Source organism: Ochotona curzoniae, unplaced genomic scaffold, assembly GCF_017591425.1.
Source record: "Ochotona curzoniae isolate NIBS_2020 unplaced genomic scaffold, NIBS_Ocur_1.0 contig_1071, whole genome shotgun sequence".
Lineage (NCBI taxonomy): Eukaryota > Metazoa > Chordata > Mammalia > Lagomorpha > Ochotonidae > Ochotona > Ochotona curzoniae.
Genome location: NW_024464939.1, coordinates 12,491,657 through 12,563,745, shown reverse-complemented (window position 1 = coordinate 12,563,745; position 72,089 = coordinate 12,491,657). Strand labels below are relative to the sequence as shown.

Sequence of the window (72,089 nt, the reverse complement as noted above, 5' to 3'; positions counted from 1 at the left end):
TAACTTGCTTGCCACAGTGCTAGTCCCACAGATTCCTGTCTTCTATTAGTACCTTGGGTAAAACCTTCCTGGCTCTTTAAAATTGTCTGATATAAGTTTTGCTTTAACACTTGCATATCTTTCTTTTAGTGTGAACCACAAGAGCCATTTTTGCTTGACATTTGCAAGGCAGAAGTGGGACAGCAGTCATATTCTTACACTTAGGTCAGTGCTGGGCACTGGAGGCTATTATAGGCAGACCTACAGCTTTTTCAGTCCCCGTTGAACATTACAACAGGGACTTACATTCCCAACAAATCCTTTTGTAGTCTTTATAGCAAATGGGGCGGTAGTCAAAATTTCAAACTTGTGTTACGTCTATTCTAGCGCTGAGCACTACCATCTCTTACTGGCTACCGGTGGATCACTGAAGTTTCAGTGTTGATTGATGGCAGTGAGAGACAGGTGTATGTGTCAGCTCATTCTTGTTCATTTAGTCTGTCCTTGCTACTCAACCACATGTCTATCTTTTCTGTCTCCTTTTTTTGTTTATTATCTGACCTGCAATAGCTAACAAAATCCCAAAGCTGCCCAGTTTAATAGTAGATAAGACAGAGCAGGAATAAAAATGGTCTAATGGTTAGTTGATAACAATAAACTTACAACTGAAATAGTTGAGCATCATATTAACAGCTTATTTCGTTTGTATATACTGAAAACTCTAACTCTAGTAAACAGAGGCCTTGTTGAAATCATTATAGTTGAATGGCTCCATATTTCAAGAAAATTTCAGATATATTCAGATTCAAAAACCCAAATGCCCCTGTAGGAAGGGAATGTCAAGTATCCTTGAGGAAGAACCTATTCTATAAATGAACATTTGTAAGATGTGTCTTCCAATCTTCTACACAGAGGTGTGCATCATTCTTTATCACTGTAATTTTGTATTCAGAAGAAGCAATAATCCAATTTTTGAAAGATTGCTAGGCACTATTTCTAAACAAACTAATTTGAGGAGATCAAAACGTCACTGTAATATAATAGTATTAACGAGAGTTAAGGGAGATCTATAGGCACTGGGGCCACAGGGTACGAGCGAATCTCCAAACTTGCACTGTGAATAATTTTCCAAATTCCAGAATGCGCGATCGAAAAAAGTAAGCATAGCAGCTGGCTGAATTCTCCCCCTTTTCACTATTGTGTTAGCAAAAGCCAAGTAGAAGTCATTAAAACAGCTGAAATAGTAAAAACAAACAAGCAAGGAAACAAAAGCCATAGGTCTACATCAATTCTCCAGCCTGATGTCATAATCTAGTTGGCTGAGAGTTTTAACATCCCTACACCCAGAAGGATACCATAATGCGCCTTTCTTTTCAGGCTATGTGATGTTTAGTGGATGGGATCAGATAATAATAGCAAATACCCAAGGCATTGTGTATAAACTTCTACGCTAATTAGATAATGAACTGTAAAAGTCTGAAGCTTTAGGAATAAGAAGCAAATTTTTTTTGCTAGATCAACTGGAATATTTTTAAAAGAGCCATTTACATTTGCATCCATGATTCCAAGACCTATGTATCCTGCCCATGAAAGAAGCAGCTGGTAAATTTCCTTATTGCTGATTTAAAGTAGATCCTGAAGGATATGACTCAAGGCCCTCAACAGGTTGTCACCAAGCTGCCTCTGTGACTGAGACTTGAAAAGGCCATGCTTGTCATTCTATCAGGTCAGCTGCTTCAATGTGACAAGAAATGTGAAAGAAGAGTAAATAGGAATTCCAGGTACAGGAGGCAATTACTACGTTTCATTTGAAGCAAAGCTGTGACAAATACAGCTGGAGGCTTTGCCGAAGCATTGCAGGCAGGGATGGCAACTCATTGTTGAGAATCTGTTGATTCCCATGGAAACAAAGCCTGTGTAATCAAATTTCTACTTGGAAGATGGATGAACCCCTGAAATGCCATATTATATCAACATGTCTCTTGGCAGATTAGAGCCTGAAGTGTGTGCAGCCACTGCAGCAGTGACTGTAACAGATAGAAAACCCTGTTTTCTCCCATCCTTGCCACTTTGTTCATGAACCTCTTGGCTTGGGGAAGAGGCTGTCGAATGTCTATTGAATGGTTATCATGTCTGGTTACTAAAATTTTTCTGTGGTGTGAATTTTTTGGTGAGCTTTGCCATTTTACACAAATATATTCAAAATTTGTGTCAATGCAGGAAATCTGTCCACATATTTCTTCCTCAAGACCTTTTAGAACTAATAGTTTGGAGTCCCTACTTATCCAACCAAATGATTAGATACTACATGATTAGATACTACAGATCCAGATCATTGTTCAACTCTGATTATAGGAAAAATGAGTAACTCAGTATATTGTTCAACTTTCTGATCAGTAACTGCATTGTTTCACTATAGTTTTTCAGGAATATGCCAGACAATGCATGTAATATCACAGCCATCATCTTTGGTAATGCAAATACATTATACAGAACTATCAGGATTTTTCTGTCTCACTTTTCTCCTCAACTCTCCATGAGGCCTGGAATACAATTTAAGAGAGAAGAGCCACATGGAAGGAAAATGAGTCACAAACTCTTGGACCAATTACGTTTTGTACCTTCACATACTGATTGAGCTCAATCTCATATCTACCTTTCCAATTTGATGTCGGATCTTCCTGTGCTCTCACAAAATAACACAACTCTGATCATATGGAAATTTGATGGCCCACAGCTGAAATGTTAGTTAGCTGTAAGGATCAGTAGCACAGTCAGACAGCAATTTTTAAAAGACGATAATGAGATGTTATGTTGTGACTTTTAATGGGTCGGGGTGATATTCTGCCAGCTCTGCCTTTAGACCACAGATGATCTCCCTAAGAAACTGTTGAATTTATCTGGACAATGAGATGCTGGGCAGTATGCAAAGTAGAGGCTTGCAATGAGTCTCAACTGAATTTGAACTGTGGTTATGCAACAAGTTGGAGGAATCCACCATGGGGGGGAGGGTACAAGAGGGGTTGGGAGAATCCCAGAGCCTATGAAACTGTGTCATAAAATCAAATGTAATTTAAAAAAAGATGATAATGATCTGCCAGGAAAGCTATAGGTTTGCTCCAAAATCCACATGTGCACTGTGAGTAGTATTGAGGCATTGCTGAGGGGAATAAAACTTCTAATCATTAGACACACTGAGCCTCTTAAACTATGAACCAACAAGTTTAAAAATAAGATGCAATTGTAATTCCAAGGGTTACTAATTCTGATTAATCAGGAGAAATTAAGCTGCCATTGCACAGTAAAGAGTATGTATACAGCTCCAATTCATAATATATTTGTGCATACATGTGGTTTATTTTTTTTAAAAGTGGGAAATGGAATTAATAGACTAAATATTCTAAAAACCCATGCATCCAAGGGACTAGCCAAGATGAATGCTATATTAATTCTAAACATCCATTATAAACTTTGCATGGATTTAAAAATATTTAATAGCAAATAAGCTCATCTTTTAGCGATACTTTTGCATGAATTTGTGCAAGTCCCTTTGTGTTAATCACCTGTTCATCTCTTCTATAATCTAATAGAAAGGTCAGGAGTAAATAGCTGCATATTTAAGTGATTAAGTTACAGATGTTCAAGGGGGAAACAAGATCCTCATAAATGTTCATCTTATAAGAATACTTCTAGATGCAGCACTGAAGTAACAGACACATCTGGTAGAGGACATAACCAGGTTAAAGGAAATGAACAAGCTGAACATTTTTGTTACTTTCTTAATTTCTTTCCTTTTTGAACTGACCCTGATCTACAGCCATGGAATTTACTAGGATGACTGAGCAGACTGTTACATGGGGGGTCAAGACTTGGTGTTCTAAGTTATCTTAACAAATTTTTATGAGCTTGAGTTTAACTGTAATTATTCATTTTAAAAGTGGTGCTATCACATTGATACACGTAATTGTTATGTTTCTCAATTCCTTTTTGAAGATTTTCATTGTTATCTAGCAATCCTTTTCTTCATTTTTTTAAAAAGATTTCCTTATTGGAAAGGCAGATATATACAGAGAGGAGAGACAGAGAGGAAGATCTTCCGTCCAATGATTCACTCCCCAAGTGAGCGCAACGGCCGATGCTATGCCAATCCGAAGCCAGGAGACTCTTCTGGGTCTCCCACGCGGGTGCAGGGTCCCAAAGCTTTGGGCCGTCCTCGACTGCTTTCCCGGGCCACAGGCAGGGAGCTGGAAGGGAAGTGGGACTGCAGGGATAGAACCCATGCCCATATGGGATCCCGGGCGTGCAAGGCGAGGACCTTAACCACTGTGCCATCGCACCAGGCCCCTTTTCTTCATTTTTTTCCTGTAGCCTCAGTTCTTATTAAGCTATTCCTCCACAACAACAAGATGTGTGCTGGTGCTTGTCCCTGTTGGCAAACATGCTAACATACTAACTCACCTGGCTTGTATGAACTAGCGATCAATCCCATTGGTTAACAATTTCCCATTGGATCTCTTGATGTTTCTCTAATCCCTCACATGATAATTGTTGAATTCCATGATGAACATAACTTTTGTTTTAGGTAACTCTCATCAACAAAATTGGAGGCTTGTAATAAGTCATGCTGGCTATAGCTTGTCCCTGATGATACCACAGTTCCTGTTAACTCCAAGTCTTTCTTTCCTTTTTGTTTATCTGATGACTTTGTTTCTAAGACAAGTGCAAAAACAACAGCTACACATGGTGTTTTACCAGCTCTCACTATTGTGTATGATCAGTATTTTTTTTAAAAATCCCATATACTCTATCATTCAAAATGACGTTTTCTAATAAAATTCCCGCTAATACAGGATCAACAAAAACATGGGAGGGGGGGTTAATGTAAGCAATTAGTTTTAAATTGAAAATTGGAAGAACTAATTACAGTGGTCAATAGGGGTGTCTCCTTTGTGAGAGGAAATTCTGTGTGTATTTTGGGCATCAATAATGAATTTCCTTCCTCTGGTGAAAAACCGATACGTTATAAAGGGACAGAAGAGTTTGTTGAGTTTTCGGAGAGTGTGGCTGGGAGTAGACAACAGTCTACAGAAACATATAGTGGTTGGGGGCCTGGACTTAGCACCAGAGGACAGGCTTTAGGTCCTGGCTTGCTCACCATCTGGCTGCAGCAAATTATTCAACCTCAGTGCAGATCCAGGCTGCCATTAAGGACATAGAGTGGATAATTGTTGCGAAGATCATTTCTGTTCATATTTGCAAATGCTACATCCCTTATGAAATTGCTTTTAATGATTCAAATAAGCATTTTTTTAGTAGCTGAGAAGCGTACTGCTTTTATTCTACAGTTAGAGTGTTAAGGAGAACTGATATTAAACACAAATTCGTGGAGATTATATTATTCTAATAACTTAATACCTTGTTATTCATATTAGAATATTGCACTAGAATGTTTCTATGCGATTTTACCATATTTGGTTGTTAGTTTTAGCTACATAATTATTTTCCTCATTTGTCTATGTAGCTTTCAAAAGCTGAAACACAGTGTTAGCTATATAAACATTACATATATTAAAAAGATATATATTCTTATATACAAATATTTAGTACATATAAAAAGAATAGGCACTTAGGAAATGTTTTTTGAAGAAGAAAAGAAAATAGGAAAGAAGAAAGAGATATAGGATGGAAGAAAATAAGAGCCAGTAAGATGAATGAATAAATAGCACTCATTGTGAACATCGACTAATTCAGCTCACATCCCAGCTACTATTAGACATTAGACATGTTACTTAATCCTTCCAACACGGCACCTGCTACTAATGGGGTTAATGGTTCTACTTCCTAGTTTTAGGAGATAAACTTTGAAATCTTAAAGCTAATTGAAAATAACATAATGTACTGTATGGCACATAAAATCACACCATATACTATATGTTACTTACATATATTATTATATAATATATAAATATTATAAACTAATTAGAAAATAAACTTTAGATAAATCATACTCCAACAGTGATACTGTGATTCAAAGTATGTTAATGTTAAAATTTTATGGTAAGAGTATGTGTATGTAGCAGTAGTATCATGATTGCAAATAACCACAGCAAATAAAAATGAGACATATTCAGACTACTTAATGTATTATAATTCATTTGTGTTATGAGAACAAAAAGTTCACAGTTCTGGGTCTCTGCCATACTGTGACACAGACCAATTGCAGCAAAGCCAATAAATCAAATACAGTTTAGTCTGGCTCAACTAGACCCAGCTGGAGGCTGTTTCTGCACATGAAGCAGGAAAACTATTATAGACCATAATTTCAGTTCAAATCAGTCAATCTGAGTCATTCTACTTGACAGGCAATTGGTCTGACTAAAATGATTCTGTGGTGGTGGAGAAAGCACAGCCTTTAACTTAAAATAAGGTGGACTTGGTTGATTCCTCTTAACTCTATAGAGAGGGTGTACTAGACATGAAAGCTGGAGCATCTGCTTCTACATGACTGCAAGAGCCTCCCAGAAAGCGACAGGAGTGTTGCTGTAGGAAGCAGTCTTTTTGTCCTACAAATTATCTTGAGGAACCTTTAAAGACACTACAGCATATCATGAGAAAGAACTATAAATCACCTTTCTTGCTTTGTCTCAAGCAGAGTACCCACAGGTAAACATGACATGAGAGAATCATACAGATGGCAAATGTTTCTTCTTGTCTGCAAATTTCTCAAGGTCAGAGATCAGGCTACATCCATGACCATGCTCCTAGCATATGTCTGACTACTATATTTGATAATATTTCACTATATTTCACTACTCAAACATCTACAAAAACTTCATGAACAATTAAATTAAATGGTGTTCACTTTGGTGCCAAAAATTAAATCCAATAAACACCAGGAAGTTGCAAGCATGGAAAAATAACATAGAAAATAAACCTGTCTGCAGGGAGGTTACATGTTAATAGGAATATTGTGTGTGTATATGCGTGCTTTCTGAAAGAAATAAAGGCAATAAAGATGTTATGACAAACACATTTTGTTTAACTAAATTAATCAGTGCTACCTGAACTTTTCGTAAAATTTTCTAAAGTGTTAACATTTTTATTGATATGTGATGGGATCAAAGGAAGGGTCTGGTTGTATTATGTCATGACTGATGTTAGACATTAGGCTGCTTCAACTCTGAATCCCTGTCCTGAGAGCAGGGGTTACCGAGAATATCCGGGGCAGTATCTCTGAAAGTCACTTAAACTGCTGTTCAAATGGTCTCTGAACATGCAGTAGCCATGGCTGGATTTGGACAGTGGTCACTCTAACCTTACAGCAAGCAACTCTATCCACATCTGTAAAGATCAATCTCCACTTACAAGTCTTTTCTTAAGAAAGAGAAATTTCATTACACTATTTTGGTTTCCTTCACTCATTATAATAAAAGATAGATATGATTCCTGAGAGGTTTATTTTTATCCATAGACAAGTGGTCCACATCATTCTCCATAATTCTTTCACCCAATTTTGATGTGCAGGTAAACCAATATTTCCACCGCCCCCAATGACAAGAGTGTCATGGGTGTGACCATTCAGTATTTTTCAAGTTATGAGTAACAAAGAGTTACTGTCTGTATTGCAAGTCCATATTTAGTATCCTGGATTACAAGGTCAAAGGACAGAGTACAAAAGTTATTGGATACAGGTTTAGGGAAAGTCTACAGAAATCCATAGAGACTAGTGAGAATTAAAAAGCCAAAACCAACAGGAAAAAAGAGCCTTATATTAAGATGAACGAAGTTGATTAGGGGTATAACAGATTAGGTCATGGCTACAGTTCCTATCCACACATCAAGCATGAACTTGGCCATGTGTCTTTCTTTAGTATATGGAGACAGCAATAGGCAAGACATATGAGATCGTCCTGGATCTCTGCCTGCTTGACCCATATCCTTGGGGGAGCCCCGTGGCAATGGTCTTAGCAGATCAAGATGTCAAGTTGGCCTGGTCACTAGCCATGCAAATGAGAACAGTGGGCTGCACCCCAGTTTCTCTTCTCTGTCCTTGGACAAGCTGTGCTGGGGCTTCCTTGATAAGCAACCTTGAGAAGTCAGCACAGTTCCACATTATTTGCCAGCTACACATGGTGTTTGTGACCTTTAGCACTCCTGCCAGCCGTTCATGGTGAACATGATCTGTAGCCTGACTAGAAAATCCAGAGAGGTAGAGCTGTCTTCTAGCCAATCATAGCGTCTTTGATGGGCAGAAGGATTGCTGGAAGACACCCTGTTCTTAGGTTATTGAAGATTGTGCTTACTTTACAATAAATGGACATGCTAGACCAGACTGTCTCCAGTGCTTCTTGCTGAGGAACACCACCACTGCCTCATCCCCTCAGTAATGGCAGTTGTCTGCTGGTCAGGAACCCCTGAAAGAGAGAGAGAAAGAGAGAGAGAGAGAGAGGAAAAAATCTAAAATCTCTCATTTATTTGTATTTGCGTTGATGTTAACCTCTCATGTTGCATTTAGAAATCCAGCAATCACCTTGACTAACTTGCTAAATGAGGACAGACCTGTATGTTGCTTAGAACCCTGGCTAATATTCCAGTAAACTGTTGGGCCGTTGACTACCAACCAACCACTGTACATGAGAGAATCTAGTTGAAACAGCATAACAACCACCAAGATGAGCCAAAGTACAATTGTTAACCTGAGAGTATCATGATTCATAGAATTGTGGTATTAAGTCACTAGATTTTGAGTAATCTATTATTCTCAAAAGATAATTGACACAGAATTCATTACCTAGAAATTATGAAATTCCATTGCCAAACATGATATATTGAACATGGGAACAGACTGCAACACAAACGTTAATTAAGGATAAAAATGTGGTAGGGAAACAGGAAAGGTTAAAAAGTAATGAGGAAGTAAATACAGGATGTTGTAAAATAAGAAATCATGTTACATTACATAAAACAATTGGAAAACCAGTTCCCTGCAATAACTTGGAAAATGGAAAAATGCATACATGTATGTAGCTAAGGAGATTTCCAGAAAGAATGATGAGTATCATTTGGTTGATCCTCTTTGGATAAAGCAAGATAGAATGATTCAAAAGTCGACTACAGAACCGCTCAGCTTGCAAGAACAGTGGGGCAGAAAAAATAGCCAACATTTGCTGAACGGAAAATATTTTCTGACCTGAAATATTCCCACAAACGACAAAAAGTGATTGCTATTGTGCGTCCTGCTCCTCTTCCTTCTCAATGGGCCTGTTTACTGAATTTATACTGTCTTAGAATCATTAGTGAATACTGAGTATTAAGACACAAATAACTAGTGTTTTTAGACTATAAGTCTGGCTCAACAGAATCCATATCTAAAAAATTATATTTCGATAGGTTGAAAATTTCAATACCAGGGTTAAAGGCTGTCAAGTTCAGTGCCATAACTGGGTGAATGTTTTAAGTTTCTTATATGGAAATAAGTAGACTTTATATGCAGCAATGTTATAAATATTTATGAACAGTGTGACCAGAGGACTGGCTGCCAAATAATATGCAAAAAGTCATCAATCCTTTTCTTTCTTGCTAGATTCTTGCAATGTGACTTTACAGATTCTGTTAACAAGAATATTTGTGCATCCATACTTTAAATGTGAATCTCTGACTACTAAAGCTTTAGCAATCAGAATACAATCAGGACCTTTGAGAAACATTGATACATTGAAGTTCTTTGTACTTGGAACCATAAGTCTACCATGCAAGCTTAGCTGCTGGAGAGTGACAGACCATTGAAAGAGAACTGAGAATCATTTTTATGATGAGCCAGGCTCATAAACAATCAGATTCCAAACACGTGAATGCAGCAAACAAATGTCAGCTGGATGCAGACATATGAGAGAACCCAGATGAAAGAAAAAAAGGTTACTATTCAGCTCATCCAGACCCCATAGCCATTCAAAGTTGGTAGTCAATAACAATGCCTAGTTTAACTCACTAAATTTAGGGATTGTTGTATAACATTATTTAACTGACACAAAAAAGGATGATTTGGGGCAACACTGTTACCATAGTTGTTCACAGATTTCCCATATTTTGGCAACAAGGTGATTTGGAGTATGAGAGACTTGGCCTAATTCTATGCTCTGCTCATGGCAGTTCTCTGGGTTGATTCTATCAGCAACCAGACGGAGGACATGAGTGCAAGCTTCAGATCTGAGGGGCAGGTAAACCCCAGCAAAGAAATAAAGTCAGAGACTAATGTGTCAGAGATAAGGCTGAATATTACCATATTATGTATACACACCACATTTTCTTCATCCAGTCATCAGTTGACGTATACTTACATTGTTAATTAGCTTGATTGAGACCATCACTTTGCCATGCACACATAAATCGAAACATCATATTGTGCACCCTCAATCTACCTAATGATGCTGGAAAAATTAAAGCAGCCTGTCCCATTACCGAAAATGAGAGACTCAAGTCTGGGAAATATAATTGTAAGATGAAATATTCAGAGAGATGAGGAGTCCATGAGTAGAAAACAACATGAAATTTGAGAATTTTTTTTTATAAAGATGTAGTTAATATCTGAAATGGAATTCAGCACATTTAAAGCTCTACTGAACTTTATCCAGTAGATAATCATTTGACCCAGGATCCACAACAGAAGATAATAACTGGGTGTGTTCCAGGTTGACATATCTGACAGACTGGTGGCCATGCTGTTTCTAGCTTAGCCATGCCCCTTCCCTTATAGCAACTACTGGCTCTACTCCAGTCCAAACACCTCAGAGTGACTTACTGGACCCTCTGACAGTCAAGACAGGGGCCATTATATCTGTTTGTTACAGCAGTACAAGAGGTGGCTTGTTTTTGTGGGGTTTGCAGCACTTAGCTGTTGAGGTTTTATTTTTTTAGATGGGGTGGGTGTTATGTTAGCAAAACCTAATGGGAAAGGTGGAGACCTCAAAGCCTCGATCAAAATACACTTAACGATGTAACCAAATTTGAGAACCTTATAATAGTTAGAGCCTGGTTCCCCCCCAAATAGAAAATATGCTTTTGACTACCTGGTGGACTTATCAAAATATTAGAAAATGCACACATATATGTATGTGCTATGGTTTGGATGTTTATATCCCACTTACATCTTGTGCTGAAATCTAATCACCAAGGTAATGGTATCAGGAAGTGAGGGTTTAGGGAAGAGATTCATTCAACAGAGCAGAATGCTCAGGAATGGGATCAGGAGGCCCCAGAGAGATGCTCTGCTGCTTCCACCATGTGAATACATAGCTAGAATTCTCCATCTATGAACTGGAAAGTAGGTCTTCAGCAGGCATCCAATTAGTCAATACTGTTAGCATGCACTTTCCTGTGTCTGAAAGCATATGGCTTCTGTTGTTTATAACCTAGGAAGCTTATACTTTTTTAATAGTAGCCTGAAGTGATTAAGGCAAGATCCATGGATTTATATATATGCATGCATATGATTATTTTAACATTTCAATCAATATTATCTATTATTTTATTTAGTTTAAAATTTTTAAAGAATTGTTTATTTTTATTACAAAGTCAGATATACAGAGAGGAAGATCTTCCGTCTGATGATTCACCCCCCAAAGTGACTGCATCGGCCGGTACTACGCCTATCCGAAGCTGGGAACCAGGAACCTCTTCCAGGTCTCCCACTAGGGTGCAAGGTCCCAAGGCTTTGGCCGTCCTTGACTGCTTTCCCAGGGCACAATCAGGGAGCTGATGGGAAGTGGAGCTGCCGGGATTAGAACCGGCGCCCATATGGGATCCTGGAATGTTCAAGACGAGGACTTTAACTGAATCTTTTTACCCAGGTACCTTTAATCTCCTGTAATCTAATCTCATTTGTAAGAAACCGGGTATCTTTAACTATTCTTGCAGAGATAAGATCATCTGAAGGTATGCTTTTAATTTTCATTACTTTTTGAAATAAATTTAATCCTTTTGGTGACTCCAATATTATACTTTATGCAATATCAGACTAGACACCCCTTGGAGTCATTCATTCAGCACGTATTTATTGGTTGGGTGATATGTGTCAGATTTGAAGCCACAGACCAAATATACTGAGCTGGGGAACAGCGCCATTTTTGACCTCCTGACCTTGGTTTTCCTAACACTTTCTTTAGCTGTCATTTCTATTATCTTCCCTAGCTCCTTGAGTCTTGTGTAAATGAAATTTGTAAAAGCAGCTTATTTCCTACAGAGTGTTCACTATATAACTATAGGCATTAAGTATATTAAATGCATTATTTCATTTAACCCAGTTTTACCAGTTAATTCCCATTTGCAAATGTGAACAATAAGTGGCAAAAACAGCATTTAAACCTAGGTTTGTTTGGCTCCTCTGTCCATTATATATTCATACATTTCTTGATATTAAGCCCCATGAATACAAAAAAATACTGCTTCTATTCATATTAATTCAACTCATTTACACACATCATCTCAAATAATTAGTTCTCCTCATGAAGCAGAGGAAACTGAGAAACAAATCGATTAAGAAGTGTGTACAACCCAGCTGGAAACTATCATTATTACATGAAATAAGCCAATCCTAAAAGGGCAAATATCTTATGTTCTCTCCAATGTGCAAAATCTAGTACACAAATCGCAAAAAATGTATAAACTCTACTAGGGAAATTTACTGGGATAAATGCATGTATACAGTATGCGCCTTTGCTTCTAAATAATAGTAGGATCCTTCTTATTAATTATAATTATGCTTTTATGTTACATTAGTTTCTTTTTCAATACTTGTCATGTCACAATACACTTATATATCAGAAAGTAAATCTTGTAACAGTGAAATGAATGACTGTGCTGACTATGTTATTGTAATAACTCGGGGACAAATCAACTGCACAGGTGCAAAAAAAAAAAAAGAAAAACTACATTAAATCCCTTTGTTGGAATGCTTTACACTTTCTACAGAACAGAAACTAAAATAACCTTTTATATAATTAGTCACAAATACAGTCTTTGAGGGTTTTTGCCCATACACATGAGTATTGTCTGCAACAGGTCATGTTTGCAGCAACTAGGCTTGGCTGAGTTCACAATTTTTTTGTAACCTGCACTTCCTGTCACTTCTCTGGCTCTGTTGTCCTGCTAAACTTTGTTTCCTGGTCCTCATTAAAACCTTCTGCCACGGCCATAGCTACTGCTGCTGCTGGAATCACCACAGCCACCTCGATTTTGTGGTTTGGCAAAATATTGGCTGCCACTCCTATAGCAGCCAGAGCTTCTGTGCCCAAAGTTTCTTCCCTTTCTGGGTCCAAAATTTGAAGATTGATTACTGTAATTGCCAAAATCATTGTAGTTTCCATCACCTCCTAAGCTGCTTCTAGTACCACCACCAAAGCTGCCTCTGTCATTGTTATGGATGTCATAGCTACCACTCCCGCCATAGCCACTGCCCTGGTTTCCATAAACCTGTCCACTACTTCCGGAGCCTCTGCTTCCTCCAGAATTACCAGGGCCATCTACCATAACCACCATCCTTGCCAAATCCACCGTGACCATCCCTACTGCCACCATAACCACCACCGCCTTGGCTGCCACCAAAGCCACCACAACCATTGACGTTTCCTTCACTACCAAAGCTGTCATTGCCACAAAAATCACCTCCATGACCACTACCAAAGTTTCCAGAACCACTTCAACATCTTGGGGTAGATGAAGCACTGGCCATTTCCTGCTTGGACAGGGCCTTCCTTACTTCATAGTTGTGACCATTCCCAGCATAGTATTTCTGAATGACAATATTACCCACAGAATCATGGTCATCAAAGGTCGCAAAAGCAAAGTCCTGCTTCTTGCCATTGCCTCCATCAGTTATAATCTCAATCACTTTGATTTTCCCAAGCTGCTCAAAATAATCTCAGAGGTAATGCTCTCCAGTGTCTTCTTTAATTCCCCAACAAAGATTTTGTTCACAGTGAGATGGTCACCGGGTCTTTGAGAATCTTTTCTGGAAACAGCCCTCTTTGGTTCAACTACTCTTCCATCAACCTTGTGTGGCCTTGCATTCGTGGCTCCATCCACCTCCTCCATGGTGGCGTGGGCGACAACCCCAAGCACACGGAGCGCTTGGTGTTCAGTTCTCTCATCACCACACAGTCCGTGACCATTCCCCACTGGTCGTTTCGAAGCTCAGCTGTCCGATGAAGAGCTTCCGCACCTGTTCCACTCCTTAGGAGACTCTGACCTCGACCTGATGGCGGTGCCAAGAGCGAAGAGAGAGATGCTTCCTCAGCTAATCATTGTTTAAAAATAATTAATTCACTAAGCAATTCTTCTTTGACGAACTTAGTAACAAATCCAAATGATGGATTATACCTTGAAATAATACACTATTTAACAGCATGTATTTTGGGACCGGGATGACACTCAAAGCCAAATCCAAAGTAAAGGCTCTGAAGGCCAAGTAGGCAGTGCGAAAAGGTGGCTACAATCTCTCTCTGTCTGACTCTCTCTCTCTCTCTCTCTCTCTCTCTCTCTCTCACACACACACACACACACACACACACACAATGTGCACATCAGCCATATTCCAACAGGTTAAATGACTAGACCTTTGGCAGATGGGCCCAAATATCCTCACATGAGCATGTTCAGGAGTAACAAGCTTGTGCACCATGCCATCATCAAGCCACCCCTTCTCCACAAGATCAGACAAGCTGCGCAGAGAGGACCGATGGAGAGATAAAGGCATATGTTTGTCCTCTGATTATGTTGCTTTGAATGCCATTTGCGGTCATTGAAGCTGGGTCTAGCTGGATAATTTTACATGTGTTTTTTTTTTTTGCATCCCCCCCCCAAAAAAAAAAACCCCAAAAAAGCAAAATAGAGAAAAGCAACCAAACAAAATCACAAAAGCCAGAATCTCTGATCTGGCTTTAATATTTAATACTGCAAAGTTGGGTGAATTGCTCAAAGTTTGAAGTCACTCTCAGTAACTAGATTAGAAAATGTTTTAAGAAAATAAATGGCTACTCTAAGAAGCCTTAGCCAGCAAACAATAATCATCAGTCGCATCTTCATTTCACTGGCTACAGTAACAGGGTCCTTTCTAACTGAAATGAGTGTTGAAGGCAGATTCTTCCTGTGTTCTGAGCCAGGGCTGATAATCAGCATGTAAAAGCCTTAGTAAATGTCATCACAAATCCATTGCAAATATTGAAATAACATTTCCTGTTTTAAAATATCAATTCTTGTACTGATTTTACTCTTACAAAAATTCAACACTGAAGCATTTCCTATTCCCCAGGGAATCAAAGGATATTTGACAAGCTTCTGCCTTCACTTTTATCTAATAAATTATATGTTTTAAACATAATAGCAATGCTTCGAGACACAGTTTGGTACATGTCAGTAATAGCTCTTAATAATTCAGAAAGAATATAATAATCTACCATGATCAAAACTAATCTACCATAAAAAGTACAAAAATATCAACTGGCTTATTCTGTAAAAACAAATCCAAATTAATTGCCTCATTTGTTACATCACATATGATATACAATTTAACATTGTCATGAGTCTGTATGAAAATCTACCTTAGGGAAATTTAGAAAAATGTTACCAAGTAAGGATTCCTCTCATTGTGAAAATGAATAGCATTAGTTAAACCAAATAATGTAACTCCTAACCACCTGTGAGTATCATTATTATGCACAAATTACTTATTGAGTCATAACCTCTGGTGTCAGTAAAAATTAAAATATTTATACTACATTTTACCTCTTTTGATGAAAACATGAGCATACACACACAATTTTGAGTGCAATACATTCTAAATAATCTAATTTACCACATAAATTTAGATGAAATACCCAACCTCTCACGAAAAGCATGAATTCTATCTTTCCAAGACTTGTGAAATTTTTCTCATCCATTTTGTCCATTTTCTCTATCTTTTCTTTGTACTATTAATCTTTGTCTTGGTAGGTTCATGTTGTTCAAATTCTTTGCTATTATTTTACCAAGGCTTCAAAGGATAGCAGATATAAGTGCAGAAGCAGTAATGTCATGTTTATTTAATAAGAAATCTTGCAAATTCTTCATTTCTTTCTACTACACTATGTCAGGTGGTGCAGCTGGCCACCTGGCATGATCAGAGCATATACCCTGTTATCTGAGTGTTTGCAGCACTGCAAATAAACACTATAACACTACAAATTTTAGCTTATATGCAAAATGTAAAACCAAATAGCATGTACAGTCAATTGAGGTTATAGCTACCTAGATTTTCCATTACATTTCTGTATAGCACTGAGTTTCCCACTGAGCCACAGATATTCGTTTTTTCAAAAAAAAAAAAGAAAGATTTATTTATTTTATTGGAAAGTCAGATGTACAGAGAGGCGGAGAGACAGAGAGGAAGATCTTGCGCCCGATGATTCACTCTCCAAGTCACCACAATGGCCAGTGCTGCGCTGATCTGAAGCCAGGAGCCAGGAACTTCCTCCAGGTCTCCCACATGGGTGCAGAGTCCCAAGGCTTTGGGCCAGCTCAACTGCTTTCCCAGGCCACAGGCAGGGAGCTGGGAGGGAAGTGGAGCTGCCGGGATTAGAACCAGCACCTATATCAGATCCAGGCATGTTCAAGCTTAGGACATTCGGCACCAGGCCACCACACTGTGCCCCACAGAAATTCTTAAAAAATGTGAATTTATCTCCAAAAGAGAACGATATTGTTACAAATGATCCAATCCCCCATTTGGTAGCTCCTTGAATGACTGGGGTTGAAGGAAATTTATCTATAAATATGAATGTTTTCTCTCTTTTTGTTTTCAATAGTTATCTCAAGCAAAAATATGAAAGTAAAAACATTACCAAAGCTACAATCTGTGAGAAGTTTTATAGGTTAAATTCAATTCAGATATCTTATCTCATTAAATTTTCACATAATTTATGAAAGAAGCATTCTATGAAGGAGGAAACCGAGTATGGAAAAATTCAATTAAATCAAATTGAATCAATTTGAAATAAAAAATAAAAGAAAATAAAAATTAATTTATTTTCTCATCAAAATCATAGTACATGGATTATTTCACCATTGTTTTTGGTTTTGTTTTGGCTATTAGCTATGCAGTGAAACAGCAAAAATGCTGCTAGTGGAGAAATGACAGGAGGAACAAAAGGCATAGTTTCCTAGTTCCCTTGCTATAATACTATAATTTGTTTCTTTTTCAAAATAAAGCATAAAGGGAAATTCTAAGACATGCTGCCACAATGGCTCAGTTGGTTAATCATCTGCCTACAATTACAGGTATCCCATTTGGATGCAGGTTCCTGTCCTGGATGCTACGCTTCCCATCCAGCTCCCTGCTTGTGGCCTGAGAAAGCAGTGGAGGATGACCCAAAGCCTTGGGACACTGGAGACCTCAAAGAAGCTACTGGCACTTGGCTTCAGAATAGCTAAACTCCAGCCATTGTGGCCATTTGGGGAGTGAACCAGTAGACGGAAGAGCTTTCTCTCTGTCTCTTTTTTCTCTGTTACCCTGTCCTTCCAATAAAAAGTAAGTAAATAAATATATATATTTTTTTTAAAAAAAGAAGGAATTTTAAGATACATTTCTTCTTCAGCTGTAATGCCTGGCTTGATGTATAATTTAAGATGAGATATACTCTTATGTATGAAGCAAGTGTGCTTGCAAGCCACAAATGAAATGTTCAATGCTGAATGATTGCACTCAGTAGCCACTGGTACTCAATTATTATTTATTTCATTATTTCAAAATTATAAATCATACAGAGATAAATTGTTTCCTAACCAGAGAACCAAAGAAACGCTGGGGTTTACTGGAGACTTTGATTAGACTCAGTTCATATTTGAAATAAAATGAGTTACCTATCACAAATAATAATTATAATAAGTAATAATAAACAAAAGGAGGCAAAGCAATAAGAGACTACCACTTATTCTTTAAATGTAAGGAGACTGGATGAAGGTATAGATAGAAGTTGGGGCTGAGGGAAATCAAGTTACAATAAATAAATATAAAATCAACAGAAGAGGGAAATTGGCAAGAAGTAATTCTTTCTTTTTTTTAAAAGATTTATTTTTATTATTTTTTTTTTATTGGAAAGGCAGATATACAGAGAGGAGAGACAGAGAGGAAGATCTTCCGTCCCATCATTCACTCCCCAAGTGAGCACAACGGCCGATGCTATGCCGATCCGAAGCCAGGAGCCTCTTCCATGCGGGTGCAGGGTCCCAAAGCTTTGGGCCATCCTCGACTGCTTTCCCAGGCCACAGGCAGGGAGCTGGAAGCAAAGCGGGGCTGTCAGGATAGAACTGGCACCCATATGGGATCCTGGGCGTGCAAGGCGAGGACCTTAACCACTGCGCCACCGTGCAGGGCCTGAAGTAATTATTTCTTAAAAATTCTTTTGTAGGCATAAAATGTTTACTTTAAATTACTTTGAAATCTTATACTTTTATTTAAAAACTTTAATCTAGATGCTTCCTAAAACCTTCCTTTAATAATGTCTTTGTTTTCTTCATTAGTGGATGAGTTAGAATTTGTGTAAATCATGTGACCAAAGCTTGATTAAAACCACAGCTTGATTGAAACTACAGCATAAATAGCTGTAAAATTGCTTGTAAGAAAATAATACGTGTTTGTGTTCGAAACAGTTCTTTTTATTTTACAATTTGCTTACTAATATGAACGTAAACTTAGAATAAATTGATACTTCAAGATATACCTTGTCATAATAGTAATTTTCTGTTGGGTTAAAATCAATGAAATCCTGGAGGTGTTTTGTTTTTTGTATTTCCATCTGTAGCTCCCTGAAACTCTTACTGGGTAAAAATAAAAGAGGCTCTGCTCTTTACCTTCCATTCTTGGGCAAACCTTTTGGAACATTCTGTACCAAATTAATTTTTTAACTGTCTACCAATTTCGTGAGTTACCTCTTTGTAAAATGCAGAATGGAAAAACCAACGGGCACTGCTGTTTGCAAGGATCTTCAACACTTCTCTCACAATGACACACTCTCCCTGCCCAAGCCAGTGATCAAAGCAATGCCTTCTCCTGACGCTCCCAAAGCAACACAACAAAGAAATACATCCTAGCCTCGGGAACCGTAGCTTTTATAGGAAGGAAGAATTGTGAACAAATCATATCATTTTTAAAAAGTAGTAATGAATTACCCTTATCATGTTCATGGTTGTTTCTAGAATTCCATAATTGGTAAGCTGTCCAAATCCTGCTGTGCTGAATACCCAGGAAGCTTTTAAAAAGTATAAAGCTTCTCATGAGGAACCCAAAGCCTGTTGAATGGCAATGTGAAGTGTAGGTGCTGGAGGTTTTAAATAATGCTCTTACATGGTGTTAATGCAGAGTTAGCATATCCTGGTTCACATTATACACTTCAGTACAAGTCATTTAACACACTCCTAGACAACATTTCAAAAAATTTTCCTATCACTGTTTCAGAATGAGCTTATTCAATCTTTTCTTTAGTAACATATATATAACTAGGAAAAACGTCTGAAATAAATCTTCCAAACCCTCCCTATAGACAGTAAAAAATTATAAATGTCTCTCTAGAAATAAAATAAGAATTGTATCTGTAAGAAAGCCTCAATTTGTATTTCAAGCAGCCCAGGATACTAGAAAATAGAATAATTGCTGAGTTTTGCTTATAACTACTAATATTTTTTAGAGTTACAGAAATACTCTTTCCAGAAATATAACTGCAAAAAGCTCACCTAACAGATTCAAGCTTTCAATTCATCTTATCTCGAGCACTTCTGAAGTCTAAATGGGAAAGGCCGCTAAACTTGGAGTCATATACGAGTTTTCCCTAACAATAGCGTGAATCCCTTAACACTTGTGTGAATTCAGCCATGTGCTAACCATGGTTTGCTTAGGAAGTGATGCTTGTTAAATCATTTCTTCAACACATCTTTACTGCGTATTTGCTGTTTTCAGGCACAATACTGAAGAGTACAGCAATGTTCTCAGTAGCAAAGAAGGAGTAAGCTAACAGCATTGCCACAAGACTAAAAACAAAACTGCAGCTGGAAGCATTCTTTGAACTACATTCCGTTATAGAAAAACTGGAAAGTTTTACTCTTTCTTATATAACCAGATGAGAACTATTTTAAATGTTACAACAAATGAGAATTTATTCAAGAGCACAGGCACATTGCTCTCTACGATCAGTTTTAGATATGCATGAACTCCTGTCTGCATAGCTCAGATCTTCCTTTAGTCATGCTCATCTGTATCTTATTTTATTTTGTTTTTCTCTCTTCCATCTCACTGATTTTTAAATTTTTTTGAAAAATTTATTTTATCATAGGCTCTGGGATTTCCCTTCCCTCCTCTCCAAACCCCTCTCCCCTATTGAATTCCCTTATATGATTACAATAGTATAGTCCTTCATAAACAGTCCTAAGTCCATCATGCTGCTATTTCAGTGTATCCTGACACTGTAGGTGTGGACAATGGCAGAAGATCCAGCATCCTTTTGTTAATATATGTTTAACAGTTTCATTGGGAGGCCATCCTCAATTTGGAAGTGGATATGCATACTGCATTGTATCTTCACATCTGGATGTGTTAGTCTCCATTACACAGTTACTATACATCCCCTTAAATGAAAAGACATAAATGAACCGGCCCATCCCATGAGTGTCCATTTCCTCACCTTCTGCTCTCTGTCACCTCCTTTAATCTGGCATTTCTATTATGCCATCAAAGCTATCCTCACGAAGGGCCTAAGTGATCTCCCCATTGCCCAACCAGTTGTGGGCTTCCAACTATCTTCTTTGCTGCATTCTCAATAGCAATTGGCAGTGTTGACTACACTCACCTTGAAACAGCTTTACATGATCCTTGTTACCCGGCACTCTTAAAATTCCTTTCCTTCATTTTGTCCATTGGTTCCCATTCTTTTTGTTTTTAAGTCAGATATATAAAAAGGAGTAGGGACAGAAAGGAAGATCTTTTGTCGGATGATTCACTCCCCAAGCAGCTGCAACGGCCGGAGGTATACCTATTTGAAGCCAGGAGCCAGGAGCCTCTCCGGGTCTCCCATGCCGGTGCAGGGTCCCAAAGCTTTGGGCCGTCCTTGACTGTTTTGCCAGACCACAAGCAGGGAGCTGGATAGGAAGCAGGCCACTGGGATATAAATATATGGGATCCTGGCACATGCAAACTGAGGACTTTTGGCCACTAGCCTACCACACCAGGCCCTGGTTTCTCATTCTTTACCCACAAATTTGGTGAGTAAAATCTCAGGCCTCTCTCTTCTTACTCTGCAGCTTTCTTTCAGTGATTTAATCCATTTCACTAGTATGCCAAGGTAATCCATGAAATTACTTTAGTCTAGAAGCAGAAATTCATAATCCAAATTCATAATCTCACTACCTATATGGCATCTTTTCCCAGGTATTTTCAAAGCAATTCAAAGTAATAAGACTTTAGGGGAAATTTTATTTTCACTTTGAAAATAGTATTCCTCCAAGGTTCTTACTGTTACATCGTTTTGTGGCCAAATACTCCAGAGAACTAAAAACCAGTTTTGATCACATTTTAGTTATCTTTTGTAAGTTTCCTTTTCTAAATCTCTCTTCATGGTATCCATCTTCCTCCAGGTTTTTCACTGTCTTAGCCAAGCAACTGTCATCTCTTTCCCGTGGGACAATAGTTCTAAAACAAATCTACCCAATCTTGCCCATCTGGCAGTCCCAATGACTTCTGAATTCTTCATATCATTTCTCGTGCTCCTGTAAGGCCATGCATTAGCTGTCTCTGTAGACTCCTCTGGTTTACCTTGGGCCAATCTCCCTGTTGCTGATATTCTCCAAACAGAGTAGTCTTTTTGTTCCCTGAGGACCACACAAATCTTTTTTTCCACAGGACATTTGCACAACCTGTCCTGTTAGAATTCTCTTCTTTCCTCTCCACACTGAGCATTTTTCTTTAAAAAAAAAAAAGTGTATTTTATTCATTTGAAGGAGTTAGAGAATGAGAAACAGAGAGAGGAAGGTCCCCCGTTTGCTGGATCACTCCTCATAAGGCCACAAAGGCTGGGGCTGGGCCACGAGCAAGGAGCTTCTCCAAGGTCTGTGACGTAGATGAGCGGGCCTAAGCACTTGGGCTGTTGCTGACTGCTTTTCCAGGTTTATTAGCAGGGAGCGGTGGAAGGCCACCCCCACCCCCAAGTCTACTTCTAAATGAACCTCAGAACTTTCTCCAGAGAATCTTTCTAATTTGGTCCAGTCCCCTAATTAGTCCCTTATGGAAGCTGGGATTTTTCCTTGAAAATATTTAAAATAATTGAAATGTTTCCTGATATTGAAGTCATTTGATCCATTTCTATTCTCTCCACTACAGTATGTCAGTTCCACCAGAACTACTCGGTGTTTGTCTACATTTGTATGTTCATATAGTTAGCACGGTGCCTGCCATGTAAAATAGGCACACAATACTTACCGTGTGTTGGGGAAGAAGGACCCCTCCCCTTCCATCAGCTTTGTTTCTGCTGTTATTGTTGTTAACAACAACTCTCGGGCATGGCAGTCACAGATTCTCAGAACAAGCACTCATAGCCCTCAACTGTGAGCTGCCTGTCTCACTAGAACATACAATCTTAAGACCTGCCAGACACCACTGTGGCTCACTCAGGCTCCTCAGCTTTAAGGCCCAAAGTCTTTAACCGCATCCTGGAAGCTCTCAAGATGTTGCTGCTGCTGTCGCATGAGGCAACACCCTTCACGGCCCTTCCTCTGGGAAGTAAAACTTGGTGTTTCTTCTCTGCAGACTCGCTGAACGTATCGCTTCCTTTTTTTCTGTCATATTTAAATTTATTTAATGTATATTGTATATTTATTTTTTATTCTTAGTTTCTTTAATTGCTTTTTACTAATTGTTATTTTACAATACAGTTCCATAGGCATTTGGATTCCCCCCCACCTCCTCCTGCCCAATCACAGCATAGTCCTCCCTCTGTTGAGTAAATTTTTCTCAATAAACTGCTGCTAACCAACCTTGGTGACCACTGAACGCTTATCAACATGGAAAGGAAAAGAGATGAGTGCATGAATTACAGAAAGGCATGTAATTCTGAAAGCCTAAAAACTGAATGCTAAACATTTATAATGAATTATAGGGGTAAAAATTTTGTCAATTCAAACAATGCTCTTAACATTTTTTGTTAAATTTCACAAAATTAAAATGCGTTCCGTGATAATGTGAAATATTCTGAGAAATAAACCACATTCAACAAAACCATACCATTTCAAAAATACAAACACATTTTTAAAATCTAAGTTTATTTGTAATCCAGGAAAATAATAAGGCTTATTTCAGACATATTAGAATTTTAGTCAACATATATTCCTTAAAGGAAAGGAAATAAATGAAAACACATGGTGGAATGAAATGAAGGGTAACGTGACAGCCAAGGAAACTCAACTTCTAGTTGTCTGTAACAGATTGCCATTGAACTATCCTCTCATTTCACTGATCGTCTATAAAATAAGGAAATTCATAATTGCTACACACTGCCAACTACATTAGTGCATGACTAAATAATCATTTTTCATGCTGGTGGTGGGAACTCTTTGGAGGGTCCTGACCCCTTGGAGTTGTAGCAGATCAACTGCCTAGAAATTGCCTAATCACACACATGATTTATGTTGCAAGTGCCAAAACATGTCAGCAAGTGTCTTTTTGTTTGTTTTTCATTTTAGAAGTTGCATCAACTGATGTAATTTTAACAGAAACAGTTTGACTGCTCAGAGTAATTTTTTTTTTTTTATTTCTGCTGGCTCAAGTCTGAAAAAAAAAAATGGAACTTTTTTTTGAACTTTGTTCAGGGGAGCCCTGAAAATTCAGCTTTTGATCTCATGTCCACTCCAAATATATGACAATGATAGATAAAACATTAAAAAGGGATTAAAATGATCATGCCGAAATGAAAAAAAAGAAACATATATTTTTACCAGGGACAAAAAAAGAAACAAATTAAAGGCTGAGCTGAAACCATGTGCCTCCTAGAGCTGGGAAGCCTATAAAGGACAGGGTCAGGAGTCAGAGTTGCTTAATTTAACCAAGAATTGGATACAATTTTGGGAAATCACATAACAGAAGAAAGTAGGCAAATAAAACCTCAGATCATGGCCAAATATGTTCTCTAATCTGGTGATCTGTCTCCCTTACATCTTTCATCACCAACCCTAAGGAGCCCTAGCTGCCAAAGCAAAACTTGTCTACTTTTTTGGCAGTCTCGGGCAACTACAGCATCTCTAGAAAGATAAATTATGAGATTAAATTTCAGAATTAACACCATTGTCAAGTTACATTTGGAAATGATTTTTAATATTTCTGTGGGCTTCAAAGAGATAAAGGAAGAAGATCCATGGAAAGGAGAAAAATAATTTTAATTAAGTCAAAACTAATGTAAATAAGCAACGGACAGGGTAAGAGTCTATTATGAACCCCAACTCAAAGATTATTGAACTAGTTTCTATTGATATGACTAACTTTAGATAGGGCTAAAGAAAGAATCAGTAGTTTGGATTTGTTCTTTTCTCTCAGAATTTAGAGGTTGAAGGTGAGTTGAGCCATACCAGATGTGGTTGCAGCGCCCAAACAGCACATGTGAAAACCGGGGGGAGGAGGCAAAGCCGACAGGGGAATGTGGGCTCCCTTGCTGGACAACTAGTCCATTGGAAAGCGTGAGTCAGGATTGGGGCAGACCAGACTAGGCAGGGCTATAACACCTGTGGGCCTCATGTGAGCTAGATAAGGGAAGGGCCATGGTGGGCTGACTGTTCCACCAGGTGCAGGCAAAAATTAGAGTGGGTGAGGGTTGCTTGGGCTTAGCTGCAGCATCAGCTGGCAGAGGCTGGCACTGGGAGTTAATTCTGTGAAGTCAAATGCCAGAACTACCTGGAGAGTACATAGTCTGGGAATGGGAGTGGCCTATCTCCTAGTTGGGAGATAGTGGACACCTCCCTTGGGGTCACCACTCTCCCCGGACAGCACGAAAACCAGGACAGGGGCTGGGGTGACTAGACAGAAAGGTATCTGCCAGTAAGTGTGCGGGCTGAATAGTAGGTTGGTTGGGTTGAACTAGGCTTCAATGCCCACTGACATGTACGAGAGCTAAATGGGACGTGGGACAGACTGGACAAGCCTGCGGTACATACTGGCAAGCATGGGAACCAGGGTAAAGGTTTATGGGAGATCGTCCCAACTAGTTTGCAGCTCCCACTGGTTTGCATGAGGACTGAGTATGAAGTGCGTAGGATCGAGCTGGACTACAACACCCATTGGTCCACGAGGAAGACATGGCTGGAAACAGAACTGACCCGGCAATAGTAATGACCAGCATGTACATAAGCTGATTGGTGCAACGGACTGTGTTAGACCCTGTACTAGAAAACTCACTCAGGAATCAGATCTGGGAACATCTCAGTTGAAGCTTCTTTGGAGATCTCTTCAACTGAACTGCTCATCTCAGAACCCCAACCATGAAGAGACTATGTCAGCCAGTGGACTCTGAATAGATTTCATTATGATTACAATGGTGAGATTGGCAGCAATCCCCAACTGTTGAACTAGCAAAACTGCTTGAGCAGGACCCTTGGAGCATGCCTCACATGGGGGATCTGGGATGGGTGGGAGGCTGGGTGGGGCTTTTCCCTTTGTTTTTTCCCTGACCCCAGATACAGGGAAAAAATGATTATATTAGTGTGGAAACAAGGGTATTACCCGCTTTCACCATGTAACCCTTGACCCTTTGTACCCAAACAACTAAGTAAGATTATTAAAAAATAATTTAAAAAAACCAAAAAGGAAATATGATACTGTCTTCCACATTCCACTTATTGTACAATAATTACTTTTCTTGATTACCTCAAATTGAACTACTATAAGCCACTTTGCACAGCTGTTTGCAATAGCTCAGTTTTGAAAGTATAATTTGCTACACTGTCTGAAATCATTTTTATTGCTCTAGTAAACAAGTCTTATAAATTCCAATTATATGGTATATTTGTTATGATATTATAAAATTAATTAATTTCCTTTTGAAATGCTTCCACTTTTTTTTTTATTACAAAGTCGGACATACAGAGAGGAGGAGAGACAGAGAGGAAGATCTTCCATCCAATGGTTCCCTATCCAAATGAGCGCAATGGCCGGTGCTGTGCCGATCCAAAGTCAGGTGCCAGAAACTTCCTCCAGGTCTCCCACATGGGTGCAGGGTCCCAAGGCTTTGGGCCGTCCTCGACTACTTTCCCAGGCCACAAGCAGGGACCTGGATGGGAAATGGAGCTGCTGGTATTAGAACCAGCACCCGTATGGGATCCCATACATTCAAGGAGAGGACTTTTAGCCACTAGGCCACTGTGCCGGGTCCCTGAAATGCTTCCATTTATTGAAAGATAGAAATAATTCTAAATAAACTCACCTATTACCTATACATTTCAATTTTCAGCTTTATGTGAAGGCTAGAAAATTCTCTTCTCAAAAAGTATGTCTCTCGGAATCAAGATTGTGAAATAGGGGGCCTGGCACAGTGGCGCAGTGGTTAAGGTCCTCGCCTTGCACGCCCAGGATCCCATATGGGCGCCAGTTCTAATCCCGGCGGCCCTGCTTCCCATCCAGCTCCCCACTTGTGGCCTGTGAAAGCAATAGAGGACGGCCCAAGGCTTTGGGACCTGGCACCCGCATGGGAGACCCGGAAGAGGCTCCTGGCTCTGGATCGGCATAGCATTGACCGTTGCGCTCACTTGGGGAGTGAATGATGGGACGGAAGATCTTCCTCTCTGTCTCTCCTCTCTGTATATCTGCCTTTCCAATAAAAATTAAAAAATAAATCTTAAAAAAAAAAGATTGTGAAATAGGATAAGGGCACATTTAAAGAATTATTAGCCAGGGTGAAGTATAGAGGGCAGATTCTAGGAAACTGGAGAGGACAAGCCCAATGGCTGACACCTAGGCTGATGGACACGGGAAGCTACAAAACCAACAGAATTGTGTTGCAGTGACCAGATACCCCAGCAGCAGTCAACAAGTGGTGATCTAGGAGTTTCCAGAAGCTCAGAAGGTGAACAAGAAACTGCCTGGGTATATGCACATTGACAAAGGAAACTTCCTCAAACTGACTTATGTATGAGAATGAATTTAATTATAGAAAATATAACAGTATACATAAACCCAAACACAAGAAACACAATGAAAGAATTTTTTGTCTTTGTTTTTCTGAGTCAACATGCTCCAGGAAAAATGAACACAGCTATTGGTCAAAAACCCAGAAACCTCCTGAGATGACCTACGTCACCCTGTATGGCTGTTCCATGATTCCATTGCTTCATTCTGTGTCATCTTACCTTCAGCTGCCCTAGCTTCCCAGAGCCCATGGTGAGAATGATCTTTTGCTATTTGTGGCATTACATGACCAGTTCCAGCCGCACTTCATCTCAATAAGCATCATTAAAATTCCTGCATTTCAGTGGAGAGACTCAATGTCACATTTAGGGTAAATGCCCATTTTTAAACATCTATGGCCAAAGAAACCAGGATCATGAGAATTCCTCATCACTAATTTCTGGATAAGTGATGATGAGATATCTTAAGCACACCAATTTTCTGGGGAAGGTATAAGAGATTTGGTCAAGGCAAATGAAGGTGAAAGAATTTCTAGTAGGATCAGAGGTTTTCCCATAAAAGAATAGAGGAAATGCTCAAGCAGGCAGCTACTTATTCAATTCCCTGCTGTGGTAACCTACCTCTTCTGACAAAGTCTTGAAGCACATATTTTTTTTCTTTTTTTAAAAGATTTTATTATTTTTTTTAAAAAAGATTTACTTGTTTTTTCCATATTGTTTCCTTCATATTTAAACGGGGGTATTAAGGAAGAAGGCCCATCCAATTTCCCACCCTCCCCAGGTCCCGGATGTAGGGCATGCTCTGAGATTCTTGCTCAAGTGGTTTTGATATTTCAAGTTATGAATCGATGCCAATCTTGCCACTCCAAGCACTATGAGGTCTTTGATAAATCCACTGATTGACATAGTCCATTATTGTTGAGATGGTTGGTTGACCTGTTCTGTCTTCTCTCTTTTCTTCATTAGGGTTTGAGTCCAGCATTTAGATTAGGAAGATCTCCAAAGAGACTTCTTGTATGTGCTAACAAGTACAGGATCCAGCACAGTCCATCGCCCTGATCAGCTGTTGGTTGCGATTGCTGGGTTGGTTTTGTTTTCACTCCTGACTTCCACTGGAACCAATGGGTGTTGCAGTCCAGCCCGGTTCTGCCCAGCACATACTTGGCCCCCACATAAACCAGTGGGAGCTACAGCCTAGTTGGAGCTACCCACAATAACCCCCACCAGGCCTGCCCCCTACCCTGGTTTGCCAGTATGTGTAGCAGTAATCCAGTCTGTCCCACACCCCATTCCACCTCAGCCGCTATCTTAGTTTTATGTCCTCCTGTGGAAGTGGTAACCCAAGAGGGATGAGCCCACCATTTCCCTCCCAGGCCTCTCCCACTCCCAGATTCCAGCTGATGCTGTGGCTAAGCCCAAACAACCCTCACCCACTCTAATTTTGTTTGCACCAGTAGGAATAATCAGCCCATCCCGGCTTTTCCCTGATCTAGTCCACAAGAGGCGCACAGGTGTGGTAGCCCTGCCTAGTCTGGTCTGCCCCCATCCCAGCCTACGCTCTCCAGTGGAAGTAGCTGTCCAGCAAAGGAACCCTCCCTTATTCCCCTGCTGGTTCTGCCCCCCCCCTTCCTTGTTCTCACGCTTGCTGGTTGGGCGCTGCGGTCCCTTCCGGCACAGGCAACCTCACCTTGGCATTCTGTATTGTGCACTAAGTCATTGTTGCGACCGAGCCTGGCTCGACCCACACTGGTGCCTGGATTTGCCAATGGATGACGTGGACAGATTCAGGCTGGTCTTCCCCCGCCCCATGCCAATTGTATGCCAATGGGACACTTTCCATGGCCTGTTCTGGGCTGTTTCCTCTCATGTTTGAAGCACATATTTTAGAGCATTTTTTAATATTCCTATTGGTCATTGTTATACATAGAACACTTGTGTTATGCACAAATGCACAACACGTTCAAAATATCAGTATGTACATACATTGATCCATAGAAATATAGAAATGACTACAACAATGAGATACTATAAACAATGACTATAATCAACAAAAAAGGCTGAAGCAATTAATATTTTTCGATATTTTGTCACAAAGGATATGTCATTCCATAATCCCTCTAAATTTTAAGAAAAAAGATAATTTGAAACACTGAAAATAGAACAATCATGTTTGATTTAAAAATACACTTCCGGGGTCCGGCGCGGTGGCGCAGTGGTTAAGGTCCTCGCCTTGCACACCCGGGATCCCATATGGGCGCCAGTTCTATCCCGACAGCCCCGCTTTCCTTCCAGCTCCCTGCCTGTGGCCCGGGAAAGCAGTCGAGGACGGCCCAAAGCTTTGGGACCCTGCACCCGTGTGGGAGACACAGAAGAGGCTCCTGGCTTCGGACCGGCATAGCATCGGCCGTTGCGCTCACTTGGGGAGTGAATCATGGGACGGAAGATCTTCCTCTCTGTCTCTCCTCTCTGTATATCCACCTTTCCAATAATAAAAAAATATACTTCCAGCTCAAAGATCTTTGATGGTCTTTCTCTGTTTTTTTATATTCTTTTCACCATTCAATGTTAGATATTTCTATCATACTTTGGATAAGTGTCATTTAAATTCATACATCCTGGTCTGCTTTTATAATTTACTTCATTTTTAGTTATGATTCTTCATCTCAGTGGATTAAGAACTTACCAATGGCCATTTTGCCATATTTGTTCCATTGCTGATTTTTTTTTCATTTTGATAGAGTTCATGTTTGTGCTTTTTTATTTTCCTTTTTTCTGTGGTAAACTTTGGGTGGCATATTTCTTTTCATCTTTGAGAAAGCTCTTTGTGGCTTTTGCTATTGAAATATGGCTTGGATGGGTAAATTTAGCTAGCATGACACGTTGCTCCAATTAAGGTTGCTATTGGAAACATTCACCTGATTATTGTCAATGATGGATGATATTTATTTTCTGCCTAGATGACTGACCAACTCTGCTTACACTAAGAGTTCAGTAACCTTCCAAGGACAGTTCTCAGTTTGTACAGTTATAGATCAATCTTCTTTTGTGTATTGAGTCCTTTTAATGATTATTCTAATCTTTTGGGGGAAGATTCTAGTAAGTTGACTCCTTCAAAGTTATTTTTTTTATTATTTCCTTTCTTGAATTCCCTACTTCAAACTGTTTTGTTACCTTAATGCTAGATTGTCTTTTTCTCCATTACTGAAATGTGATCTGTTATGTGCAAACTTTCATTTTCTTTCTTTGACTTTTTCTCAGTATTCAGTGTAGAAGTGTCAGCGTATATTAAAAAAAAAATGTTAGAGCAAGACATACTAGTCCCGTGTTTGGATTTTGAGTCAACTAAGTGGCAAAGTCCCAGCTCTTTTCTTACCTGCTCAAAATGTTTTTTTTCTTTTTTTCTTTCTTGGAGGCATATGGAAGCCTACAACTAATTACATAAGTAAAATTTCTCACCCATTTTGATCCACAGCCAGAACTGGGGAAGACTGGTTTTTATCCCAATAATTACTACATCAATTATGTTCCCTCAAAAACCAAAAAACCCTCCTATGTCTTTGTATCACCACAAATAAACCTAAATTGGAAAATGTTAAGTAAAACATACTTCATGATAGTGCAAGAAATTTTGAAGTACCTGCCTAAAGTTTCCATAATATCTGTTTTCCACGAGCTTTTTATAGAATCTAACTCTGCATGGATTTCAAAATTTTTGCAAAAAGCAAGCATATGTCAACTGCAACTTTCCACAACTTTTGAAGCTCCCCATGCATATTTATATGCATTTTCTGTGCTAGCCGTGAAGAAACTCACCAGTATAGTCATAATAGCTAAGTAAAATTTAGTGAAAATGAAAACAATTTGTAAACAGATAGAATGTGTCATAAATAGCAATCCAAACATCACAAGAAATGCAATCTCTGATTATCTGAAAGGAGGAATTATGGGCATGAACACATAGAAAGGGTCCACAATCAGATGGCTTAAGGTACAAAAAACATGTATTTTACTTATTATTTTGACTGGGAAATGTTTTCTAATCATCACAGTTATCTATGAATGCCAGGAACTAAGGTTATAATACCCCATTTTGAAAAACTATTAATCTAAATTTTCCAATAAAATAGAAGGCTAGAGGGATGAATCATACCAATTTTAACTCAAAGTTTGGAAGTACTGAAGGGAGGGACCAGCACTTTGGCTCAATAGGCTAATCCTCCACCTCTACGTGCCGATATCATCTATGCTTAAGCCACACTACTTCCCATTCAGCTCCCTGCTTGTGGCCTGGGAAAGCAGTCGGAGATGGCCCAAAGACTTGGGACCCTGCACCCATGTGAAAGTCCTGAAGAACTTCTGACCCCTGGTTTCAGAAACCAGCAGTTGTAGCCATTTGGGGCATGAACCAGTGGATGAACAATCTGTCTGCTGCTGCTTCTCTCTATGAGACTGTCTTTCAACAATTAAGTGAATCTTTAAAAAAAAAAAACTGAAGGGAGTTTTCCAGTGTCTCTGTGATGTTTGAGTTCACATCTGAAGCCAGGCAGAGAAAACATCACAGACAGTTCTCTGTGTAGCCCATATTTCTGTTACTGACCAAAAGTCTTGCTTGTGTTGTAGCTGACCTTTAGGACATCTGTTTTCCTACTTTGAACTTCCCATACTCTATGATTCTTATGACTTCAATAGGGCTATAAACACTACCTATTCATATGATTTTCCCATGAAATTTTCATTTGGATAAAAATGCACCACAGTCTGTCTTGGCCCTTCTATGGAGATTTAAAACATGATCTTGGCCCAGCCTTCCTCACTGAGTAAATATCTTATAAATTTGCTGGAGTTCAATTTATTTCCCAAAGGGAGGTTTTGATTTTTTTATTTATTAATTTTAATTTTATACCAAAAGCCTAATTATAGAAAATTGGATAGAGAAAGATCCTCCCCATCTACTGGTTTACTCCCTAATGCCACCGACAGGAGGACTGGGCTGAGAACTCAGAAATCATCATGGATGCCAGGAATGCAAGCACTTGTACATGAATGTGAATTTTCAGGAAGCTGGAACAGAGTCTCAAACGAATAGGACTTGAAAAAGACTTTGATATCAGGTATCAGATACAGCCAATCCAAGCAGTGACAACTACTGTTCCAAATAACCACCCCTCTTTCAAAAGAGATGTTTACGTCTTAAAATAGCTACATTCAAGCATCATTACCCTAGAGAGATACAGGTATAAGCACAATAAGTAGAGGTAGAATCACGGAAAGTCTACTTTGAGACTAATACTCAAAGTTTCCTTATTCATGAACCAATCACACAACCAGACTCAACAACCTTGAAGAACTGATGAGTAACGTGCCCATTAGGGAACATGTACTGAGTACTCAAGAAATTGAAATTTCTAGTGTTTTTCTCTGTATGAACACTAATCAATGAGAAATTCATAACCATATTTTCTTTTGTTTTAAGATGTGGATCCCATCAACGCATTGTCCTGTTATCAGAACTCACTGGAAAATGTCAGAAAGAACTGTAGATTATGAATAGTTAGCTACAGTAGGCATGGATCATCTATTCGGACCCTGGTCAAGGGAGCTTGTTTGGTTGGGTAGGACTAATTTGAAAAAAATTCAAAGTACCAAATGGGAAGGCAAACAGCAAAGAGTCCAAATTTAATGTCAGGAAGGAGATTTTTACTTGTAACACTGCTATAAAACAGGTGTCATCACCATCATTATTATTGTTGTTGTTATTGTTACTTATGTTTTATAAAAAGAAAAAACAATTTTATTAAATGTGGACACAGGTAACCAGCCAAAAAGTAAGAGAACCAGAATTCAAATGTTCAGTACTCTTTAACTTCTAAGGATCCCTGCTTTTAATGAGTGTTATTTCCTTCCCTTGCACAGGAGGCTCAAGGTGAGAGCTGGGATTGAGACAACTCTAAAGAAGACATTTCAGAGAAATATCTAGAAGTTAAAAGCAATTGAAAGTGAAGAGAGATGAGAGGAAGGATGAAGCATGATTACCAGATTTCAGAAGGTGATCATGAGAGCTAAATAAAAATCAGGAAACTTGGTGTTAACAAAGGTAAGGAAGAAAGAATTCCATGAAGGTTACAATGGTAAGAAAATGAGATTTGATTGAAAGAATCTGACCCTGGACAAGCAACAAGAATTAATCAATATGAAGGGACCAATTAAAATTTGAAGTCACAAGCTGTGAATAACAAACTCATGATGTTTTCAAATAGCATTTAGTAATTCTATGGAGAACTTTGGAATATTCACATATCAAGAAATTAAAAAGGTGTTGAGATTCAGATAAAGTGAGAAGTGCTGTACCATGCCTATCTAAGTAGGGCACTCAATTAACTTAAAATAGAAATTACGTGTTGGGTAGGATGGCAGGGAGAAAGATGGGGAACATTAAGGCCTAAAGCGAATCTTCATAAGTTTGAGAAGCCTAAGAAACTGAAATTGATTTGCAGACTAGAAGATAGTAAGTGCTCAAAAACAATTTTACTAGTCAACTAATACGTGTAGTAAATGTTCAATATTAGAATTTTTAAAATTAGTGCCAGATTGTCATTACAGATATTGAAGCATCTCATGGTAGAGGCTAGACTTGTGCTGATCAGGATGATGTTGATGTAGGAGTAGATATTGACAAAGGAGGCAGTGTCCACAGAAGGATGGGAGCACAGAGAGGGAGTTACAAAACCAGAGACAGTAATGAAAGTGTTTTTGCAAAAAGACGTGGAAATAAAAGTTTGAAACAGGAACTGAACTTTGGAAAATGTACACAGTACCTCCAAACCCTGGTGTGTATGATATGCAACAAAAAGTGACCATAATTAGGCATATAAAATGAAATCGGTTGTTCAGGAAAGAAAAAATTGTACTTTTTCTAAAAAGAGAGGAAGAATTTCATAGGCCAGCTTTGTGGCTTAGCAGGCTCAATCTGCAATGCTGGAATCCTGTATGGGTGTCAGTTCAAGTCCCTGGTACTCCACTTTTGATGCATTTGCAAGTTAATACACCTAAGAAAGCAACAGAAGATGGCCCAACTCCTTGGCCCTTGTACCCCAGTGTAAGACCTAGAACAAGGTCCAGGATCCTGGCTTTGACAAATCCTGAATACTATGGCCATGTGAGGAGTGAAACAGTGAATAGAAGTGTTCTCCTCCACTCTTTGTTAACTTTGCCTTTCAAAAAATTTAAATAAACATATATATTTTTTTTAAACTCTAGAAGGGGTGAGAAATTTAAGAGAGTCTGTTACACAAAATTTAAAACAATGTTCAATGGACAAGAGATGGCAAAAAGAAGACTTATTCATTGGTGGAAGAAGGGTGAATATGAGATTAGGGTGGGTTATCTCAGGTCCCAGCTGAGAATTGTGAAGATGTGAAGCTTAGCAAAATTTTATGCTTTCAGATTTCCCCACCAAGGTATATTAAAGTGCAACAAAGTGACATAAAGCACCAGGGAATATGGTTCTAGGTTACCACAAGTTTCCTTCACCACCTAGTGAGATACCAAGTACAGATTCTAGAGAACAGTTAAAAATATTTGAAATCAAATGATAGGTTCATATATTCATAGCCATGCTACATAATGCTCAGTTGTGTTCACCAGATATTGTGAAACAGCCTGAAATGTGGAGTCAGATGGACTTGGACATGAAAGCCACGTTGCACCAACTTGGAGGCAGTGTCATTGTAAAATTTGTGCATTGTCTTCTTATCCATATAGCCCTTTTCAGAAAATCTATCATTATTATTGCAGATGTAGATTGCGACAGACACAGGGAGCGTCCATCTGCTGACTCATATCCCCAGAGCCTGAAATGATTAAAGTTGAGCAAGTAATAAGCCTGGAAATGGGAGCTCTTTTCACGTATCACGTGTGGGTAGGCAACAAAATATCTGAGCAATCACCTGCAGCCTCCTGAAGTATGCATTTGCAGAAATATGGAGTCAAGAACTGCAGCAAGAAATCCAGCCCAAATACTCCTCCTAGGTGGCACGTGAGTATCCTGAATGATACCTCTACCACAAGCCTCAATGCCTTCTCTGCAGTCTATTAATTGACCTTAGTGATGAAAAACTTTGTGTTCAGGAACCAATTAATAAACTGCTTGAGATCATTCTCCAATCTCCATTCTCTAGGTGCACTTGATGATGTTTGACTCTGATGTTACTTTCCACAAGTCTCAGAAGTCAAGAATGTCATTGTCATCACCAGGGACTGTCACTGTGGGCATAAATTTCATTCATCATAAGGAAGTGACTGAGTGTTCAGAGAAGCTACTTATAGGAGGAGTAAGCTGATCCTATTTCAGGAAATGTTATGAACTTATCCTTACTTTACTTTTTCCAAGGCTGTGGCCACTGTTGCCAGAGCTTGTGAACAAGCAGTGCAACAGTGTGTTCACTTATGTGAGCAAATGGCCTATGCCTGTTTCATATGAAGGCCTGACTGCAGTATTCCCTTTTAACAAACAGAAAGTCAAAATCTATTCGTATTTAGTATCTCCCTGTTTTGGGTCACTCAAGGCTCCATGTGTTGAAGTTATTCTACATAAAAAGTATTGTATGAAGTGTCTGATGTGATAAACCTAAATGCATACACCTCACAAAATGATTACCACAGTCACGTTAGTTTTAGTGCATTCATCTAACCTTGTTTCCTTTGTGTGTGTATATGTTGGTGTGTCTATTGAGACTAATTGAATATATTCTCTTAGCAAATTGCAGCATATAACAGAGTGCCACAAAAGTGTAGTCCACATGATGTGCATTAGGTCTCCACATTTATGCATCCTACGCAGATACAACTTTTCCCAAAAATCTCTCAATTTGCAACACTTCCTCTATCAATTAAACTTTATTCCACCCTTTACTTCCATGTGTTCAACTTGATTACAGTCAGTATGCGAGATTACAGTCAGTAGGACATCGTGTAGTGTTTGTCTTTCTAAGTCTGGATTATTTCACTTACTACGTCCACCAGGCTCACCCGTTATATAGCAAATGTCAAAATAGCTTTCTTGTTTATATCTGAATAATGTTCCCCAAATGAAATTCATAAAAAGATAATGTTTTCACATACTTACTGAGGCATTATTTATAATAACTAACACATGGAAACAACCTAAATGGTCACTGAAGAAAATGGTTAAATAATGTTAATATTCATATTCATGTATATAATTATAGTGTATATAATACACAAAGGAAATATTAAGGCATAAAAAGAATAAAATCTCTGTTTTCCAAAAATATAAATTAAATAGATGTAACTAAGGACCATTATCCCCCCCCCACACACAAAAAATATCTGCTCTCCTACTGATGTCCCCTCTAGCATTGCAATGGGAAGTACTTCATGAAGTCGCAAGTCCCTATTTCCGCTATTGAAGTGTTTCCAGACATTGTTGGCATTGACAGTGTCAGAGAGTCCTGCATCCCACTGTTAGGACATATACAATTTCACCAGGAGTCCATCTTTGGTATGGATGCAGAGATGCATACTGCACAATGTCTTCATATCGGGACATGTCAGTCTCCACTACAGTGCTATTATACATCCCCTTAAAACAGAGCCAGAAAACACAATCCATAACAGGGAGAAAAACAGAAAATTCACATCAACATGAAACTAACCAACATGCTACAGAATAACCAATGTGTCACCAAAATAATGAAAAAGAAAATAAAAAATCTTACAGTAAATGCTGCTACTGTATGACTCATGTGGTGTTGATGAAATGGCAATAAAAAAAAAAGAATGACAGTAAAATACTAATGCCCATGAGATGTAGCAAAAACAATGTTGAAAGGAACATTACACATCAGGTGCTTACAAACAACCAAACAACCAAAATGTCTCAAATGAATGATCTGATAATGAATCACAAGGACAGGAATTCAATGGTCTTTTAACGACTATTCATCACTGTCTTTCCTTAGTTCCTAGAATAATACATGGTACACAACAAGAGACAATGATTGCGTTTTTCAGCAAATGATTAAATTTACTGAAGACTTATTAACTAGTATCTACCATACACACGATGGCTAACGTTCCCATGAATCATTCAGTTTAGGCATGAGTGATAGTAATTTAACTACTGAAGCAATGGTTCATGGAAAATAATGTGCGAAACACAATAAAACCAGGCGTTGGAGTCAGAAGCTCTCAGAAATATATCTCTGTCCCCCAGTAATGTGACTTTGGACACTGGTTTAACCTATGTAAATTCATATTCCTTCATCTATGTATTAGGAATGATAGCAAAATATACTACCAATAGAAATGAAGATAAGTAAGACACTATATGAGAAACCAAAAGGAATTACCATAGAGTTATTCTTGGCACATACAATTGAATCTTATTGCTCAAACTCATAAATTATTAAACAGGAGAGCCCAAGCCAAAATTCTGATATATTGGATCCAAATTTAGATTGTCACTGTAAAAGCAAGCCAGAACTCTGGGTATCTCTTGTATATTCTTTGCAAAATTATCATACTCCATAAGTTAAAACTGTATTTGTACTGATAAGGATTTAAGCTTTCCACTCCATGTGTAAAAACATCACATGATTGGATGCTCTGCCTTCTAAAGCAGAGAGTACCATCCTGTGAAAAAGGTAAACTGGAAAGCATATAAAAATCAATTAGTGGATCATGACCAAGTACCACGTTTTGCAAAGTTGAATAAATTAATGAAACCCTCATTTATGCAGATGACCTCTTTGAAGAAGAGATTAATTAAAACCAGAGACATACTTGCCCTAACCTAAGTTTTGTTCCAAGTATTACTCAAAAGGCAAGAAGTTGTTTCCAGTGATCTACATATTTTCCCAACACACACACACACCATAAATGTTTCAACTTACACTAGTAATTTTTATAATAATAAACAAACTGTTGAAAAACTTTAGTGATCAAAGATTACTCAATGACTGTCATTTGTCACCATGGATTTTCTTATAAAAGTTGACTAAGACTAGTATTATACTTTTAGAATGCAAATGGATATGGACTTAGCTAGATAAGAGTCACATTCAAGCTCAGCTGGACAGCAACATACAATGTGTCGTCTTGTTTAAATTAAGCATAACGTTTGAAATTCAACCATATATTGAACTCATTTTCCTTAAAATTTTGAGAACATGCACATTTACAGAAGATTCATTGAACAGATGACACATCTAATCATGTCCCTTCTCTCTGACATGTTTATACCCAACGAGAATGAAGTCGACACAGGCAACAGTGCTACTCAAAATTAGAACAAAAGAAAACAGAATATGATCATTCCAAACTTACAAAATCTTTAGTTTCTGTGAATATATAAAAAAAACTATAGTCTCTTTTTGAATTGCTAAGTTTTGCCTAGTGCTCAAATTAGAGTTCCAAACCACTTTGACAAAGTATCTGTCTTATGGAGTTGAAAACCTGCTGCTCACCAATGCCTTCTGCCTGAATATTAAAAGCACATGTATCATTCTCTTCTTTCTTCCCCTACCTTGTATTTTGATTGGGTCTACTGCTTACTATTTCAAATTATTCTGATTTTAACCAGTTCATAGGTGGGATATTGTGCTCCTGCAATACTGAGATACCTTGGCTCATGACAGATATTGAGTGTTAATTAAACTCTGCAGGAAAAAGGCTTTTATTGAATTTTTTTTCAAGAATGCATGCAAAAATTACTACAACCTTGCTGACCTTGGGAAGACATACTGCCTCAACCCTTTAGCTAATGCTCTTTCTGGGTCTGATCTCCCAAAATGAAAATATAGATCACTGATAACAGGTTTGTATATATTTTTAAAAATCAGCATTAAGGAAACACCTGCAGAGTGTGATTTGCTGGGTATGCTATTAATAGACTGCTGCAGGCTCCCTGCCTGAGGAATGAAAAAGGAGGTTAAATCATGAATCTGTGGAGTTTTCATTTTTAAAGTTGCTTTCTCTATAACTCTGCATTTGTGTGCATTTATGTATCTTTGGTATTTATTCTTATAAAAAATAATGCTTCTGGTTGTAGTTTGAAAAACAGCTACAGAGTAAAACATGATATGTATTCAGTTGTAACTTATATGTTCCAGATCAATCAACCTCCAAGAAAAAAATAGTACATTTTCTTCCTTTATACCTTAAATGTGTTTGTTTTCGTGATCCTCTATTTAATCTCTCAAACTTTGTTGTTTCTGTTCTTTCAAATAAATAATTTAAGAAGGTTCACCTTTTTTTAATAGCCAAATTCTCTTCTTTTGTGGGATAACAAATACATAATGATCTGCATTAGTCATCTTTTTTTCCCATTACAGATATATGAGCCTCTCCTCACATATTCTTCTATGTGAGTGTGGGTTTGTGGTAGGTAGAAGGAGGACCTCAAAGATGTTCACATCCTATGTTGCAAAGTGCAAGAGAGATCACATTGGACGAAGTGTAGGATGCTAGGAGTAGTCTTTATTGCCCAAGCTTGGTGACAGCATCTCCCACTACACTGCAGGAGCCACTGAGCCAAGCCACAAATGTTGGGGGTTTTTAAGCTGTCATCCTTAAACCAGATTGACAGCAATACTGAGCAAAGTTTCCATTCAATTAACCATGTGGTCAGAGGTAAGAAGGGAGCTACCAAAGCCCAAGATTTTTCTGTAGTTAATTAACCAAATCTAGTTCAATGGATGGCAGGAGGGTCCAGGTGCACGGAGCCTCTGGAATCTTTCAGTGCTGTCAATTGTCCTGAATGGTGCAGAAAGCAGGAGGCAGGAGGGGCAAGTGCAAGGAACCTCCAGAGATTGTTTTGCACCTTCAGTTAACTTGAATGGTGTGAGGAAGTGGGAAATGCAAGGTGTGGAAACTTTGCATACTGTCCACTGTTACGCGAGTGCTAGCCATCAACCACTGCACCCCATTACACTAAGCCCTGGAACTCTTTCATAAATTTCCTTGCAAAGAGATGGGATTTGCTAAGTGTTATTAGCATTAAGGGCTATGAGCTAGAGGACCCATGGCCTCACTTTAGTCCATGAATCTTTCAAGCAGAGAACCTTTAGGAGCTGAGATGAGATCAGAATCCTATGTTGGTGATAGATCAGAGACATGAAATGTCGTCAGCTAGGAAGACAGAAAGGGGCCATGAACCAGATGCACAAACACCTCCGGGAGCTAGGAGAGGGAAACAAGCAGCCTCTCTCACAGAACCTCCAGAAGAAAAGTAGCCCAGAAGACATCGTGTTAGCGAACTGTACTAATTAGCAGTTGGTTGTTCCAACTAAAATACCAGAGAAAAGCTTACGGCGAAAGAATTAGTATGGCTCTAGGTTTTGGAGGTTCACGGTCCAAGATCATAGAGTCCTTTGGGGCTGGTGGGGCACAGCAGATGGTCAAATAGGGGCAGAAGGATAATCCTATCCCAAGCCAAGAGGCAGAGCCAATGTGCACACTCTGCTTCTCACGTCTGTGAATTCTCTCATTAGAAGTCACCCAGAGGTTTCAAGCTAAGCATCCTAACCTAATCTAATCACTTCCTAAAGCAGTCCTCCTTAGGCTTCAGACAATGGCATTGTCTCCACTTTTTAACTCATTAACAAAGGACTTTAAGTACCAAGTTCTGTATTTTTTTCTTTTTAAATTAATTACATTGCATTATGTGACACAGTTTCATAGGCTCTGGGATTCCACCAACCCCTCCCCGTACCCTCTCCCCATTGTGGATTCCTACACATTGTTGCAGTATTGCAGATCAAATTCAGTTGAGATTCTTTCATTGCAAGCATATACCAAGCATAGAGCCCAGCATCTAATTGTCTAGATACATTCAACAGTTTCTTGGGGAGACCATTTCTGGTCTGAAGGTCAAGCTGGCAGAATATCATCCCGATAAATTAAAAGCCCCAACATAACATCAACAACGATTTACAACATTATGGAATTAACTGTCATGGTATGGAGTAACCAATATGTTAAAAAATGCAAGTTCTTAATCACATCCTGTGACTACTTTATTGACATTTTGATTTTAGTTTATATACAACCAGCTTCTATACACCTGAAAATGGCTATAGGGTACTAGCGATACCTAAACATACATCTTAGCTACAGTTAAGAAAACTGACTTGACTTCTGACTTTCAGAAAATAAAAGAAAGAAAGAAAGAAAGGAAGAAAGAAAGAAAGAAAGAAAGAAAGAAAGAAAGAAAGAAAGAAAGAAAGAAAGAAAGAAAGAAATTCATGCTGTTTTAAACCCTTAAGTCTATGATTATTTGCAGTAGTAGTTTAGGAAACAAACACAACTTTATCATGGCTTAACAATTCAGCTTTTCTTTGGCCATGATGAGCACCTCCTACTTGAATAGACCTACTACTGCCACAAGGAACTCAAGACCCCATGATTAGGCACAGAGGCTTGCCGCCATTTTGTCTCTTGACAGCATAATCAGCTCTTCTGTCCAATGATTCACTCCCCAGGCAGCCACAATGGCCAGAGCCAAGCCAATCCAAAGTCATGTGCCAGGAGCTTCTTCTGGGTCCTCCACACGGATTCAGGGTCCCAAAGCTTTGCACTGCCCTTAACTGCTTTCCCAGGCCACAACAGGGAGCTGAATGGGGAGCAGGGCCACCAGGACTAGAACCAACACTCATATGGGATCCTGGAGCATGAGAGGTGAGGACTTAAGCTACTAAACTACTAAACTACTGCACAGGGCCCTGACCCCACCTTTAAGACTGAAACCCGCCTTCAAAGTCTCTTCTTACTAGCTGTAGTTTTCCTTCTGAGATTTTTCCAGTGATGACATCTTAAATTTAAGAAGTTACTTGTATGTTGAAAATAAAAGTTACAGAAATAAAGAGGAGAGAAATACAAAGACATTTTTCATCAGTTGGTTGATCCCCAAACAAGCACAATAGCTAGGAGGAGGCCAGGCCAAAGTCAGGAATCAGCAGCTTCATCCCAGCTTCCTACATGATGGCAGGAACTCAAGCACTTAGACCATCACCTGCTTCTTTTCCCAGGCCTTTGGAAGGGAGCAGGATCAGAAGTGGAGCAACTGGGATACAAACTGGCTCCCATAAGTAATGCTGGTTTCCCAGATGACAGCTTTACCTGCTATGCCATAACTCAGCACAAAAATAGATAACCAAGGCAGGACTTTAACCCAGGCATTTCTCCCAGTCAGTGCTATTCCAGTGTTTCATCACCATGTTGTTACAAGTCTAGCTATTGCAGGTAAGGAAGTAGTGTGTCCAGGTTCTACCAGGGGTATGAACCACCAGTAACTAGGTACTTGAACTTACCCAAACACGTATGACATCTCCTGCCCCTCTCCCCCAGCTAATCAATCTGGTTCCCCTCTTCGCCCCCTTTCTCTGCTCTTTCATTTCTTCTGTCCCTTCTTCCTCCTTTTCAAATGAATAAAATCAATAAATATAACTTTTAAAATGCTCTCTGAAAAAGACTGGAGTGTTATTATAGTGTTAACTAACACACACATTTATTTCTGTTTTTGCCGCATGTCCTTATTCTTATGACAACCATATAAAATAATTACTATTAAGCCCAATTTTCAAGAAACTGATGTGCACAAAAATGTAGTAATTTTTCAAAAGTTTGACCCTACTGACATTCAAGCAGGTTTTCAACCTAGATTTTCATAATGCATTTCTATATCTTTTCTGCCTTTTATTTTTTTTTAGAATCATTTCTACCTAAAAGTGATAGCCACCCAAAGGCAAGAATCTTGATTAACATAACAGATTTTTTTTCATTAAAAAGTATCTTATATCAAAGCAAAGGAACTTACTCTTCATTAATGATCAAACACTGATACCAAAGGTTCTTACCAGAACTTGTAAACTTCAACTCTGCTACCTAAACCTTCTCACAAGCCACATCAAAAGAAATGTTAATTATGGAACAATTTTTATGCATTCGTTCCCTTACACTCCATGTAACCCAAATTTAAGCGGTGTTTTTTGGTGTAACATCTCAGAATAACTTAAAGAGAATTTGTATTTAATCTAATGTCAGAATGCCACCAAGAAGAGTGCTTGATTTATTACTACAAATAGAAAGAAAACATTTGGCCAACTTCAGTATCTGAACACAGTGTGCTCCTTCTGACTACTGTTTAATATTACGTATCTGGTAGACACTTAAAACTAATTATTAAATTGTGTATCTCTTAATATTTCTGGCTCTTTATTAAAAGAAAGCTTGATTGATCCTAAAATCATGTGATTGCTGTTATTTGGTATTCCTGCATAGATATGCATTGATTCAGCTAAGCTTTGATAGGAACTTTTATGAAGGCCCTTCAAGCATTGTTGGAAAGAAACATAATTACAAAATTACTCTGGTTGTTGTGCAAACAATCTTGATACAATCTAAGAGTTCAATAGTATGCGACAAAGGGATTAGGATTTTGTTTTAACACAGATTTACAAATGCAGACACTGAAGCTGTTAAACATCAGATAAATCCCAGATTTCTGTATAACTCTTTAACTTCCCCTCTCCTTTATCCTAAGATAAAGATATTTTTTCCTCAGGCCCTGTTTGTGGCCTGAGAAAGTAGTAGAGGATGGCCCAAAATCTTGGGATGCTGTACCCATGTGGCACACCTGGAAGAAACTTCTGGTTCCTGGCATTGGTTCAGCTCAGCGCCAGCTAGTGAAGCCAATTGGGGAATGAACCAGTGCATGGAAGATTTCTTCTGTTTCACTTTTTTCTCTGTAAATATGTTTTTTCAATGAAAGTAAATATACCTTAAAAACAAGCTGTTTGGATGATTAGATAAGATAAATATCAAACATTCAGCAAAATACCTGGAGTAAAGTAAGTCATCAAAGGGAAACTATTATTACTATCATCATCAGTAGATTATTATCCAAAGATAATTAGCATTATCAATTGCATTTACAACATTATTTTTTCAATCTCAGAACAAAAGATGCCTGGCAGAGGGGAATCTGAAAGCCAAGGACTGATCTCAGAAGGCAACAATGAATTTAATTTTAACGGTTGCAGAAATACTTCCTTCCAAATTTTTCATGTCAATAAATTAAATAAGCAGGAACTTTTGAAGGCAGGTATTATCAGACATCAAATTTTATAATAATGTGGTTTTTAAGAGTTTCTACAAATGTACCCAATAGAATATGTATTTAGAGATCAATCAAGATCAATTGGCTTCAAAGAAAAGCTTCATATAATCAAGTGACTGGACTTCATACACGTAGCTGGCTGGGAAGAATTGTTTGGCTCATGCATCTGTTTGCCAAATTAATTGTGCCAAAAATATTTTGGTTTGGCAGATATCATACATTAATATACTTCTGTAATTATTTAGCCTTGAAGTAATTGAACTGCTTATGGAGGATATTAGAAGCACATGAATATGTTTTTTCTAGTTATCAATATATTTGCTATCAATCTATTTGTTTTCCTTAAGAAGTAAAAGAGCTGAAATATTACAGGTTAGTTATGCCTCACATGGAGTTATCTTGATACTTATTCTTCTCAAGGAAAATGTTATTTCTGGAAACCCCCTAAGTCATTAATGCAGCCACATTTACTGAAAGGAATGGATCTCATCTGATGTGAAATATGTATTTCTATAATTAAAGTTTTTATACTTAACGAAGGTTTCATTCACATCAATGGTATTTCTTCTTGCTTTGTAGAGTTCGTGATGACCAGCTTCTATAAAGGGTAGATTTAATGCTACCATATTCATTGAATGAATAAATGGATATGTTAGCAAAGAAGGAAGTAAATAATTCCTATAAGTTTGGTTTTAAATAAAAGTTCTTTTATCATATTAAGTGATTTTGGTTTGTCTTATAAATGAAATACTATAATAGTGTGTGATCACAATTTCTCCTTCAGCCAATTAAAGAAAGCAGCAAGATTAGATGGAATATTGTGTTACTAATTGGCAGCTCTCCCTGCACTTGGAAGAGTCTAAGTGATGATAGTATAGCATTGCCAATGACATCAGTGTTTCTTGAATCATAATTATGGCGTATTGAGGTCTCATATTTACCTAAAAGCAAACCTAAAAATTCCTTTCTAGAGTATGAAAGCTAAATTAAGCTTTTAATAAATTATTTTCCTTCAGTCATGTTTAAAATTCTGATCAATGAAATATTTGTTTTTGAATCCTTGTGCTTTTATCTTTTTAATAACTGATTAAATGTCTATCTAGATGGTTTTCAGAAGTCTAGAAGGATTTCAGTAATTCTAATGATTTTAATTAATTGTGCAAACATTTCTCAATCCGTTACTTAAAAAGAAATATTTAATATGTCTCTTTAACAAACATGCTGCTAACTGAGTTGAACTATTCTCTACGCACTTCATTGTATAGAAAAGCACCAAACTGTTCTGAATAATAATGACCTGATAATACTTAATAATACATCATCTCATATTTACATATGTGTTTAATATATTTGTATATAACTATCAAATAATTGCTCTGGCTATGTCCAGACTATAAAATTTTGCTTGTGATCAGGTAATACAAATGATTTCCAAAAGCAATTTTCTGAATATTTGTCTTATCTGATTACATGCATGCAGCGTTGACATTTGATGAATGTTAATCATACATTGAAAGAGCAAAAGCATATTCCTATTCATTCAAGGTAATTCTGGTTACTAAATAGGCATTGAATAGAATAACCTTTTATCAAATTTACCGCCTGAGAAGATACTCAGATGAGATCAGGTGCATCCAGGTCACATGGCCTTAGACACAAGAAGATATTCGTTGTTCCTTTTCCAATCCGACTTCTGAGGATTTTGCTGTGATGACTCTACCTTTAGTGTCATTGCATGCACAGACATTTCACATTACTTCTTTCACTTAAAAAGACATGACTGCTGATTTCAGAAAGGAATAGCTCAGCCCATAAGGATCTTAACCAATACAATGCTATTGGCGGTTCTGGTTGTCAAAAATGAGTTGTATGGGCACTGCAAGCAACCCAGGTGATGTATTAAGAAAATGTAAAACTCTCCAACATTATAAAGGCATTTCAGAAAGTTGATGGAGAAATAGAATTAAATGACGACTTTATTTTCGTGCAAAAAAAAAAATGAAAATCCATGCTTAGTTTTTCATAACATGTATTGTTTTGTGTGTGAAAAAAGACTCCTCAGAATCGTGGATTGCTATTTGGGTATGGGAGGACACCAAAATAAAGTTATCTTTTCATTTCACTTTCCACAAACATTTGGAAGCAGTATTGTATAAAAGGAATGCATGTCACCACGTGATGTAAAATCTGTCTCATAAAATAACCATGATTGAGCCTTCTGAGTACTTATCTATATTTATGCTGTTTCCAAGCACAAATATCATAAGGTCAGTAATTTTTAATCACTGTAAGCTTACGATTCAGTTCTGACATTGATGGAGACACTACAGCAGCAACCTTCAAGTGAGTTTTTAAAGATATTCACACCAACATAAATTAACTGAGAGAAAAATTAGAGACATCTATAGACAAAACTGTACAACAAAATTTAATTATAAAGCATTAATGCACCACTAAGCTCTTCTTTAGACTTCTCAGAAAATAATACATATGCAACATCAGCATTTTTATGGTATTGGTTAATAACAGTCAATTATAGAACTTTTTCAGAGCAGAGTTAAATTTGCTTACTATATTATAAAATAAATACTTAAACAATTTTCATATCATTAAATATATTAAACTATTTGACACACAATCCGATGAATACATGTTATACCTTTTATACACCCTAATATAATCTTCTTTCATCAATTTATGCTCACTGTCATATGAATCCCATACTATATGATATGAAAGTTCACACTCTCAAGAAAAACAGTATCGGGACCATTGGCACTATTGCATAGAAAGTTCACGCACTACCTGTGAAGCCAGCATCCCACATGGGTGCAAGTTCATGTCTTGGCTACTCCATTTCTGATCCAGTTCCCTGCTAATGTCCTAGGAAAAGCTCTGAAAGATGGACCAAGCGCTTGAGTTCCTACTACCCACATGGGAGACCGGAAGGAAGCTCCAGGTCCTAATTTTAGCCTTATTTACCTGCCAATGCTGCAATTTGGAGAATCGACCAGCTGATGGAAAATCTCTTTGTCTCACCACACGCTCTCTGTGATTCTGAATTTCAAATAAATCAATATAAAAATAGTGTATGTGTGTATATATATGCATATAACATTTACATATAATGTGAGTACAATAAAATATTAAAAATTATTAAATCTCACAAAGTGAGAAAATCCTCACAGCACAACGATACTTGGAAATACATTTCTTTGTCACATTTCTAAAATTAGGGCATGTAAACTCATTTGTTTGACTGGGTTTACATTTTTAGAATATTAACAAGACACAATACTAAAATAGAAGAGGTATTCTAGCAGAGATCAAAACTGTTTCTGATTATATACACACGCTGCCTTAGTCCCTGAGCAGTAGAGTCTTTTCTCTGCCCAACGTGTCCTGATGTCCATCATCCCACATAGGTTCAAAGGTAGTCCCTAGCGGAAGTGTTCTGAGACATCCTTCATGAAGCAGTTAACAACGTCGGATAGCCAACTTCTCTGAGACTGCTGAGACAGAACACACTGAGATATTGAAGCATTTAATTCCTAAAGCATTCCATAACTGAACTTAGACTGTTCTGGCCCTCATCACTGTCTCAGGATTTTGTACCGTAGTCTTAGTACAATCTTTGCTTACGCCAGAGTACTGTAAGTGAAAAGAGAGGTTAAAGCTCTACTAAAATTGTTGGCATTTGATTTTGGCCATTTGTATTAGAGACTCAAAATCAACTTAAAAATTTTATAACAAAATACACCTATACTAAACCCTTCTGCTAGTGGCTGTAGTATTTTAACACCATTGGAGAATGGTGGTCAACCAGCAGTAAACCAAAGGATTGTGAATGAGATCATAAGCTTTATCATAAGTCAATCAAGTAACATAACTTGGAAATGAATGCAAAGAACGCTTTTGGAAGATGTTCAAAATTTAATCATCATAAGTAATGCTCTGGACTTACAACATTTCCTGTCTACTTGCTCCCTCGTTTAAATGACCTATGCTTCCTTTTAAAAGTCAATGCTAGAAAGGTTTCAAATACAAATTACATTTAACAGGAAGGAAAACATAAACAAAACGTAAGTGGGTACTTGACATCCTTAATGTCCAAGTACATGGGTCAGTTTGGTAAGCTATTTAATCCAGTCATGCAAATTAGGTTATATGATGTCTACAATAAATCAAACTGAACCTTAAAAAATGAATAATGGCAGTGAAAAATTCTTTTCGCATTCCTTTTTTTCTGTTTGCTTCATATGAACACTTTAGATGCATATGCTAAGCAGAGATCAAACACAAACTTTAATCTTCTGAAACCATCTATATAACTGAAAGAGGAACTAGAAACTGATTACATTATAGAATAATGTGCATAGTAGGCAGGGAAATGGGATTTTTTGATTGCCAGAAAATTGTAAGAAAAAAATACTTCTAAGAACGATGTTCATTTAAGACACCCAAGAGGTTTCACAGTTGGAAGTGAATTAGGTATCTAGATTGAGCAGAAAAACAGTATCACTATAATTATAATCCTTGCATGCAAACTCCAGGCTGACGTTGAAATAGAACGGTGAAAGTCACAGAACAGGTATTGGACTACATCAACACATCTTTCAAGTATTTTTGAAGTACATTCACTGGAAAGGGAAATTACATTTGGCTTTAGATTCCACAAGAGCAGAATTTAAGGTGTATTACAACAACAACAAAAATTTACATTCAATAAAACAACAATTAGTACTTCCTCCAAACAACAGCTCTGCCACTTGGGTTCATGTGCCTATTGAAAAAACAAATACTCATGCCATGTCTAAAGAGTCAAGGTTATTCTGTTCTCTCACTTTTAAAAGGCAGAGAAAGAGATCTTTCAGTCACTGGTTCACTCACCAAATGCCTCCAATATCTGAGCTAGGGTTTGTATAGTGCAATGCCACAATCCCAAAAGTCAACCTAGATCTCCTATGAGGGATGCAGGGACACATCATCCCTCGAGTTGTTACCTGATGTTCCCCTGGGTTTCCATCAGCAGGGAGCTGGAATTGGAATGGAGCTGGGACTTAAAACCAGTTACTCTAATATAGGCTAAACATGTCCCAGGAAGCCTCCCAATGCTGTGTAGTGCCCACCTTTCAAGGATATTTAAAACAAATGATCTATTTATTTTACTTTGAAAGTTAGACAAACAAGAAAATATTTGATCTTCCGACCCACTCCATAGTGATCACAATAGCCAGAACTGGGCTGGGTTGAAGCTGCAACCTGTTTGGTTTTCCCACATGGGTACAGGGCCCGAAGTTCTTAAGTCATTCTCTGCTTCTTTCTCAGTCCATTAGCGGGGAGTTGGATAGGAAGTGATACCAGGACACAAACTGACATCCACATGGGATGCTGTCATTGCAGAGAGACGATTAACGTGCCATGCAAATACACTGATCCCATTCAAGATAATCCATACAGCTTCATTCATTGTGTGCAGCTTTGGCCTGAGTGACCACAGTTTATTCTGCAATTGCTAGGTTGTTAATGTTCACATTTTTTTTTTTGCAAACCTCAGGATAAATTATAGTTCACAGGACAAAATTCAAAACTGCATCTTTTGTGAAAACCCTCAAATTTCCCATGGAGTATAGCAATCAGTAACAGATCCCTCCTCAACAGAGTTCAGATGTGCTGGGAAATCCATTCTTGTAGCTGCTTCCGATAATTTTAATGACTCACAGAAACCTTAAAATTTCTCTGAGAACAGACAGAAGCACCTGTTTCAGAGTAGGCTTTCCACAGAGCTTTTCTTGTTTCCTAATATCTTATTCATACCCTATTCATTTTTTTATCTGTTAAAATCAAGACAAAATAAAAGTTTTACTCACATAAGTCACAATACTCTATGATGAGATAATGGATAGCAAGGCATTTTTAAAATTAACTCACACCAATTATTTTCATATTGTGGTAAATCTTATTAAGGAATACACAAAATCTGAAATTCCTTTGTATATGAAGCATATCTATAATGTCTTTTTCAAAGGCAAACTGAAAATAAGAGAAACAAACTGTTTTACCACGAGCAATATACTTAGAAAATGTATGCACCCAAAATTTGTGAGTGAAGGTAATCGGTAAGTAAATTTTGATATAATTTTATCTCTGGGCATCTGTGTCTAGAATATACCAATAGGTCCTTACTTTCAGACATGTATGACAAATATGAAGGCTAAAAGAAAAAATAGGCCTTATAGTTTTGTGAATATGGGAAACTTCCTTTAACTTACTTTCAGATATAATTCTGCTGGAAAGTAGTTGTTGAAAAAGAATTGTTTGAGGATGCATGTCAAGCATGGAATCCATTTCATAGGATCCACTTAAGCTCTCTAACCTGTGTCTCCTTAGCCTGTGAATAATGAAGTACAATACAAGAAAGGAACGGCCTTTTGGATATTTCTAGGAACCTTCATGATTCAGGAGCTGAGAATGTGATGTTTGGTTATAATCATAAGGATGGTAAAGTGCTTATGTCCCTCAAGACTAATGACTCCATTTCTCCTAACTTAAATGGAGTGCACTGATAAAACTACATACTTAGTTTTTTCTGTTTTTATCACTTCACTTCATCTTTAAAGATCAGTGAGGAAACTGGAACTCAATAATTAGTTTCAGGAAGTATGTATTGTATGTATGTATAGATAGATTAGATAGTTGAAAAACAATTATTCAGTGATGAAATTCCTGAACTGGAGGACAAGGTGGGGCTGAAGTGAAGTTTACTTCTGGTTGCACACAGCATCTAATGTGATACAACTGGAATGTTACTCACTACCTTCTACATAATAGTAAGCTCCCAGTGTAACTGAAAACAAAACAAGACGCTTGAACTCAGGGTCAGCGCCAAGATCGGACACTGCCTGCTCCAGTCCACATCTTCTCTTTTGCTCACTGTCTCCATCTTTTGATCCTGGAACAGGCAAATCAGATCCAAATCGAAGTCTTTGCATTCAACCTTCGCGGTTCCCAGAGTCTTTTCTTCACAACTTTTGTCTTATAATCTAAGTGTCAATTCAAATGTTAACTGCAAAGAGGTCATGTCTGACAACACCCACGTACCTATTTGTCCTCCTATCAGGCTTGTCACAATCTGAGGGCATATCTGAAAAATTGTTTGTAAAAGCCAATATGTCTATGCTTTCTTCTAGGAGTTTTATATTTTTTCAGGAGTTTTATATTTTTTTTCTTATGTTTAAGTCATTATTTTTACACACAGTATATTATAAATTTCATCCTCTTTGCATATCCAGCACTGCTATCCTTTCTGCTTTGTTTATCCTTGGCTCCATGTTGAAAATCAATTGGCGGGCCCGGCGCGGTGGCGCAGTGGTTAAGGTCCTCGCCTTGCACGCCTGGGAACCCATATGGGCACCAGTTCTAATCCCAGCATCCCCGCTAACCATCCAGCTCCCTGCCTGTGGCCGGGGAAAGCAGTTGAGGACGGCCCAAAGCTTTGGGAACCTGCCCCTGCCTGGGAGACCCGGAAGAGGCTACTGGCTTCTGATTGGCTCAACTTCAGCCACTTTGGCCACTTGGGGAGTGAATCAACAGATGGAACAGCTTCCTCTCTGTATATCTGCCTTTCCAATAAAAATAAAATAAATCTTAAAAAAAAAAGCACATCGAAACATAGTTGTTCCATCCTGCATTTTGAAACCACATTCTTATTTTTAGGTTATTTATCACTTATTCACTTACTCTAAAAAATTTCATTGATATGAAAAGAACAGATATTCTGTCTTCAAGTGCAGTTCCAAGAACACAATTACATGTCCCTACACTCTTGTTTCACACACCGCAACACTTTCCTCTCTTCATCAGTTTTTGCAAAGATATAAATGTATTCCACTCTAAATCCACAGATTTGATCCATCAGTAATCATTATACTCAACAATCACAATGTCAGAAGAGCACAGTCCCACAGGAGTACAACCACAGGCTAAAGCCACAGTCATGTCTCAAAATGATCATATCATTCCTATGTTTTCTTTTGTATCTTATATAAACTGTCACATATCAGATTTTTAAGATTTATTTTTTTTCCCATTATTCCTTCTTTATTTTTTTTTTAATTGTTGCTTACATTGTATTATGTAGTACAGTTTTATAGGCGCTGGGGATTCCCCCCACCCCTCCCATACCCCTCCCCCCATGGTGGATTCCTCCACCTTGTTGCATAACCATAGTTCAAGTTCAGTTGAGATTCATTGCTTGCAAACACATGCCTAGCATAAAGTTCAGCGTCTTATTGTCCAGATAAGTTCAGTGGCCTCTTGGGGAGACCTTCTATGGTCTGAAGATAGGTCTAACAGAGTAAAGATCCGGTCAGTTAAAAGGCCCAACAAGGCCTCAGTATCGGGAGGAGAGGCAGAGAGGAAGATTGTCTGTCTGTTGATTCACTCCCCAAGTGGCCAAAGTGGCTGGAGCTGAGCCAATCCGAAGCCAAGACTCTGGGGTCTTTTCTGGATCTCCCACAAGAGTGCAGGGTCGTAATATTTAGGGCTATCCTCAAATGCTTTCCCAGGCCACAAGTAAGGATATGGATGGGAAGCAGGGCTGCCGTGATTAGAACCAGTGCCCATATGGGATCGCAGTGCATTCAAGGTAAGAACTCTAGCTGCTAGGCTACTGCACCAGCCCCACATATCAGATATTTTTCATTTGTTTCTTTCTTTTTCAGATGAGTTATGTACAGAAAGTCTACATATTTGTGCATATTGATTTTTTTAAACTTTTTTCACTTTTTTATTTTTTTTTTTTACAATTTTTACATAGTTAATTAGGGTGAGAAGGTTCAAGGGCTACAGGAGAATGGGTAATACTATTGTTTCCACATTGTTTCCTTCATGTATCTGAGGTAAAAGGGGATATTAAGGGAGAAACCCCACCAGTCTTCCACCCGCCCTAGGTCCCTGATGTGGGGCATGCTTCGAGGGTCTTGCTCAAGTGGTTTTGATAGTTCAACAGTTCTGAATTGCTGCCACTCTCATCACTCCAAGCACGATGAGGTCGTTGAAGAATCCACTGATTAGCATAGTCCATCTTAGAGTCTCCGTTTGCCCAGTTTTTCATTGCCAACATATAGCTGAGGTGGTTGATTGACCTGTTCTGTCTTCTGTCTTTTCATGGTTAGGGTTCTGAGTCCGGCAGTTTGACTGGAGAGATGCCCAAAGAAACTTTGTCTGAGGTGTTCTCAGATCAGATTCTTGTATGTACTAGCAAGCACAAGGCCCGACACAGTCCATCACCCTGATCAGCTGGTGGTTGCAGTGCTGAGTTGGTTCTGTTCCCAGCCCCGAAATCCACTGGAACCAGTGGGTGTTGCAGTCCAGCCTGGTTCTGCCCAGCACACACTAGGCCCTCACATAAAGCAGTGGGAGCTGCAGCCTAGCCGGAGCACCCACAATAACCCCCACCAGGCCTGCCCCCTATCCTGGTTTGCCAGTATGTGTAGCAGACTAGTCCAGTCTGTCCCACATCCTCTTCTACTCTCATACATGTCAATGGGAATTAAAGCCTAGTTCCATCTAACCAGCTCAACTATCCAGCCCTCACAGATGTTGTTGGGTGCCTTTCTGTCTAGCCAGCCCTGCCCCTGTCCTGATTTTAGTGCCCTTCAGTGGAAGTGGTAACCCAAAAGGGAGGAACCCACTATTTCCCTTGTAGGCCACTCCCACTCCCGGATTATGCACTCTCCAGGTGGTTCTGTGGTTTAACATAACAGAATTAGACCCTAGTGCCAGCTTCTGCCAGCTGATGTTGTGGCAAAGCCCAAACAACCCTCACCCACTCTAATTTTTTTTGCACCAATAGGAACAATCAGCCCAGCCTGGCTTTTCCCTGATCTAGTCCACATGAGGCCCACAGGTGTTATAGCACTGCCTATTCTGGTCTGCCCCCAGCCCAGCCCACGCTCTCCAGTGGGAGTAGCCTTCCAGCAGGGGAATCCTCCCATATTCTCCCTGCTTACTCTGCTCCTCCCTTTCTGGTTCTCCTGCGTCTGGTTGGGCACTGCAGGCACATCCAGTACAGGTAACTATATCTTGGCATTCCGTATTGTGGACTAGTTTTTGTCGTGACCGAACCTGGCTTGACCCACACTCGGTTCTGGTGCTCAGATTTGCCAGTGGACGACGTGAACTGATTCAGCCTGGTCTGCCACCGATGTATGGACACTTTCCATGGCCTGTTCTGAACTGTTTCCTATCATGCTTCTTATGCTTACCTGCAGGGTCTGTGTCTTTCCAGAGGAGTTTCCCAGGCTCCTCCATCAGAACCTCCCCCCCCCAATACCAGATTTCCTGCATACCAAGGGGTCCATCAACCCAATCTGGTTCTTACTGTTGGATGTTTCACCTTAGCCAAAGCTCGTCCATACCCTCATACAGCTCACACATGGCTCAGTAGGGGCTGAGACCTAACCTAGTCCATCCCACATCTACCCTGGTCCTCCAGGACACCAGATGTTGTTGGAGTCTGACCCAGCTTGGTGTGTCCAGTCCCGGTCCACACTTGTGCCAAGGGAGACTACAACTGTATCCTGATCAGAACACAGCCTCCATTCCAGTCCCCACACCCCTTGGTGGGAACCTCAACCCAGCTAGGGTGTCCCCTTAGCTCCCCAGCTGGACCTGTTCCCAGCAATAGATCATGCACATGCCAGTGGTTGCTCTGACTCAGCTTGTGTGCATATTGATTTTTTTATTCTCCAACTATGCTGAAGCCTTCCCACAGGAATAGAATAAAAGCTTAACTGAGACCTGGAAGCTACATCCACACTGGCAAGCCAGGTGCCAGCATTCACTGGCTGCCTGTGCTGTGGTGGTTCCCCTAAGTCAAGATTATCACCCTCTTTGTTGTGCTATCTGAGCTTGGTCAAGGCTGATGCAGGCAATGTCAACATCGGTGGTAGGGTCTTTTGTGCCTTTCTCTCTCTTTCTCTCTATCTCTCCTTTTCTGTTATTTTTAAGATTATTTTACTTATTGCAGAAGCCAAATTAGAGAGAGAGAAAGGCAGAGAGAGAGGGAGAGAAACCTTCCACTCATTGACTTATTCCCCAAATGGCCTCAGTGACTACAGGAGGGCCATGCAAAAGTCAGGAGCCAGGAGCTTATTCTAGGTTTCCCACATGAGTGCAGAAGCCACACACTTGGACCATCTTGTGCTGTCTTCCCGGCGCATTAACAGGGAGCTGCATCAGAGGTAGAGAAGACAGGATTTGAACCATCACCCATGTGGGACACCAGCATCACAGCTAGGGTATTTACCCACTGTACCACTGTGCCAGCTCCAATTTCATCTCCCATTTCTACCTCCATTTGGATGCTGTAATCTCCAACCAAGCTTCCTAGGTATTAAGAAGCTATTTTCATGTTGGTGTGGGAGATGTTTTCAGACTAACCTTTTTATTGAAGAATGACTGCTGGAAATTCCTTCTGTACCCTATTGTTTCTAACACTTCATTGTTACCTTTTGAAAGTTATTGTGCTCATTCATTTGAGATACTAAACTTACTAGAACACTGGTAAGGTATGTCTCCAGATTCCAAAACTAGATTAACTCAAAAGTATTAACAACTCCACACACAAAAATTATTAACAGCAGCATTTTCTTTCCTCTTCATCTTGGCTCTCAGAGAGGACAAGTATGCTGTGTTGGTAACTAGGTGCATGGATGTTAGAATCAGAAAGCATGATTTTACCCATGCCTGATAGAAAAGTGACCTTGCATGAGTTATTTGTCCTCCCCATATTTCTCTTTCCTCATCTGAAATCATGTATGACTTACCTTGCAAATGTTTTATGTACTTAAATTAAACAATATGAATGAAGTGCTTAGGATATTTTCATCATTATACCCACAGTAAGGCATTAGCATCTCTTACTAAAATATATAAAATAACATATTTTACATGGGCTTCAGAAAAGGAAATAGAATCTGAATATGGAATGCAGATTTTACATGAAGATTGTAGCTCACATCAGGAGAACAAAATGTGCTGATTTCATCCCTAACTGTTTAAAAATTAGGTCAGTACAGGTACTGAAATACTGTCATTAGGTTTACATTTTCATTGACAATGATAATCCGAATGTGGTCTGTATCCTGTTTCAGAGCCAAGCAAAGCTTGCAGAATGGCAAGGAGCAAACACCAACTCTGGCTGGAATAGCTTTGCCAAACTACCTATGAGATCAATAGTGCCCCCCCCAAAGCTTCTTTTAAAAATAATGGTTTCAAAATCAATCCACAAATGTTGGTTAATGATCACCAGCAGGGAGGATGCACAACAAAATGCCCTGAAGGAACTCCAGAAATTTTTCAGCAGATATTTAGACACTACAGGGGAAGCTATCACACAAAAGTATGTGCAAGTGCTCAGGGCAATCAGCTGGAATCCAAGATTGAACGAAAAACATGCACACACAAATATGGTCTCCAACCAGGTAAGAAAACCAGCAAACACATAAAGCCAGGGATCTTGTTCTTATTTAGAGATATTTGAGTGGAGGAAAGTGACTTCATGGCATTTTTAATTTCTTTTTTTCCTACTGTTGATTTTTTTGTGTGGCTTTTCATTTAAGGGGATGTACAGTAACTGTGTAATGGAGATTATCATATGCAGAAGCATGTTATTTAACTTCATGGTGTTGTAGAAATCTATTTTTCTTCCTGTTGTTGATTTTGTTTTGTGGCTTTTCAATTAAGGTGATGTATAGTCACTGTGTAATGAGACTGTCATATCCAGATGTGAGGACACAATGCAGTATGCATTTTTACTTCCGGACAAAGATGGGCTCCCAAAGAAACTGTCTACTATACCCTGACAATAGGACACTGGACACTGGACTCTCTGCCATTATCTATGCCCACAATGAAGGGCATATGACTATTTATAAACAATTATACTATAGTAATAATACAGTGGAACTCAGTGGGTGGGGAAGGGGATTTGCGGAGGGGGAAAGGGAAAAATCCAGGACCTATGGAGCTGTATCATAAAATAATAAAAAAAAGAAGTAAAAAATAGAGAAAAATTAATTGGATAAAGAAGAATTCAGTCTCCCCCACTAATCACCTTTGAGAAAATATGTCAGTCTTTTCCTACCTTCTGACAAAGGCTTGGGCTGAAATTTGTACCATGAGCTGCCCTGGATGTCCAGCCTGCCAACTCAAAATCTTGGGAATTTTCTGCCTCCATAATTCCATGAATATGTTTCTCATATTAAATAGGAAAAAGATGAAGGGAAGCAGAGAGAGATGATTCTGCTGGAAATTCAGGCTCACAGAAACTCCAAATTGGTAAGGGAAAGGATCACTTTAGTCCTCATCTGGAAGTTTTGGAAGTTATTCATTCACTTACCTGTGTTCATTTTTTCCTGCCTGGATTTCTCCTTGGCTATAAGATGACAAAGATGTGATTAGAAACTGTGGCCTTCAAGGCACTCACACTTCCGCGAGGGGAAAGGGATGGACATGTAATGGACCATTACAAAACAGAGCCATCAGTAGAGATGTGGCTACTTTCTTTATCTGTGTTCAGTGAAAATAATAAGGCAGCCTTCTTCACAAAATGATTGACATGTGAACAGCATTTGAACTGCCCCTAACACAAAATGAAAACTATTTACCTGCTAGTCTACTCATATTATCTGTTACTATTATATTAATTAATAATGTTATCTAGAGATTAACTTCATAGAACTAAAATCTTAAGACAAAAAAAAAACCTGCTATTTTGAATTCCCATCATGTCCTAAACATTATTTAACTACTCTGAGCTTCAATATGACAATTACTAAAAGGGAATGATGATAACTATCAGCTTGAATATTGTGAATTAAATAGAATGCACATTTGTATGTGATAAATACAAATCTATCGATTCCACTCGTCCCTACAAATCGGGAGCAAAAAGGTGACATCAGAATCAGTGTGATTCCTGCCAAGCAGCAGCTTCCACATCCAGTGCTGCCTCTTTGCATTGCAAGCTGAGCTCTGGCTTAGTGTAATTAGGGTGGGAGCTATTATTCTGAAAGGATCAAAGACAAAGCCGTGCTGACAGGAAATCTTTCTTCCCTCTGTACAAATGCACAATTTTTTTTAAAGCAAATGTGACATTGTTCTGGTGAAATATATAACAACGAAAAACTGGGTAAGAAAATAATCCATAGAAAATTTGGTGGAAGAAGGGAGATTTCAGTGAAAGGTTTGAGTAGAACTGAACACCCAGACTTTTCAGAGAGCCTACTGTATTTTGTATTTTATAGGCCTTAAGCAAAGACACCCCCCATCCTTTTTTTTTTTTTTTTTGGAATGGCAAAGGAAAACATCTTCCACCCACTGGTTCACTTCCAAAGTGTCAATAGTGGTTGGTCTGATCCAATGTTGGCTGAATCCAGAAACCAAGATCTTAATTCTGGTCATCCATGTGGGTATCCAAACCCAATTAATTAATTGGATGATCACCTTGACTTCCCAGAATACACATTAGCAGGAAGCTAGGACCAGAAGCCAAAATTCAGACCCAGACACACCAGTGTAGGAAGGTGGCCCAATGAAAGTCTTTAACTGTTAATGTTGAATGTTCAACATTCATGTGATGTGATGTGATGTGATGTGATGTGATGTGATGTGATGTGATGTGATGTGATGTGATGTGATGTTAAATGTTACAGGTTCACCCCAAGAGAACCTTTTGAGAAACCTGTCCCAAAGCACCACTCAAGTGTGCAGGATCCCTGAATGGATCCAGAAGCTTAATTTTCTCCTGCAAGAGGAAGAGTTTCCAAAGGAATGAGGAAGAGCCCTACATAGAGAGCTTCTGGAAGAGGAATGAAAACTGGTAAATCAAAAACTAGAGGAAGAAGACAATGAAGATGAAGAAAGAAAATAGGTGTGACCTTCGGCTTGGCATGACTTCATTATGGCAATAACCGTGAACCTACCAGCTTGGTAGTAAGGGTGAAACTTCATGTAAAGATATTGAAAGCAAATCTAACTTGCCAGTTTTTCTCAGGGCGTTTTGCAGTACTCACCCAAGCAATACGCATATTCTTCAATCCCTGATCATACAGCTAAATAACTACCAAGGGTGGAATAGAAAGAAGCATGTGTGCGAGTTTTCCCTACTGCATTCTTATAGCAGTGATATAAGAAAACACACTACATTTCTACAAAGAGAAAAGATAAGGCAAAAATATTAACAGCATAAAATAAATGTAGAAAATTTCAATGCATTAACATGAAAAGCTCTAGGCCTTTCACACACACACACAACCTCTGGGGCCAGCATTCTAGTATAGAGCTGAAGCAGCTGCCTATGAAGCTATCCCATGTGAATAGCAGTTCTATACTCACCTGCTCCACTTGCAATCAAATTTCCTGCTAATGTTTCTGGAAAGACAGCACAAGGTGACCACAGTGCTTGGGACCTTGTTACCTGTGTAGGAGACCTACATGAGGTTCTGACTCTTGGCTTCAATCTAGCCTAAACCCTATACTTAGCCATTGCAGGCCATTAGAGAATTAACCAGCTAATGGAAAATCTGTGTGTGTGTGTGTGTGTGTGTGTGTGTGTGTGTGCCTCTCCATCTCTGTATTTCTGCCTTTTATGTAAATTAATGTTTAAAACATATGTAACCACTAAAATCATATGTGTGTAGAAAGATTAGTGGGGTGTCAGCTCTGTAGCACAGCAGGCAATTCCATGGGTGCCAGCATCTTATGTGGGAGCTAGTTTGTGCTTCCTGGAAGAAGCACAAGAAGATGGCCCCAATGATGGCACCCCTGTTACCCACACAGTAGTTCCTGGCTTCAGGCATTGGTCTGATTTAGTTCTGACCATTGCAGCCATCTGGGGAGTAAACCAGAAGATGGAAGACCTCTCTTTGTTTCTCCCTCTGTAACTCTGATCCAAAATAAATAAAACTTTCTAAAAAGGATTGGTGAAACACATGCAAAAAGTAAAATATGTATACAACGATATGAATATATGCAGAAAGCCAAGACTTTTTACAATCTTGCACAATATAGTAGACTCTCAAGTATTTTTTTTTTTTGGAAAGCATACAAAAATGTAAGTTGCTTTAAGGGGGCAACTGTGATTGTTTTCTGTGCTCAGTGACCCAACTGAGTTCCTGCTCCTACAGAACCTGTCTTGGGTAATGATGACAAAAGCATTCTTCATGGGGAGTTGTCAGGATTGTGTATCCCCCACATCAACCATGAAAGCATCAGAATAACAAACATCTGTTCTTTGTTTGTCCTTTGCTCTTCTACATAATGCTGCAAAAGCCAAGATAGGAGTCAGGTGGAGCAGTATGTCATCAGGATCCAGAAGTGCTTTCACAGCTTTTGATAATGCTTTGAGCTAGCTGTTAGTTTGTATCACAAATTCCTTCCACACTCTTGCCCCAACCATTATTTTATGGTGGAGCTAATTACGCTATTGCTTTCCACCTCTAATTTTTGCTTGCACTTCGTAAAAGTCAGTGCATGTGTACGCAGCACGGAGAGGAGATTCTTGCCCACACAATGGAGCAGAGCATTCCTAGTTTCAGGCACGATGGAAATTATTCTTAGAGATCAAAAGGACATTGAGTAATTCTGTTTTCCCTCATTTTATTTTACTGCAATGTCTGGAAAGCTTTGGAGTTTTCCTGAATAATCCAACTTATTTCTTTCCATTATTCTTTACTATGCTTTATGCCTTTCCCAGCTCTAATAAATCTTGTTTATTAAATCTATCAACTCTATCCCACACTCATAAAAAAAAAAGGGCCTTACACCTACTCTGAGTCAGAGAAACAATAGGGAAACAGCATACACATTTCCATACTTTACTTTATGCCAAACAACACTTTATTACAACAGTCAAGAAAACAAGTGATATGTGATCAAAACTATAATCATAAAATGAACAGTCTAAATATTGGGTGATTGAAGGTTTTATTAAAATTAGAAATAAGTTTATTTTTATAGATACACAAAACAGAATGTTATGCACAAATATATGAAATTGTAAGGGTTGAACAAAAAAAAATCACAAGGACGTTTTTTTCTTTTAGGTCATTTCACCTACACATCTGCTAATTGTAGTCGAATCTTTTGTTGGTCACTTTATTTTATTAATTGTGGATAACAGATTTTTTTGAGAAGCTTAAGAACTTGCTCACTTTGTGCACTGATTAAAGTAACCAATGAATACCTATGTGTTTACAGGAATTCTTGATTTCTATGAAAAAAAAATCATGAAATCTCCTTTCTGAATACAATATAATGCTTTCTGATAGGCCGAAAGTCAACACTTCAGCACTAAGAACTCAGCTTAAGGAATCAGTCTAAAAGCTTCTGGCTTTTTTGTTTCTATTATGCTCTTCCAGAAAACAACTCTTTTATATCTTTCTTTCATTCTTGTTACAATCATAAGATACTCTGGAAATCATTTCTAGAGAAATGAAGATTGTCTCGAGAGGACAAAACTACTTTCTTCCTATGACAGTTTAGGGACATTCTGTCATTTCCACCTAGAATTTTAGATAAGCCACAAAATAATCTAATTGCTATTTCGCTAGGTTTCCTGCTTTCTCCAGCTCCAATGACCAACATCTGTCAAAGTGCTTCCTATATTATCTATGATACAATGTGCATTTTATATTTTTATGCTTATATTGTATCTTCAACGGAAACAAACACCTAGGAAGTCTTTCCTCTCAGGAGGCCCTTCCCTCTGAGTGGCCTGGACAGTTTGAGACCACAGTCCCCATAACACATTTCACGTGGATACCCCACACTTTGGTTCTTTCCAGAGCTTCGCATGGATTGCATGTCTGTGAGAGGATAAATTCACTGCACTAAAGCAAATACCAGGTAGCGTTCTATTTAACACTCTAAAAATGCTTGGAGACGTGCTAAATGAAGTTCTATAGAAAAGCAATTGTATATTGCCTATTAGAGTAGAGTTTAAAAAGCTAATTACATATTCATCCATGCTTAGTTACTGAACCATAGAAACACCTAAATATGCAATTTGTAGTTATGCAGTGTGAAATAGTTATCCTATTAACACTTAATTCAGAACACAGAAGAAAAAGGCTTTCTTAAAACCAATAACAACACAAAAACAAATACTTTCTTCTTCAACAGCTAATGGAGCTAACGGAGCCCAATGCAGTTAAGGTAACAAATGCTGCATGTTCTCTCTGCTAACTGATCTATTTTCTGTTCACTGAAAACTATACATCAAAGTACAGAGGTTATTGTGCAATTTACATACCACCTATTTATATTTCCATTAGCATTTTCCCTTAAATGCTTTTTTGTATGTCTTCTAATTTTATATTGAAACACAAATATGTTCTGCCTTTTCAATACTTGAAACTGACATGCTTAAAAATAGTAATTTTCTACTACTACTTCTTTTGATAGACCAAAGGAGGTTTCTCTGCCCTAAACAGCAATATTAAAGCTGCATTGTCATTTGTGATATAAAGACCATTGATGTTTTCCTTGATTGTCTTTGTTTAAACCATATTTGTTTATTATGTCATTGTCTAAATCCAAAACATTTTCACCAATCCTTATTCCCCTTTTAAAAGAAACTCAAAATACACAGAAATGTGTTATTTGTAAATTAATGGCCTTACATTGCCCAGTGCAGGACCCTAATTTCAAATGCTTAACCAGAGTCCCTCAAACATTTTCCTTTTTTTTCCGAGATTAGATGACAGCAACAAGGACCCAGCGTGGCGGCCTAGCAGCTAAAGTTCTCACCTTGCATGGCCTGGGATCCCATATGGGTGCCAGTTCTAATTCCAGCTGTCCCGCTTACCATCCAGCACCCTGCTTGTGGCCTGGGAAAGCAGTTGCCTTGGGACCCTGCACTCATATGGGAGACACAGAAGAGGCTCCTGGCTCCTGGATTTGGATTGGCTCAGTACCGGCCATTGAGGCCACTTGGGGAGTGAATCATTGGATAGGAGATTTTTCCTCTCTGTCTCTCCTCCTCTGTGTATATCTTGAAAAGAAAAGGAAAATGGCAGCATGTTGAGCAGAGTAGCTTATTGTTTGGATTAAATGCCCCAGCTTCAACATTCACCCAGCTTTGGCATTCCCCAGGGCTACCACCGGTGCTCTGTGATTTCAGAAACACAATCTATCTTTCTTAACCTCAATGATTCATTTTCTTGTATTTTTATAAAAGTCCTCTTACATAATAGGATTTTTTAAGGCTTGTGTTATCACATGAGAAAAACAGTATTACCTACGTTATTCTCAAGTTGCTGTGAGCCACCTAATCATTTTCAGTCTATTCAGTAGCTCACAGGGCTGAAAAATAAACACCCACAAATACATTAAACTGGACAAAAATTTTTGTGCCAAACACAGCCCTTCTTCTTGGGACAGTCATACATAGCTTCATGGTCCTCTCAAGAAGGCAATTCCTCTTCTGAATCAGCTTCCGGCTAACGCGTCCTGGAAGACAGCAAGTGATGACTAAGTGCCTGGGCCCTTACTACCCACATAGGTGATCCAGATGGAATTCTGGGCTTCTTGGCTTCCATCTAGCCCAGCTCTGGCTGTTGGAGGTATTTGGGAGGTGAAGCAATGGATAAAAGATTCTCTCTCTCTCTCTCTTTAAAGGGGGCAGGCAAGGAGCTCAAGAAGGGAATAAAATGTCAAGAGAATACACACTTTTCTGTTTATAGATATTTATAGTTAGCCCTTTCGTGTTAGGGATATCTACTTCCTGATCCACTCCCCTCTTGAGCATCAGACAAGCAGAATACTGATCAAAGCTAAAAAGCTCATTACAGTAGCTAATGTATTCACCCTGTAACACCATGTACAAAGAGAACATATCTCCATTCTTTAACACTGCTTTGACTTTCCTCACAAGACCCCAAACCTTAACACAGGAAAGAAAAATGACTGCAATGAATCTGATCGGTCTGAACCTAGAATTGCCTCTCAGTGTTCTAGGGCTCTTGGAGGATATCAAAGTCCTTCATATACAACAATGTCACATTTGCAAGCAACCTGTACACATAATCTCTTACACTTCAGGTTACTTGTAAAAGGTAACCTAAGTACATTCCAGGTTACCTATAATACCTCACACACAATGAATTCCATACTGTATCATTTGGGAAATGATGACAAAGAATAAAATCTGCGTATGTTGTAACATAAATGTACTTCTTGTTTTCTATGATTTTCAATCCACTGTTGAATTGACTTTTGGTTAAGCCTAGTTCAATCACTGGATGTACTCACTAAATAGTGCGTTTAGGTAAAATACACAGTCTCTTAGATTTTACATTTCCTCCACTCTTGGGGAAGATTTGTAGCTTATGTGACCTCATAGAGAAAGAGTGAACAGAATCTTGGATTCAAGCATTGTGGTCTTTTGGTTTCCATGGTGATGGCCTTTGTTCTCAGGTGGCTGCTCAGTCTGCTGGAATACATCAGCACTTCTGTAACCCTTGGTCCTGTTTTCTTAACTTGATTAGAACCTGATCTTCTAACCTGGGCCAGCAATTCACATTAACATTTCAGACCCCAGGCCCTGCTTTAACTCTGTACATGCTGATCCCCAGAAACTCAGTAAATCAAGAGTCCACACATAACCGACTGGTGTGCTAATTTGCACTGCTCTGTGCAAGCAGAATATGGAAGATCTTTTCCACTTGTTGAAAAGGTTTCAAATCTATTATAGTGCAAGATCCTCTAGGAGTCTTTTTCAGTCTCATTGTAACTATTTATTCCCACTTTCAGACCTGCCACACTATCTTAGACAAAAAATGCTATCAGTTGCCTAAGGGGGAAAAATGTTATTTAGGGGAAAGGCCAAAAAAAATTGATGTTTTATTTAAAAATATAGAAATAACTGAGAGACTTATGGCAATGTATTTTGCCACTTTTTTCTGCTTTATACAACAGTTCACCCAGGAAAATGAAACAGTGAAGCAAGGACCCTGAGAAGCCCTCTGTACATGCTGACTGAAAGAAAAGGAACAGCACAGAACGGAAGAGCTGGCGAGTGTTTGCATCCAACACCAGAACAGGTCTTTCAGGGCTTCATAATTGTTCATAACGCAATCTATCCATACATCCTCCCATGTCTGAAATCATTTTCTGTTCGTGAACATCCCGGAGATCTAAGTAGAAACCAACAGCAGATCACAGAGAACTTTGATAGCTTCATTTTATGGACTCCTGGATAGGGAAATTGAAGAAACTCACCTTACATGACCTCAAATGTGTTTGCTTCTGTCTTTGTTCCCCTTCACCTGACCCTCATATTCCTTTATATGCTGAACCATTATTGGTTGCAGAGATTATAACATGAAAAAATCTATAAATATAATTTAGCTATTGAACTTTATGTGCACTCTACTTTCTTTCCCTGAATGGCTTGTGACTACAGCATTAGAAAACGCTGCTGAATTTTCTTTCCCTGAATGGCTTGTGACTACAGCATTAGAAAACACTGCTGAATTCTCCTTTATGATTTTTTTATTGTTTCAATTTCCTCTGCTTCTCTCAGGAGGTCATATAAATATTTTTTCAATATCGTTTTTAAGATCTTGATAATATATGGTCTCCGTGAAAAAAGATCATGCTATTACGTGGAAGTGGAGGAGCTCTATCACAAAGTCTTTTCATTGCTAGATAAGTGTTTAAGCTCACTTTTGCTTGATTATTTCCCTTGTACCGATTATTAACTCCTGAGAATAAGGTGGAGAATTTCTTACACTGTAACTGTTCTAAATCCCCTGCATGTTTCCTGTAGAAATCTCACTGTCACGTTTTCAGTCCCATGGTTGTCACAGTAAAGAGTGAATCGATGAGTATGAAGATTCCTTAACTGAGTAGACTGGTTTGCCACAGATGCAAAATGCCACCAACTAGATGCTCTACCATCTCACAGCTCTGCAAGCTGTAAATCCATAATCAGATTAACTTGAGGGGCATTCCTTCTGAAGACTGAAGGAAAATCTGCCCTCTACCTTTTTTGCAGCTTCTGGTGATCTTCCAGCAATCTCTGATTCTTTGGCTTGTACATTTCTGCCTTCACCTTCACACGGTGTTCTCCATACATGATTGTGTCGCACTGTCCACATGTCCACACTTAAATGAAGACTTAATAGATTAGGGTCGACTGGCATGGCTTGATTTTAACTTAATTATTCACACACACAACTTCTCAATTTCCAAATAAAGTCACATCCTGAGGTCTGTGAGTTTGGGACTTCAACAAAATGTGAGGACGGAGACAATTCAGTTTGTATCAGGATTCCTGAGGAAATGTATGTCTGCATGCTTTAGATTAGCATCTGGAAGACTATTTTTGAAAATACTATTTTCAAAAACCATTGCTTTAGAACAGATTACCTAATTGTGGTGTCACAATACTGATTTGAAGGTAAAGTCTCATTTTCAAAATAGTATCACATATCTTTCTATGATTTTTCCTAACAATTAAACAACAAATCTGATTTAAATCTAAACTTTACCTAAATTGCTATTATCTACAAGTTTGTGTAACTCTGAAAACAATTGAATTCAGTTCCTGCTAGTGTGCCCTAGGAAAATATCAACTTCTCACAGTATTGCTTTATATTTTGCAATATATCTTGCAATATATTTTGCTTTATATATTGCAATATATCTATATATATAGCAATATATATTCATATATATATTTGGACTCTTCCAGTGTGGTAGAGTTACAGATACCACTTTGGATTAGGTCACAGAATTTTATCATTCATTTTGTCTCTTTTTATTATGAATGATGCCACAAAGTCAGTTTCCTGGAGACCTTAAGCTCATCTATCAGAGCCATTTTTTCCATAAGTGTACACAGTTTTCTTAAACACTTTGACCACCTACAATAAACCCAGTTAGAAAGCAACTAACTAAATTTAACTGCTCAAGTGTATAGTGTCAGCATACAGGGTTATACAGTTTCCCTTACAATGCACCCCCATTCACTGGAAATTTTTATTTTAGGTGAATAGGTACCAGTTGTTATTTACCACTTCTGTAAAAGCCCTACCTGTGCTAACTTCCTAATACAAATTAGTAGAAAAGTTAGTGAATTAAATAAGGAATAATTGAATATAAATGGTGAATGATGTTGTTATCCTTGATTTCAATTAAACTATGTTATTGAATTTTATTTATCAGTCCTCACATTACTTTGAAGGAAATGTATACCACCACAGCTAGCAGAAGCTTATTTGTTAAAGGAAATCCTGTGGCTATAAAGAGATTAAGACAGAGATGAAACGCAGCAGCTATTTGCTATTACACTGTGAATCCTGAGAAATCCCCTTCTGCCCAGTTTCACCCTCATTTAATACAGTTTGTCGTATGTGTATTTGAACTTCCGCTATTGGTTCTGAGAAGTATTCTGCATTCTGATTTGTTCCTTTTGTATCTGAAGTCCTCAAGGACTTCATGTTATTCTTTCCTTTGTATCCATGGTAACAAGAGCTCTGCATCTTGTGTCTGCCTGCCCGAGACATGCTGTTTACAGGGTCTTCTATCCAAGGTTTTCTCCTGCAAATAAAGCTTTATCCAATTAGCATGTATTCAAAACTGTACACCTTATGTATGATTAAAACCAATATTTGACTTAATTTCTTGATTTCTGAGCTTTGCCATTAGTTCTACAATTATGAAGCACAGACCCTTTCGAAAAATCCAATTCTATGCAATCATTATTAGAGATTGCATAGAAAAGATTGTTATTAGATGGAGGGCTGAAAGACGTGGTTAGAATGGTAGGTACTGGATGGTTGTCATGATAGCATTAGCCATCCAAAGACTGCCATAAACGCCCAGGGTATCTTGAGAAGGTGGGAACACCCAAAGATGGGAAAGATGTGAAAAAAGACTGGTAAATGATATGAACAACAAAAAAGGCAATTATACATGTGCTCAAGTGCCAGTGATTGATGGAAATAATATCACTTTAATCTGTAAAATAACTTCATAGTTTTCAAAAATCCCTTTGCCATTCCCATGACTCAGATCAGTTCTTTGACAAAACATTACACAAAACATAGCACTGATACATTTATATCATTTTTGTATTCCCTGAGAGCAAAAGGAAAACACAGATTTCTTTCTCAACTGGTCTAAATGAGCTATACTGCTTCCACTGGTTGTGCCATCCTGTTTCTGTTTGACCTACTCTGATTTCCACTTCACTCCACCTCCGTTTTCATAGATCCAGACCTAGGACAAATGAATCCATCCTGCAGTGTAACCATGGAGACAATCTCTAATAGGTTCTGAACTTTTAAATTGCCAGGCTTCAGTGAGGGCAGAGGAACTGTGGTCTGTGAATACAAGCAAGACCAATTAAAAATTGAATTTTTCTCCTACAGTACTTGACTCACCTTAGACCTCTGCTTAGCAACCAAAGCTCTTTCATGTGTCATACATTCTGATTTCACTGTGTTACTGGGCCCGCCACCAGAGATATGCCTTCTCTGGAGTCTTTTAATGTGCTGACTGTTTGTTCTTTCACTTTTAGGAGACAGAAGAAGTGATTGAGGTCCTCATAGATCTTTGTCACTGCTCCCTGATCAGAGCTTCCTGAGGTTCTTTCAAAGGACTTATAATGTGGAAATACCACCTATCTCCCTCCTTGTAACTCTCATCTCAGCCTCTCAACTAATACTCCTCTCTTCATTCATAATGAACTCCAAAACCTGCTAATACATTCATGTGTGCCTCAAGCTCCCCCAACACCCTGTGAGAATTCAGCATTCAGGATTACAGCCATCCCACATTTTAGCCCTTCAGTTCCTCAACCATCTCATATCTGATGAGTGCACCTGTTTCACCTAATATTGGCCATTTCCCTTCTCAGTAATCACCCAAATTCTAAAAGATCTTTCTGAACATAAAATGTTTCATATTAGGGCCTGGTGTAGTGTCCTAGTGTAGTGTCCTCACCTTGAAACCACCAGGATCCCATATGAGAACCAGTTCTAATCCCGGCAGCTCCACTTCCCATCCAGCTCCCTGCTTGTGGCCTGGGAAAGCAGTCGAGGATGGTCCAAAGCTTGGGACCCTGCATCCACGTGGGAGACCTGAAGGAAGTTCCTGGATCCTGGCTTCAGATTGTCACAGCACCGGTTATTGTGGTCACTTGGGGAGTGAATCATCAGATGGAAGATCTTCCTCTCTGTCTCTCCTCCTCTCTGTATATCTGACTTTAAATCTTTAAAAAGAAAAGTTCCATTTTATCTTTAAATAGATAATTTCCTTTCTGACCTCTGGCGTCTTAGTTTTTCCAAATTTAGGCGTACCACACTGAACCTGACAATGACTTTAAGACATGAACAAATAAACACACTTACAACATGGTGAAGGAAATATCAACAACCTGATGACTATAACCCCTCTCCGTCTAATGAGTCTGGTCGTGAGAAGCTCTGCTGCACTGCAGGATACAGATCAATCTCAGCCTCTTGCAGATAGGAGCGGTGGAGAGTAGGGGGCTCAGGGAGAGGCAGGAGGAAGTCAGTCATCGTCCATGCCCACAACAATGGAACCCTTATTAGAAACAAGAAAAAAAAAATAATCCTTTAAATCTAATATTTTTTTAAGTGAGGAAACCAGAAAGCACAAAAGCGTTTTTTGCTCCTCCTCATTTTATCTACACAGACCTAGGCTGAAACCTACAAATTATTTCTTCTAGCTAGTTAATCAAGGTCCAAAAACTGTAAGTTTAATTGAACTATCAGCTGAAGTAGAACTGGACTCATATACACTTCTGAAAGAGCCCCTGACTGGATTTTAGTAAGTTTGAACCCTCTGTTTTTCTACACTTTGTGAGGTACACAAACTTGGTTGACTAAGCAGATGGCCGCTTTTATAGTGCTTAAATTTGAACATTCATCTTCACTTAAAACTGATATTCATTTATCTGAAGCTCACAAATTGCTAAAGAAGGAAAAATCTGAAAAAGGCATCAGATGGCTAAAGGGTCATTTGGGATGCCTGATTCTCTGCTTCACAGCTGACACGAGTTTCCTACCAGTGTGTGTGGGGGGAGGCATCAGTGACAGCTCGAGAACGTGGGTCCCTACCAACCCCAGGGAAGATCCCGCATGAGCGCTCAACTCCCAGCTTCGGCCTGACTCTTCCTCAGCTATTGCAAGGTATTTCTAGAGTAAATCAGGAAACGGAAGATCTCTGCGATTTTCTCTGTTTATTTTGCTTCTTCTCAAATAAATAAATAGATGGATTTTAAATTAAAACCTAATGTGGAGCTTATCGTGACTTGTCTTTATCTGTCATTCAACAAAATATTCTCCAAAAATATTTAAGGACTGAACTTAAATAACACTGTGATACTGTAATGATGTCACTATTCTCCTGAAAAGCTATAGAACATCTTCTCAAGAAAAATAAATGTCTTATCTTTAGAATGCTCAGGAGTGCTTAAAAATTGCTTACAAATGTCTGTTTAAATGAATAAACGACTAGATCTATAACAATGTGAGCTATAATTACTTAATTAATTCCGTTAGTATTTATGAGGCACCCACTATATGCCACTTCTTATTCTGTGAGCAGAGTAGGAGAAATGCCTTCCCCGTGGAACTTAGACTTTTGCATCCTAGAGAATGAAAGTTCACCACTCATGGAGGAGTGTCAATCAGTTGTCCCTTACAAGGGAGACTATTTTAACATCATTGGTGAGAGCTGGAATGAGTGCAGGCCAATTGGGCCAGGCTGCAATATCACAGGTGAGTTCTAGCTGGGACCATCCATGTCATTCTGGGCAGCAGCACCCTCTCTACCCTAATCAGTGGCCCAAATGGCCGTACATCCTTCTCGATTATGCAAACAATATTAAAAAGAAAATTTTTAAATTTTTTAAAGGAAGAGGGAAAGGAGATGTAGCCTAATACCTGAATGTGTGGGAATGAGCCACTACAGGGCTGGTACAATGGCTCAAGTAGCTAATCGTCTACCTCTAAGTACCTGCATCCGTATGGACACTGGTTCATGTCCCAACTGCTCCACATTCAATCCAGCTCCCTGCTTATGGCCTAGGAAAGCAGAGGAGGGTGGCCCAAAACTCTGGGACTCTGCACTCACATGAGAGACCAAGAAGAGGTTCCTGGCTTCAGATTGGCTCAGCTTTGGCCATTGCAGTCATTTGGGGAGTGAAGCAGTAGTTGGAAGAACATTTTTCTCTCCTTCTCTCTGTAAGTCTGCCTTTCCAGTGAAAATAAGTGAATAAAAAAAGGAGGAGGAAGAGAAGGAAAAGGAGGAAGAAGAAATGAGCCAGTGCATCTACTGCACCCAGCTGGTGAGTGAAAACAAAGTGAGTACTAGAAATGGGTTATTTCAGCCACAGAGACTCTGTTCATGAACAGTCTTTGTTCTGGAACTCTCTATACTGCACCTAAGACTTCCTTAAACCTACGCTGTGATCTGAGATTCATTCTATTCATTTCTGCTTCAGTTCTCCCCTCACTTCACTCAGGTGTTAGACTTGTGGCTCTTCATGCCTATTCTATTCCTTATCGCTATTATTTATTATTGTCCCCAAGGAAGTTTCTTCATTTATTTTATTTAAAGGATCTTTGTTTGTTTGAAAAACAGAGTTACAAACCAGGAAAGAGAAAGAGATTTCTTTCGTCTGCTGGTTTACTTCCCGGATGGCTACAACAGCAAGGCTAGACAAAGTCAAACCCAGAGCCAGGAACTTCTG

General features: G+C 38.7%; 1 long non-coding RNA gene and 1 pseudogene across 1 annotated transcript in view; one reads left to right on the top strand and one right to left on the bottom strand.

Annotated features, from left to right (window-relative positions):
• LOC121166364 overlaps positions 1-2,971 on the top strand; it is a 16,081-nt gene extending 13,110 nt beyond the window's left edge. Inside the window, exons 2-3 of the long non-coding RNA XR_005885409.1 lie at positions 575-581; positions 2,786-2,971. This is a non-coding gene — a long non-coding RNA (uncharacterized LOC121166364). The remainder of the gene's footprint in view (positions 1-574; positions 582-2,785) is intronic.
• Positions 2,972-13,146: 10,175 nt separating this feature from the next.
• Positions 13,147-66,440, bottom strand: LOC121164780 (annotated as a pseudogene).
• Between the last annotated feature and the right edge of the window lie 5,649 nt (positions 66,441-72,089).